At 47.6% G+C, this 59604-nt stretch overlaps 1 protein-coding gene across 4 annotated transcripts; it reads right to left on the bottom strand.

Annotated features, from left to right (window-relative positions):
- Positions 1-15087: 15087 nt before the first annotated feature.
- WFDC1 (WAP four-disulfide core domain 1) lies at positions 15088-39144 on the bottom strand. 4 transcript variants are annotated; one of them, XM_081031587.1, is made up of 8 exons: positions 38936-39144; positions 38504-38696; positions 27803-27986; positions 23771-23854; positions 22440-22580; positions 18194-18235; positions 17010-17082; positions 15088-15421 (listed from the first exon to the last, which is right to left on the bottom strand). In XM_081031587.1, the coding sequence occupies exons 2-7, from the start codon at positions 38645-38647 to the stop codon at positions 17024-17026; spliced, it is 654 nt and encodes a 217-aa protein (XP_080887713.1). In that variant the 5' UTR covers positions 38648-38696; positions 38936-39144; the 3' UTR covers positions 15088-15421; positions 17010-17023. The 4 variants fall into 4 exon arrangements, with proteins under 4 accessions (XP_080887713.1, XP_080887712.1, XP_080887711.1 ...); XM_081031586.1 differs by lacking the exon at positions 38936-39144 and having other exon boundaries at positions 38504-38907; XM_081031585.1 differs by lacking the exon at positions 38936-39144 and having other exon boundaries at positions 22440-22577; positions 38504-38770.
- Positions 39145-59604: the final 20460 nt, after the last annotated feature.

The raw sequence follows: 59604 nt of genomic DNA, 5'->3' as shown, positions 1-59604 counted from the left end.
GGGATGTGATAAATTAAAAAAAAATTAAAAATAAAAGGAAAGCTTTCTTTCTCCGTCTCAAAATTTTTGTCTTCTCTGTCAGGAAACTCAGTGCTCTATTTAGCCTTCAGTTAATGCTAAACTTCACCTGGCTTAGAAATCACCCAATTAGAAATCACCCAGCTGCAAGCCGCAGAAACGGACTCTGGTTATTTTAAGCAAAAAGGGAATTTAGTGGAAGGATACCAGGTTTGTCAGGATTATGCCAGGGGAGGGAGGGTGAGAGGTCTGTCCTTCTCCACTTCCCTAATGGCAGGTGGGACACTGGTCCCCTTCCATCCACTTATCCACCCAACAAATAGTTATCGAGCGCTTATGTGCCAGAAGTTATGTAAGGAGCTAGGGGTGGGGTGGTGGTGGTGGTAGAAGCTGCCAGGCGAACTACCTCAGGTACTCCCTACAACCAGCTGTTTAGATTAACCATCGCCTCCCACCTCATTACATTTTTTTCTTAGTGTCTTGCTTTGGGCTCCCCCAGAAGCAAACCTAGAGACAAAGATTTGAATGCACGTGGTTTATGTGGGAGGTGATTACCACAGGAAACACTGGCAAAGGGAGCGAGGAAATGAAGCAGGGAAGGGAAGGAATGGATAAAAGGGGCATCCTTCAGTCATGACCACGGTGGGTCCTTGGAGCTCGGTCTTGCTGGGGAACTCTGCGGAGACAGTGCAGAGCAGACTCATGCCCACCAAGGGGAGAGGCAGCTGGAATATTGACCCAGCCAGCCTCCATCCTTCCCTGGGCGAGGGCTGCTTCTGGGACATTAACTCTGCAGTGCTCCCGGTTTCCCCTGCCACAGGCTGAGCAGGTGTCAGAAGCTTGGAAGATGCTCTGGCAGGGGTTCCAGGTTCTCTCAGGAAGCAGCTTTCTGCAGGAGAGGTGAATGCTGAGGTCGGGGTTGGGGACACAGACGGCTGCCACACTGAAGTCTATATTACACGTGCCAAACACTTGCACACCCACATTCTATTTGTTGATAACTCTGCTGTGCCCCATCCTTTGCATAACCTAAGTTAGGAGTACCCCAGACCTGTCTTTCTCTTCTCTGTGTGCCATTTCCTGTGCTGCTGGTGAAAGAAACCTCACCAAGATCAGAGAAAATGCTGTCTTGGACAGCTGCAAAGAATGAGGTTCTATTCTATATACCATGAAGTCCTTATTAGTTTTACCTTGTTAAATGTAAAATAAATCAGTCTCAGAGAACCACACAAAACAAAGGTACAGCTTAATGAATTATTATCAGGTAGGAACCCTTTGAAGCCAATATCTGGGACAGAGTGGAACTTGGTCACGCTTTCAGGGAACTCAGCCATTTCACCCTTCCTCCAAATGTACCCATTCTCCTGACTTTTTTGTTCCTATGTTAATCACGCCTTTACACACCACTCTAGTTGGGTCTGGCCCATTTTGTTAACTTGATAGATCCTTTAAATTTCTTTCATCTACAGCTTTCCCATCTATATTTGTTTCCTATTGCTGCTGTGTGAGGACAGAGCCAGGAGTGCAGTTTCCAGGCTCTCGCCCTCACGTGGAACGGTGCTGGCTCAGGCAGTAAATGGCCATCAACTGTGATTTGATGGCCATCATCTGTGGCTAGTTGGCTGTCAGCTGTAACCAGTGAGCCATTGGCCACTAATATAACTGCTGTGGCTACACTAGCAGCAAATGGAGGCTAGCAAGAAGATGGTGGCTGAGCTAGCAAGAGCGGATTGCAGTTAGCACAGCGGATTGCAGCTAGCAAGTGAGGCTGGTTGGTAGAGAGAAGTGGACGGCATATTGTGTGGCTCCTGCTCCCTGTGTCTCCAGCCCGGCTGCCAGCGAGAATATAGTGATATGACTCCCCTATCTATGGCTCCGTGGGTGTTCCTTTTTGCCCTCATCGTATCCTGCGTTCTTATGTGGGGAGCAGGACTAGAGACCCTGCATGCCACCTCGCACGACAAATGGTGCAGCGAGCAGAGTACAGTGCCGGCCAAAGCTCTCCGAAGGGCAGTGGAACAGTTTGTGCGTAAGAATACTCAGTGTCAGGAAGACCAGGAGGAGCAGCTGCCCGAGAGCTGGACCCCGTGGAGGGGTGGGAAGACGTGGACGGTTCCCCAACCAGCAGAGGCCGGAGAAAGCGAAGCTCGTTGCAGACCCGTGGGCTGGGAAGTGCTTGCTGAGGCCCTCACCCCCAGGTTGGGGAGGACTTGGAGCCCTCGCCCTGCAGAGAGGGCACACATTGTGAGGCTAACGCACAGCCCTGGAGAATGACTGTGGACTATGGGGAATGGGCTCCATCCCTAATTTAATGGACCGCTTGACTGTTTGCTTGGGAACATGCCACCATGTAGTGGAACTGGTGGATGTTTGCTTTTGTTCTCAACCGGCCGCCTTCAAGATTATATGAGAAACCCTGGCTGTGCCCAGAAAGACTGGTGGTACCCTGAGATATCCTGGCTGTGCCCACGAAGTCTGGCTGTGTCCAGAAAGAGTAGAGGTGCCTGGGGAGACTGGTGGTACCCTAAGAAACCCAGGAAGTCAGGCTGTGCCAAGGACTGGTGATGCCCTGAGAACCCTGGCTGTGCCCAGAAAGACTGGCAGTACCATGATAGCCCTGGCTGTGCTTGGGGAGACTGGTGGTACCCTAAGAAGCCCAGGAAGTCTGACTGTGCCCTGAAAGATTGGCAGTACCCTGAGAAACCCTGGCTGTGTCCAGGAAGTCTGGCTGTGCCCAGAAGGACTGGTGGTACCCTGAGAAACCCTGGCTGTGTCCAGGATATTGCATTCACCTCCAGGCTCCTCGCCCAGGGCCCCTTGCGGAAGATGCTTTCGCGTAGATTGTGAGGCGAGACCCTGTAGGGGTGGAGTATGGGGACAGAGCCAGGAGGGCAGTTTCCAGGCTCTCGGCCTCACGTGGAAAGGTGCTGGCTCGGGTAGTAGATGGCCATCAACTGTGATTGGATGGCCATCAGCTGTAGTTAGTTGGCCGTCAGCTGTAATCAGTGAGCCATTGGACACTAATATAACTGCCGTGGCTACGCTAACAGCTAATGGGGGCTAGCGAGAAGATGGTGGCTGAGCTAGCAAGAGCGGATTGCAGTTAGTACGTGAGGTTGGTTGGCAGAGAAGTGGACGACAGGTTGCAGATGTGTGGCTCCTGCTTCCTGTCTCCAACCCAGCCGCCAGCGAGACTATAGTGGTTTGACTCCCCTGTCTATGGCTCCGTGGGTGTTCCTGTTTGGCCTCACCATGTCCTGTGTTCTTGTGTGGGGAGCGGGAGCTGAGACCCTGTATGACACCCTGCATGGCATACTGTAACAGATGGTCACACACTTACTGGCTTAAAACAAGAAAATTGAAACCCTTACAGTTCGGGAGGTGAGATGTCTGTCCGTCTTACTGGACTAAAGTCAGTAGGGCAGCATTCCTTCTGGCGGCTCTAGGGGGAAAATCCATTCTCTTATCTTTTCCAGCTTTTAGAAGCCACCTGCATTCCTTGGGTCATGACCCCTTTTTCTATCTTTAAAACCAGCCTCAGCTGGGGTGATTGAGACTTTCTCATGCTGCTTCAGCCTGCCTTCAACCTGCCTGCCTCCCTCTTATAAGGGCCTTATGATGACATTGGGCTTACCTAGATAATCCAGGTTCAACTCCCCATCTCAAGGTCCTTACCTCAGTCACGTCTGCAAAGTCCCTTTTGCCCTGTCAGGTCACATATTGACAGAGTCCAGGGATTAGGACGTGGAGAGCTGTGGGGCCATTATCCTGTCGACCACTGCGTCCATCTGCCACCCACCACATACTTGTCTGTTGAGGAACCCCGGCCGGTTGACCTGTAGCATTCTCCACATTTGGGGGATTTTGCTGACGACTCACTCCAGGTGCACTTCTGCGTGTGCCTCTGTCCTCGGAATTTCCTGCAAACTGGAAGTGGGATCTGGAGGCTGGATGGGGCTTAGCCTCCATCCCTTTGCCCCTGTGTTCTTCCATCAGGAGTTTCCTAATGTCTGTCGGTCTCTTCTTGGGGTGTTAGTACTCACTGAGGCTCAGTGTCCAGACCCACGATTCCCTGGGGATTGCAAAACTGTGATATTCTCATCCTGTCATTTTCTTTTCATGTATTTGTTGGGGTACTCTCAGACAGAGAGGCTTTTCCTCAGCTACGATTTGTCACTGCTCGATTGCTTCCCTTTACCAGTTTTCAGAATAATGAACGGGTTCCTCATCATCCTCTGAAGGAGACCCACAAGTTTTTAAAAACATTTTTTTTTTTTTGTGAACTCATGCATGGAAACATAGATGGGTTTCAATCCATCTCAATATTATCCTTACTGAAGCTCTAGCTGTCACGTCATTGGCCAGGGCACAGTCTCTTCCGGCTACTTCTGAGTTCTTTTGGCACCCGCCCAGGAGACTTCCTTTGACAGTGAGTACCCTTGCTATTTGCGAAAACAAAATATACCAGCCTTGTCTTGCGTATTTCCAGCCCGGGAATGAGCTATTTCTACAAGAAACCCTGCTTTTAATTTTTTAAAAAATTAGGAAATGGCATTTCAAGGCCACCCCTGTGTGTCAGGCTCCCGAGATGACCTCTTTTTCGAGGTCTTTTCAGGGGGCAGGGCTAGCTAATATAAGCGTATTTTTAAAAATGAAATTCTTGGCTAATATGTACCATGGACCTCTGCAATGTCTACATGTAAATCAGTGGGTCATCCCATTTCGAAGCTTGATGTCCTGACTGTGCTAGTTGATTGGCAATTTCTGTCCTCTGAAAGGTGTAAATCCTGATGCTTCTCTTACGTGCATGTTGGGGAACGAAACAAGATTTCTGTCAGTCTATTAGACTTCTCATGTTTCCAGAGCCTTTGGGGACAACCAAACCTGGGACAAGTGTCACACGGGTGTTAGCTCAGAACCCAACCCCACCCTCCCGGCTTTCCCAGTGTCCACCCTCCCATCTCCTTGGTTGTTTTCATTTCTGGGCCCCAGGGGACGAGAACTTTCTTGAAGCTCCTGGAGGCATCACAACTCTTGCAGCTCAGAGCCCTCCCTCCAGTCCTCTCTCTGGGACTTTGGGGACCCCATTGCCCTGTGCTACCACAAGTTTTTCCCTCACCATCTCTTGCCAGGTCAGTACCTCGCAGCCTTCCTACTTGGTCAGTGGGATTCTCTGATCTTCCCAGCAGCCCCCAAATCTCCTTCCTACTCTCTCCCTGGAGGCCCACCCCTGAGAATCTTACTCCCAGCCATCCTACAATGGAGAGGGAGAAGCTTGGTGTAGCACATGCCACCCTATAATGGCATGTAGATTAGGCCACCTACCTTGGCCCTGCCACCCCCGTTTCAATAAGGACAGCGGGTTCTTCCATAACATTTGCTATGTACCAGGAAGCATTCTAAGCACTCTGTATTTTAAACAGTTTCCACCTTGCAGTCAGTGTAGGAGGCAGTGGCTATCACCTGCACATTTCATGGGTGAGGAGACTTTGCAGCCAGGGTGACCTAGGAAATGAAAGGAGGAGCCAGGTCTCATCCACTGACCATGGGGCTCAAGACTTGGCACTTCTAACTGGAAGACCACTTAATTACCACTGAAGACCAGCCCACAGCATCCTTTGGGGAAGGAGCCAGAACTTGCAAAAATAGATCAACTGGATACAAGAATGGAATCACCTCCTGGGCAAACCATCTGTCTCTAGAGCAGGAGTTCTCAAGCTAGAGCTGGCACCAGAATCCCCAGAAGGGTGTGTTAAAACACAGGTACCTGTCGTGCTGATACTGCTGGTCTGTGGACCCCACTTTGGGAACTACTGCTCTAGTGAACTTGCCCACACCGGGGAGAACAGGACTTGGCTGTCTGCTGCCCCCAGAACACATGGTGTGGCCGTTCCAACATGGTTTCCCATCCAGGTGGTCTTGGGATGACTTTATAGCTATGCTTTAAAACCTAATAAGTCCTCGTTTGTTAGAGATGCATTCTGAGGCATTCATAGGTGACGTATATGATGTCTGGGATTTACTTTAACATACTCCAGCCTCTCCCCCTGCAAAAAGTTGAGGGTAAAAATGAAACAATGGTAGTTGGCTTATGAGTCCAAAGAGGTTCGTTATACCACTTCCTATGCCTTGTTTATATTAGAAAGTGTTAATACTAAACTTTGAGCATTTAATGTGGAATGAAAGCTTTGGCTCCCCCGCCTAGTAACTAGTATATGAACTTGAGCTAGAAACTTGCAGTATTCGAGCCTCAATTCTTTCTGCTGTCCATGCAGGTGATGGCATTTTTCCAACCAGTTGTTGAGGAGACAGTGGGTGTTAGACATGTAGCATTCACCTCAGCACAATTCATAAAATTATCATTGCCCCCAATTATTTTGCTCTCACACAGTCTCCAGCCCAGGCCTGGCAGGGCAGCACCTAATGGGCAGGGGACTCACCCATCTCAAGGCACTTATTCAACGAGTTCCTGGGTTGAGTGTAGAACTTGCCAGAAGCCTGCCCGTCTAGGAGCAGGAGGAGTGGGTGTGGAATGTGGGGTGGAATGGCCATCGTACGTGTCCTTGAACATGAGGCCTCCAAGAAGTCATGGGCAGGAGGTCTGTTTAGGTGTCTTTTTATGTGGTAACCAGGTGTGGGGCAGGAACCCTGGAGTCCATTTCAAAGGTGGTTGCCAAACTGTCCCAGTCGAGGTGTTTTTTGGTTGGTGTTTTGTATAGTTTTGTGTTGACTTGGTTTTGTTAACAGAAACAGAAACAGTTTCTGTTAACAGTTTTGTTAACAGTTAACAGAAACTAATTTATGCTAGCTAGCCGAAGCCAAAGTCAGGGACAGCTCGTGACTGGGGATCATGGCAGCCAAGTCTCATCGCAATTGGAAGCAAGTCCTGGAAAGCTGTTAAGAACGCCAGTGGCCTGCCCCACCCCTCCCCTCCCTCGCTCCCTCCCTCTCTTTTTCCCTCTCCTTTTCCCTCTCTCCTCCCTCCTCCTCATATGCAAGGCAGAAGGTAGGCTCCACACAGGTCTGAGTCCCATCCCCTCTCTTCTACTACAAGCAGAACCCACTAATATTTGCCCAGCATTTTCTGTGTGCCAGGCTTTGGGAAAAAAGCTTCACTACCAGGATTTCACGTAATCATCCCACAGTAGCTGTAAAGGAAAGTGCTGTTTTCATCATTCCGATTTCCAGAGAAGGAAATTGAAGCATTGAGGGGTTCAAGAAAACCACACATTTGAGAGGAGAGGCAGAGCTGGGATTTGAATGGTCTCTCACTTCTGAGCCAGGCTCCTAGTCACCTGCCATATTACCTTCTGCCATAAAAAAAGACTGAGGAGCAAGTTCTTGGGGTAGGAGGGAGTCTGATTGGCCTAGCTTGAGTCGGGGGTCCTGTTTCTGGACCAGTCAGCTGTGGCCAAGGAGGTGGGTCTCAGAATATCAACATGGTGACTTCCAGGCCCAGCATTGCAGAGCAGTACTCAGATGGGGCAGTGAGCCTGGCACCTGGTCCCGGCAAGTTCCCATGTCTGTTCCCTTCCTCCTTCTTGGGTATCCCATTACCTACCTACCACAGACACACAAAATCTTGCTGCATTCATCTTCCCACCATGGAGTTAGAAGTGAGCTGAGTTCAAATCCTGCTTCTGCCATTTTCCTAATGGTCTGCTCTTGGGTAAATGACTTCACTTCTCTAAACCTCAGTGTTTTCATCTGTAAATGGGGGTTATGACACTGGCCTCTAGGGATATAGGGAAAATTAGATGAAATAATAAACCAGTCGAACCCTTCACTGGTTCCATATTATTTTCAGGGTTAGGTTCAAACTCAAGATGTGAGCTGGCTGGCAGCTCCTTAACTTTCTACCCTGTATCCTTCTACTCCCAGAGTGCCCCCTTTCTCAACTGCTTGCGTGTAGTTCCTCAATTTCTCTGGTCTATGCTTTTGCACATACTGTTCCCTCTGCCTTGGATGCCCTTTCTCTTCTTACACCACCTAACTTAGCTACCTTGCTCCCAATAGTGGGTTGAATTGTGTCTCCTAAAAGAATATGTCTATGTCCTAATCCCCAGAGCCCTGGAATCTGAGGGTGACCTTATTTGGAAATAGGGTCTCTGCAGATGTATCTAAGTTAAAAATCTTGAGATGAGATCATCTTGGATTTAGGATGGGCCCTGAGTCCAATGATAAATATCCTTATGAAAGAAAGGAGAGGGAAACCTGGGACAGAGACACAGAGGGAAAGGCCATGGGAAGATGGCAGCAGAGACTGGGGTGACACATCTACAAGCCAAGGAATAACACGGATTGCTGGCAGCCACCAGGAGCTGAGAGAGAGGCAAGGAACAGATTTCCCCGCAGAGCCGTCACAAGGAACCAACCCTGATGACACCTTGATTTTGGACCTCTGCCTTCCAGAGCTGTGGAGAATAAAATCCTGTTGTTTTAAACCACCCAGGCTATGGTCATTGGTATAGCTGTCAAGGGAAACTCACGCTCAGAAACTTAGCTCAAACATCCTCTCCCCTGAGCAGCCCTTCCTGATGGCTCACCCTGGCAAGATGCCCAGAGCTCAGGTATGCCTTTATCCTAGCATTTCCCATGGTGCCTGCGCATACCCCTGTGTGTCTCCTCTCTGGACAACAGGTATCTTTGTCTCTAATGGCTTAGACGACAGCATCCTGTCCCGGAGGAAAAGAATCCACAGTCTAGCAGGCCTTAATGCTGTCAACCACAGATGATATTTCCAGCACATAGGTGCCGGCAGGAAGGGGTCTGTTTGGGGGTTGGGCACCTCCCACCTTCTCACCCCAGGGCCTTTTCAGGAAGGAGTCTGTTTGGGGGTTGGGCACCTCTCACCTTCTCACCCCAGGGCCTAGTCACCTCTTCCCTGGTGGACACAAGAGGAGCCCTTCCCTGAATTATAAAATAGGGTTTATCCTGAAGGGCCTCCCCAACTTCCCTTTAGACCAGGGGCGTCCAAACTTTTTTCAACGTTTTTCACCAAGGGCTATATGCAGTAAAATACACAAACAGCCAGGCCACTCACTCGAGGTGAAGTACATATTGCCTCACCTGGTTTATTTAAGTAAACTAAATATATTTTTGGAATTTGCTGTGGGCCAATTAACAATGGATTGCGGACCGCAGTTGGCCCACGGGCTGCAGTTTGGACACCCCTGCTTTAGATGACCTTGCTGACTTGCGTGTGAATGTTCTTCTAGAAAATGACTTGGGACAAGCGAGTTAGTTAAACCTGGCAGCTCAAATGGAAAATGGCCTGAGGAAAGACTGTGACTTGTCCGTTTACCCAAGGAACAGAGAGATTGTGTAATTAAGTTGGTTCTATAGAAAAGCTGCTTCAGTGGGGTAAGGCCCCTACCCTTAGCCAAGTGCCCCTGGGGTCATGTTCCAGTAGCCTTGGAGAAGCCCTTTGTCTCGGCAGGCAGGGTTGGAGCCCTGTCCACTGTTTCCCCTCCTCACGACCTTGCTCTGAGGCCTTGTTAGAAGAGATACGGCCCACTCAGAGGCTGGGCCACTGTCCCCCTTGCCACTGTGACACAGCCCTCAGGCAGCTGCAGAGGTGTCCACGGCCTCTGCTGTCTCTCCAATATGAAGGTCTTGTGTGGCAAGAAAGAAAACTCCAGACTGGGGATTGGGAGGAGCAGGGCTGACCTCCTGCAGTTCCTAGAAGAATGGAAGAATGGGAGGTGGGGCTCTGATGTCCCAGTGGCCTTGGGTAAATTGCTTCACCCCTCTCAGCTTCCTCTGTGCAACTGGAGTAAACCCAATATGCTGTGTGGATGGTACCAGTGCCAGCTTCCTAGTTCTAATATTGTGCTATCGTTATGAAGATGGCACCGTGGAGGCGGTGGACCTCCCTGTACATTTCCTTGCATGTCCCGTGAATTTACCATTGTTTCAAATAAAAAGTTTCTAAAAGTTATTTTTGAAAAAGAAAAAAAAGACAGGCGGATGACCTTAGGATGAGATATAACCTGACTTTGACAATTAATGGGGGGGGGGGGAAACACAAATGTGTTCTTCCTACAATATTTTCTGGAAAGGCTTCCTATGATTTGTACTTCCTGGGAGACAAACAACAATTATGTAATATCTCTCTAACTCCGAATGCTGCAGATGGAAGAATGTCACCATCAAGTTAATATTTCACCCACAACTCAAACAATCTCTGTGTGCTCCTATAACGATACAAATTCAATGCTTTTTCTCACTCTTTAAAAAGAAGAAAAAGTTCTTACCTCCCAAGGACTCTGGAATCAGATTACTTAGATATGTATCCTCACTTTGCCATGTACTAGCTGGGTGACCCTTGCCAAGTGACTTGATTTCTCTGTGCTTCCGGTTCCCTCATCTGTAAGATGGGTGGGTGTCTTCCTCATGGGTTGGGATAGCTCAGATGAGTTGTTAGTTTCCACAAAAGGCTGACTGGGCATGTGGCAGCATTGTCTGCGCTCAGAAAGTGCTGGTTACTGTTAAAGTTGCCATGAGGAGTAATGAGGTAATACGGGGTGAATGCTAGGAATAGACAGAGCTCCACCTATTGCTGCCTGGCTGTGTGTGACCTTGGGCAAGTCACAGTACATTCTGGGCTTCTGTGGTCCTCCCTTGTGAAATGAGGTCTCTGTGTGGACATCGAGGAGACTGTCTGCCTGCTCCCCCATCATGGGTGAATTTTTGTGGGAACCCCTCCTTGTGCGCCATCCCCACCCCCACCCTCACCCCACCCCCATTGCCATGGCTGACAGGGGAGCGGCCTGTTCTTTCTTCAGCCTTCCCTTGGCCTCCATTGTTGGGCCCAGATCTGGGGGCCTTCCCCAGGGTGTCAGAGGGGCAGAGAACAGTTTTTCTGGGTGTGTAGGATGGAGAGTCTGAGCTGTCAGGGCCACATTTCACATCACGAGGAGACAGTCACTCTGCCCAGAGAAGCCAGAGAGACTGGGAAACGGACTCCATCCTTGGTTCTCACTGTCCCTGAAGCCCAGGTGAGGGACGCCCTGACTTCCCAAGCTGTGGTGGGTCAATTCCTCCTGAGAGGTCATAATAGCAATAACAACAACATCAGCAAGCACTTACATAACACTTACTACAAGCCAGGCATTATTCTGAGAACTGCATATATTGTAACATTTTTACTCCTCATAACAGTCCTGGAGTATCACCACTTCCTTTTATAGGTGGGGAAACAGAGGCACGGTGAATAATTCATGCAAGGTCACACACTAGCACGTGTCAGAGTCAGCACTTGAACCCTGTCAGGCCAGCCCCTGGCCGCTCCTCCGCCCTGTCCTTCCTTGCCGCCCTATTTGCCCAGCTGGTTGGAGCTGGGATTCTGTCTTCCCCACGAGCACAGTGGGTGTGCAGCCTGTCAGGCCCCTTCAATCCCAGCTTGGGGCCTCCAGTGCCCCTTCTGCGTCCTCCTGTCTCTTAGCCCCAGGAGACCCTGGACAGGCCTGAGTGTCCTGCCGTTTTCACACTCCTCATCTCATCGGGTCCTGTGGAAGGTTTGGAAGGTGTTACTTCCGCTCCACTATGGTGGACACTGAGGCTCAGAGAGGGTAAGCTCTGTGTTCAGGGGTACACAGCTGTGACAGCAGGGCCACCACGGAAACCCTGTTCCAAGCCCAGAGCTCTCTCACACACTGGACAGCTGGACCTCTTCTTAAAACTTAGTTTAGGTAAGAAGCACTGTCACCTAGTTTCCAAACCAGTCAGATCCCAGGAAGGGCTGCGCCAGCTCCAAAGGAGGGCACGGCTCCAGGCCTCAAAGCCAGGAAACACAGCCGCTGCCCACTTGGGCCTGGGGCACTTCTCTCACTGCCTGTGATCACTGATTTATCTGTGTGTCCCCCTCCAGACTGAACCTGGGGCAGGGACACACCAAGGAGGAAAGCAGGTGGGAGCAGGGGGAGGTTCCACCAGAACCTCTAACTTGGGGCTGTGGGACGGAGGGACAAAGCCCCGTGGAGTCAGCAGGCCGTGGTTCAAATCCCCACGACAGTGTGAACGATGTGTATGCCGTTTCTGGGTTCCCCTCCGTGTCTCAGACTGAAGCTATGACTGGCAGCATACATCATAATCCAAACACAACTGTATATATAAGCAAAAGAAAAGAGCACTGCCAACTACACTGAGTGAGCTTTCACCTTTCTATTTCAAACCGATTAGAAACCTCTTTCAGTCTTATTTAGACATAGATTTTAATCATGTTATCATTCCTGTACATACATCAAAAAGAAAACATTGGGAGGCCGGTGGGTTCTGTGGTTAGAGCACGTTGCTCATCACACCAACGCCACCAGTTTGAGTCCCACATGGGCCAGTGAGCTGCGCCCTCCACAACTAGACTGAAATAACTACTTGAGACTTGGAGCTGATGGGTCCTGGAAAAACACACTGTTTGTATTTAAAAATACAAATTTTTAAAAAAGAAAACCTAAGTGAAATAAATGGGCTAAGAAGGTATTTCCTAGGTTATTACACTTGTAATAACATTCAAATCGCTTTTCCACGCAGAATTGCCAGTCTCCAAGTTTTTCTGTCAGTATGGCCTTCGGAATTTCGGAGAGCACTGGTGACACAGAATTCCCCAGACGATGGTTCCTCTGTTGTTCCTGGAAGCTACCACCAAACTGCTTACACCTAACCTGCACATTTCAATGTGCTCACATGCGGGCAATGATGCCTGCTGTCTCTAACTATGACACATTCAACTTCAGGGATATGCACAGGTGAAAAACTGGGCATCTTGGATTTACCAACAAAAGGTGGTTAGCCCTTGGTAAATATTCTTGACAGAATGAATGTATGAATGAGTGAATGAATAGGGGATGAGTGAGTGGGAAAGGTAATCGATTACCCTGAACCTGAGGGGAAATGTGCCAGTAGAATTTACTGATGGATGAAGTGATAAAAATTATTTAGCCTTCAACCAGAGGTTCTCAACTGGGGCATTTGTGTTTCCAGGGCACTATTGTGCCAAGATAATAAGGAATTGTAACCATGCCTGCCGAACACTGACCATAATCCATCATGATCTCCCCAGCAACCCTGAAAGGCAGCTAATCTTATCACTCCCATTTCACAGAGGAGGAAACTGAGACTCAGAGAAGGTAAGCATCTTGATTGGGATTAGAACCCAGATTGACCAGTCTCTACTCTCTCTGCCCCATCTCATAAGCAGCGCCCCAGAAGTGGGAATGAGCTCAGTCCTGTCCCCAGAGCCCTCTGCAGGACTGTACACCAGCACTGTCCCCTTTTGGGCCTCAGTGTCTGGAGGGATGTGCTTCCACAGGCCAGAATTAGCAAAACAGCTGGGTCTCTGGTGCCCGATTTGTGGGTAGGATAGACCTGGCTGCTGGAATCTTGGCTCTGGTATTGACTGGCTGGGTGACTTTGGGTGAATTCTTTTAGATCTCTGATACTTACTCGGTTTCCCTGTCTGAGAGCCATACAGTGTGTGCTGGGCACACTCAAGCCTCTACAGGTTGTAATTGTTTGCTTTCATTGTGCGTGGCCGGCCATGGAATGAATAGCCCCTTACACTTGGTCCTCAGCCCCGATGAGCCTTGCTGCTGGTTAGACCCCCTCCCTGCCAGGAGCTTCAGCCAACCCCAGGCCCAGATCCCTTCCCGACCAATGAGATCCAGCCTCCAGGACAGGTGGGGCGCTGGGCATTTCACCGGTCACCCAAGCTGTGACCCTTGGCTTGCCCCACAGAAATCACATGCATAAATTCTGCAGTGTGGTTTGTGTCTGGAATGGACAGATATAAACCTCACTCTCCGAAATGTCTCCTGTTGGACTTGCCATTCTTGGATAGTCGTCTTTCCTTTCCATCGACATGAAGGTCAAAACCTTCATGTGTGACAGATGCCCGCTTCATATACCTTTTACATGAATCACTTGACTCATGTTCCACACGTAAAATCAAAATAAAAAACAAGAAAACAATTCTTGAGCAATACGAATGCCCAGATGCCCAGAAATGACACACAACAAAAGTCCTCTCAGCCATTAATCTCCACCTGAAACTGGCTTTCGAGTGCTTTCCAAGTGATTACAGATTGTATGGGGGAAAGAGTGTGTGCGTGGATGGGGAAGTATAGGGGGACAGGGGGCAGGAGAGCTGCTTGTTTGAAAAATATGTATACTCAGGTGTTGTCTCCCCCTAAGCCCATTTTGGAATTAAAAAGGTTGAATCCTGCCAAACCACCTGTTAACACCAGTCAGCAGGGGCTGTTTTGAAAGCAGGCTATGGGAGGATGTGGAATCATTTCCGCTGCAAGCCTGTGTATGTGTTCGTTTTTGTGCACACACTGTTGAGATTTGAATTGTGTAACAGATGCCCCCAGGGCTCTGCTCATGTCCCCTTGGGTCCCAGTGTGCACAGGAAGTGGGCTGTTCCTAGAGTAGATGGCCCCTCCTCCCCCGGGAAGCCTTATCCCATCACAGAGGGTGCTGGCAGCCTTACACATACTCGGTGTCCCTGCCCCCTGATGGGCCAGCACCACCATTTACAGAATGAACATGCAGACCCTTGCTTCAATAATTGCTAAGAATTTCATTACACCAAGTGCAAGGCCCTTCTGAGTGACCACACGGGTTCCCGCCACTGGAGCCGGCCCTGGTGGAACTCAGGCTGCCTCTAGGACCCGTAAGGGGGTCGCATCTCAGGACCTTGACACCTCATCTTGTCTGACGTCTTTCTCCTCCTGTCCCAACTTTCCCCAGGAACTTTCCTAATACATCACTTTCAACACACCCTCCTCTCAGGGGCTGCTTCAGAGAGCTTCTAACTAAAACAGTGTGCACATGGCCTGAATATTCCTGGGTTCCAGAAGCAGAGCTGAGCTGACAGCCCAGCAACACCTACCCTCCCTCCCAACCCCACGAGTCCATGACTTTAGCACACCTGATTTAAGATTACCAGGTGGTTAAAACTATGAATCATGTGTGAGCAGAGAAGTTCATTTCCATTTTACAATGAGTGAATATATTTTGAGAACATTTGGGATGGGTACATGATTCCCAGAGTCATATCTGGAAGAAATCTGTAGATACCAACCCATTTTTATTAGAAACAGTCTTCATGCATGCTCATGAGGCAGTGACTTCTTCCCAGGGTATGATCTGTGGAGCTGCAGGGTCACATGAGATTTCCTACGCATGCCTTGTTTCCAGGATGACAAAATAGCTTATAAATGACTCCCACAAAGTCACCAAGCCAGCTAAGGCCACGCTGGGGTTGAGAGCCAGGTGTCCTGCCTCTAAGTATCTCTGAGGTCATGTTCTGCTGAGCTGAGCATATCCTCTGGGGATCAAACCGTTTTTATACAACTGTTTCCAAGGCTTAGCAGACAGTGGAGGAGATGTTCTTTCAAACTGGCTGAAAAGGAAGCAGAGAAGGGATGACTCTGAGCCACTGCGTGGGCAGAACATTGGGTCACAAATCTGTGCCTTTCCCCCCTCCTCCCTCACCAGACACCAGAAAGATGCCAGCTTCCGCTAAGACTAAATTCGTAACTCACTAAAGTCTCTATGGGTACCATCTTATTTAGTTCCTAACACATCCCCCCTATCATTCCCATTTTATAGATGAGGAAACTGAGGCGGGGGAGTTGAAGTCATTTGCTTAGGGTCACATGGTGGTAGAGTAAGAATTTAAACCCAGGTCTGGCTGGCTCCGAAAAGCCATCCTAAACTGCCTCTCATAGTCGTGTTCTTCTCCACAGGCACCCAGCACTCCCATGTTTAAGGTTCACAGTCCTCAGGTACATTCGACCCACTGCAAGGACTGTTCCTGTCATCAGCAGGTAATAGACATGCTGGCCTCAATCCTCACTGGCTCTAGATTTTCCTGGAGGACTCACACCTGAATGTTCTGGAATCTGACGCATGATGTTTGCCTTTCAAGGACATCCTGGGGAAATCACCCCTTCGAAAGGCCTTTGTTTACCGCGTGTAGACATTTCGCTTTCACAGGGCACAAATGGATATTCAGGTTTCACCTACTGAGACCCTTGTCATTGTGATCCCACAGCCCTGTGTATTCACCTACATCTCACCTTGGACAGCATCTGAGAGCAGAGTCTGTGCCTAACCTATTTATAAACCTCCTCTGGTGCCAGCCTTCCCGCTTCCCCACCCCCACTGCCATCATTCTCTTCCCAGCCCAGTGGCCTCCCTGTGGTTCCTCTAAGCCAAGATCTTTCCTTTCTCAGGGTGTTTCTGTGTCCGTTCTCCAGGTGTTCCCATGGCAGCACCTTCTCATCTTAGCTCTTGGCCCAGATGTCACCTCCTCACCCCGCCTTCCCTGACCCCCATGTGAAGCAGCTTCGTGTCCCCGCCGATTACGGTTACGCTGCACCACATCTGTCCGTTTCCTTCACTTATTTCAGTCTGTCACTTCCTTGCTGACGTCCTTGTTGACTTGTTGAGTCTCCAAATAAAGGATGTTGGAGGCGTAGCCCCATGACACTGGGACCTCTCTCTGCTCTGATCATTGCGTTGCCCCCAACACAACTCCTGGCATACAGTAGATATCCGTGAACAACTACCGAGCAACCGAGCGCCTGATACATGTCTACCACAGACCTGGCCCTTGATAGTATCATGTGACAGAGGGAGGGAGAGACAGAGGGACAGACTTCATGGGACAGTGGAGGACTTACCTGCCTGCTCGTAGAGGCATTAGAGCAAAGGAATGGAAAGGAGATGGAAAGGTAAGGTACAATCTAGTCGAGTCTATGGATTGAGGTCCAGAGGAAACTTCCACTTCTGATAACACACAAAGTTCTCATATGTTCACTTTGAAATGATCAGGGAGTATAAAATTCTACCTGCAGACAAAGCCCCATTCTTCACCCTCCCGCTGGTTGACTTCATGATTAAAGCTACCTAGTACACCTCACTGCCCAAACCTCCCCACCCCCCATCCCGTCTTCTACCATTGACTCATTGCTCCTCCCACTTACCTGCTGTCGTCGCTTTATTGAAAGTGCCTCTGTTGTCCTTTTCCATGCTCTGCCACGTTCTTGGAGTCACCCTCTGCCAAAAAATAACCCCAGGGCTCTGTCAGGGTGGGCCTTGTTGGTTCCTGCTCAAAGGCTCACCTGTCACTGCCAAATAAAGTCCAAACACCTAGGCCTGGCCTGGCACCCTGGCTTGTCCCACAAATGGGGTCATGCAGTCCCGACTTGTAGCCTCTCCCTTGGAGAGTCTGGCCCTGCCCACATTTCTGGCCTCATCTCCTGCCACTTTCCCCCTCACTTACTAGACATTCCAGTTGCAGTGCTGGCCAAGTGGCTTCCACCCTCAGGATATTCACACTTGCTGTTGTTAAAATACCACTTGGGCTTATTAATGTGTGAATTTCCTGCTTGATTAGCTGCGTGATAGCAGGACCTGGGTCTGCCATGTTCACAGATGTAGCCCCAACTTCCAGTACAGAATGAAGAATAGAATAAAGAATGAGTAAGTACAGAATGCTTGGTAAATGCTTAATCAGGATATGATGGATGGATGGATAGATGGATGGGGGGATGCATGACTGAATGAATTATTGGATTGATGGGTGGGTAGATCAATGCATAATTGAATGGAATGATAGTGTCCGCCATATTTTCCAATTCCGAGAATGAAGAGGGAGGGACTTCAGCACCTCCAATCTCAGGTTCTGAGGTTTAGCGTGAAACCATATTTGTTGTGAACCCCTCTTTGCCTAACACCTCCTCTGCCCCCATCAGACCACAGGTCTCTTATTTTATTTCCCAATCTGGTTCCTAGTGTGAGTCCCTGAGCTGCTGCCTCGGGCCCTGTCTTGGTCACCTGTCTAGCTGCTCCCCCGACCCCCAGGTCTGGTGCCAGGGCTTGCTCCTGTCAGGACCCTCCTGCCATGCCAGATGCCGCCTGGAGGACTTCCCAAGCTGGAGGAGAGACTTTCACAACAGAAGCATCTTGGCATCCCCCCACATCACCCCCAAAGTGCCGTCTCATGGCATAAAAGCACCTGGGGGGAATATGGTCATTTCCCTTCTTAGCAGCTTCAAACTGCAGCTCTCATAATAGTCAATAGGATTTTATTTTTCTTCTTCACCCGAGAAATGCTCATGGTCCTTTTTAGGACCCTCTGCAAAGAAAGGACAGTTTCTTCTCTTACCTGAATGTCCTTTGTATAATGTATGTCGTAGGAATCGCCCATCTGGAAAACAAAGGATTCAGTGCCTTTCAGGAAGTTTATAAGACCCAAACTATTTTCATAATAGTACTAAGGAATTATTTGTATTTTTTGCTCGCATTCTCTCGAATAGACAGTAGAATTTTCCAGAGTCTATGTGACTTTGATATCGCAGCCAATCAAATGCAGAAGCAGATGTGAGACTCTAGTTCTTCTTAATTCACATATTAGAATTGCACAAATGTAAAATCATGCTGCTCTTCTCACTATTTTTTGTGCTCGAACATAGTTACTTTAAAGAAAAATGTTATTTCTGTTTACTACGTAATGAATTTATCATTGTTGTTTTAATGAATACATAAATATTTTTAACGTTTTAGCCTTATGGTAAATATCCAAGGCCACATAAAGGAGAACTCTGTGGGGTCCTCAATATTTTTTGAGTATAAAGGGGTCCTGAGATCCAGAAGTTTGGGAACCACTGTCTTCACAGATGAACTGGAAACAAAATTTCAGCATATTGCCCAGCAAATGTCATTACAAAATATGTTCACATGGGGAATAAATGGTATTTTTAAAAGTCCATTCAAAGAGACTCAAATGTCATTACTGGAAATGACAATGTAACTTGAGAATGAATCTTCATTCATTGCTTCATTAATCCTCTCTGAGTCTCACCTGGAAATGGGCATAAAATTAGTATCTCTTAAATTATTGTGAGGATTAAAAGAAATAATTTCATTTACAATGTATATGCAAACATTAGAAGGAACCACATGAAATTGCCATTTTTGTGTGTAAAAAGTGGCCCACTCTTGGCAATGTCATATGTATCAAATTACTAAGCATCACCACTACACAATTCCCTCTGTTGATTGTCAGGCCCCACTCAAGCCCAGCAGTAAAACATTTCAGGGAAGAGTGGAAATCTGGCCAGAACACAGATGTTTCACGGCAATCAATGTCTGCCTCCATCAGCTCGCTTCTCCCCGTCAGTGCGCCAGCCTGGTCTGACAGCTACGATGTTCAAATATCACATTTATGCACCTGAAACTCAGATCATGTTATGTGTCAATTCTAGCTCAAGTGAAAACTGCCCTCCATGCACTATCTGATCATTTTATTTCCTTTTGTTCTGTGGCCATCCTAAAAATCATCTGAGTCTTTAGGACCTGTACTGACATTTATTGTATAAGGCTAAAGAGTCCAAGCGATCTGACCCACACCCTCGGGTGGAGAGCTTATCAGCAGCCTTGGGAGGTGGAGAGCTTTTCAGAAGTCAAGTTTTAGGGTTTCTTCCAGGCCAGAGGCTTTCTGAAATATTCCTGTTCCTCCCTTCTCCTTGAGGATGCATTTTGGCCAAGTAATGCCTGCTCAAGGCTCTGTGACCTTATTTTATTCTGCTCAGGACACAGCTGGCAAAGTCACGTGTCCCAGGCAAGCATTGGGCCCTATGTCCCATATCAAGAACCTGGATACTCAGCTTCTGAATGACTTTGAACCCACTCAAAATAAAAAAAAAAAAAAAAGGAAAAAGAAAAAGAAAAATACTAATTCCCCCTGACCCTGCTCTCTCAAAAACAAGATTTCTTGCATGTATCAATGTTCATTTTCCTCTTGAGAAAGACATGAACGCCTCAAACGTTGGGTTCCAGGCTGATGGCCTGTAAAACTCGATCATTCAAGCAGCTGGCTCTCAGAGGAGACAGCATTTTAGGTGTGGGCGTGAGAGCTGCAACTTGTTTTCAAATAATCCAGAAGAGCAAATATGTAGATGTATGTGGAGGGAGAGTTGGGGTTGCGGAGAGAGAGAGAGAATGATAAAGCAAATGTGACTATACTTGAACAATTGGTGAATCGGGGTAGAGAGTCCAAGGCACTGACTGTTGTCACTTTTCTGTTAGTCTACAATTATTTAAAATCTGTAGTTTAAAAAAAAAGGAATAAAAGGCTTCTTCCTTAGATGCCCTGGGTCAAGAGTGCCCCACTCTTCCCCAAGAACTTTGCTCCAAGAAAAGTTGTTGGAATTCAGGATGTTTCCAAACTTTCTACAACGACCAACAATCCTTGCTAAGCGACAGCCCCCATGGGCACAAGGCTAAAAATTTCACTTACATTTCCAACTGCCAGGCTCAGATCATTCCTGTGGGAGGGGGAGCACACGCACACATGGGCTTTGGAGCAGGGGAACAGGCTTGGAATTCCCACTCTGCTCCTGGTTAGCTGTGTGCACTGTCTGGGCAAGGTCTTGAACTCAAGTCTTCCGTTTTCCATCAGACAGAGATGATAGCTGTGGCCATTCCTTGAGGACCTACTGTGTGCCACGTGCTGCTCTAAGCACCTTACCAGTCTTCTCTCATTAAAACCTCATAACTACCCCAGGAAGCGATTACTATCGTGACCATCACCAGCTCCATTTTACAGATGAAGAAACTGAGGCTAAGAAACATTAGTTACCTGCCCAAGATCACCAGGGAAGAAAGCTGCAGGAGTTGAACCTGTTTCAGTGGTTCTGAGCCTGTACTCTGAATCTGAATACACAACACTGCCTTCTGGTTTTATACTTCTCCTTTTATAGGCTTCCGACAACATTTAAAGACAGAATCTCTGAGGCACTCAATCAAGAGCAGGTATCATTTAATTGCTCTCTTTGCTTATCTCCATCCTAGAAGTGGGTCTCATGTAAGTGAATAAGCAGGATCAGGAGATAAGAAAGGCAAAGTAGTTCCAGGCTTTTCTAGTGATAAAAATGGCATTACATTCCAAAGGACTCCTGACTCACACCACTGCTCTCTTTTGATAAAGGCTGTTCCTTCCATACTCCAGCATGTTCCTACAGGCTGGTCTGCTCTTGGGGTTTTGCATGTGACAGACCACATACCCCATCCACTAAGGTGTCATTTGGTGTCTAGAGATGAACAGTGACACAAATAGCAGAGATTCTGTTTTGTGCAAGAGGCATGGGAGCTTAACTAGTATAAGCCCATTTTACAGGTAAGGAAAATGAGGCATGGAAAGTTCTACTATTTGTGACACGCAGCAGTGAGGGGCCAAGTGGGCACTGGAGCCCAAGCTATCTGGCCGGAGAACCTACTTGTTAACTCCAAATAGCAAGTAGAATGTAAGAGAAATCACAAAGATACCTAGTTAGTTTGAATCCTTTTATAGGCAATATTTTTCAAAGCTCAGAATTCCAGATAACCAGATTCTTAAGACAGTTCTAATGTATCATAATTTTATTATTTGCAATGATAATGATGCTAAACATGTAACTGATTTAATGTGTCTGTCTTTCTTGACACACCTCAGAGAAATAAATTTTCAAATCAGGAAAAAAAATGCTTTGGCAGATCATGTACCCTGATGTATTCTTCTGGCCAACAGGGTCGCTGTAATTACCCTTGATTTTGACTGAGGGTGCTGTTTGTCCTTAGCTATTAGGACTCAGAGATGCAGAAATGGGGACGTGGGCCCGGGAGTGTGTGGACTCAGTTCCAATGAGCTCGTCTTTGATAAGGCTACCCTACCTCTCCCGGAAGTTCCAGATTCTTTGCTTGCCACACGTGTCTTCCAAATCCACACCAAACCTCTCGACCTTACGCCTTGCATGAAGCACAGGCGGGTTTTAGATACCACCCGCAGTCCTTGCTCTGCTGTCCTTGCTCTCCTTGGGAAAATTATGCAAATTAAAGTGACACTTTTCATGCCCCTCACTCATCTATTTATTGTCTCCATTCCCAAAGACAAAGACTAATTAAGTGACACTGACTGGTCCTGGTAGAAGTTAAGAATTCTCAGACAATTAAAAAAAGAGAGATATAGATGGAGATAAAACATCTGAGATTTTGTGAGTACCTATTATCTCTTGCGTCTGCTCTGAGGCCTTTACATGTCTGATTTAACTGAATTCCTATAACAACACCAAGTGGCCCCATTTTACAGATGAGGAACCCGAGGCTCAGAGATTGAAGCACTTGACCCCAAAGTCAGCCATCTAGGAGGTGGCAGAGCTGAGGTTTGCCGCCCGTCTGCTGACTCAAAGGCCTGTGTCAAGTGCAGGCGAAGGGGGAAAGGGTGGAAGATTTGAAAGGAGGAGCAGGGCAGGGCAGTAGGAGGAAGGGAGGTAGTCTCGGCCAGGATCAGGGGCCAGTGGTTTTCTCGGCGACGGGTCTCCCAGGTGGGGGGTTGCAGACAGAGTGGGGTTGAGGGCTTGGGCACCCACACTCACCTGCCTGCCGGTGCTGCTTGACGCACTGGCCGCGGTTGGGGATACCCTTCGCGATGTCACCTGGGTTCAGGATGTGGCACTTGTAGCCTGAGGGACAGAGGAGCGGCTCTGCCCCATCTTCTGTGGTGCTGCAGGTCTCTGCTGTGGGAAGGACACAAGCCAGGGTCTCAGGGGCAGCCCCTCTGTGGTGGCAGTGAATGCACGCTAGCCGGGGGGGGCACGTTATCTCATCTGTGCCCCTCAGGTTCCAGGCTGTGCCTTGGGTCTCACTCAGAGTCATGTGCGCGCGCACACACACACACACGGGGCAGTCCAAAGTACATGATCCCAAACATGTCCTCACATGCATAGTGACACACATACTGTGTTCCCCCGAAAATAAGACCTAGACAGACTATCAGCTCTAATGCGACTTTTGGAGCAAAAATTAATATAAGACCGGTCTGATATGATATGATATGATATGATATGATATGATATGATACCAGGTATAATATAATATGAGATCTTACATTAATTTTTGCTCCAAATGACGCATTAAAGCTGATGGTCCAGCTAGGTCTTATTTTGGGGGGAACACGGTACATACACGTTCACTTACAAACCCTGAAACATATATGCTCACATTGTCACACTCACACATGCTCACACATCACACACACACATTTTCCCCGTCCCACAAGTTCTAACACACATAGGCACACTACACTTACAGTCACCCACACATGATCACATGGACACAAATCCTGCACACACACACACACACACACACACACACTCACATATATTTACATGAACACAGATGCACAAATATTCAGACAGACATGGCCACATAGTTGCTTGCATACCTGCATACCCTCAACAGATGACACAGTCGCACACACAAAAGTGTGCAAAATCACAAGCACAGCCCCACACACGCAAGTACAGCCTACAGTTCCCTAGACCCTGGGCCTGCCCATGGTTCTTTTCAGAAACTGCTCTTCACCCACCCTGGAGGAGGCCCATCATCAGAAAGCAGAGAATACCTTACTATGATTTTAGGGATCTGAAAACCAACCCCAACTCCCTCCTTCTCAATTCTTCACCAGGAAGGAGGCCCCATTCCCTGGGAGACTCAAAGCCTATACTATCCTGGGGATTCTGAGAGCCTGGCCACGCCCACAATCACCCTTCTGGGTTGGAGTGGGGGAGGATCCCAGAGGGATGAGTATTTGGGTATAGACCACCTGCTGGAGCAGAGGCAGCCCGTGTTAGGAGTATTCTGGTAGCAGCCCGAGAAGGAGGGATTCTGGCTCTGACACTAGGACTGGGCTTTATCCTGTAGGTACCTTGCAACGCCTCCTCAGGGCCATCCAGGAGCCAGCCGTTGCCACCAAGCCATCGAGGTTTCGGCTGTACCAGCCAATCTAAAACTAACAAACAATACATGGTTAAATTGAGGTCCTCCTCAGGCAGCTAAGAAACACCCCAGCCTCTGGAAATGGGGGAGCCTACATTTCATCATGAAACACAGAGGATCCCTGGAGGAGAAACAACTGTGGTTCTCCAGAGTACATTGGTCCTTCCTTTTAGTAATAGAACTTTGAGTTTTGGCTGGGCACTGGGTGGCCAAGCGGAACACTACATTTCCCAGCCTCCCTGGAAACTAGGTGTGGCCATGTGAGTGAATTCTGGCCAAAGAGATGAGAGCAGAAGTGATGATGTAACTTCTGGTTCTGCCTTTGCATTGATGCCTGTTTGCTCCCCTCCTCCACTCTCTCCCTCTTCTTGTAGTCTGGGAGCCAGTTTGACCATGTAGAGCAATAAGATGGAGAGAACCTGGGTCCCAGGATGACTGTGGAGCAGAGCCACCTGCCTCCCTTGGACCACCTACTTCTGGCCTATTAACTGAAGGAGACCCAACCTAACAGGTTGGGCCTTTGGGTTTATGGGTCTTTTTGTTATAGCAGCACAGCCTGTTCCATAACCAATACATTTTTAACCAGAAGAGTGACCCACTCAGTAGACTGGAAGATCTTCAAAAACCCAAAATAAGGATTGAAAGCTCAAATGCCTCCAGAGGCAGAGAGATAACATAAAGGAGAAAAGCTGGCCAGGTAGGACAAAGAGATAGGGCAAACTGGAGAATGTTCCTGACTGAATGGGTCAGCTGCTGGTCAGCTCTGGCCAGCCATTTCCAGTGTTTGCAGAAGTGATTTTTGTTTTAAACTATAAATCTGCATTTTAACAAATGTAAATCCTCTGGGTTTTCAATATTGGCAGCTAATTGAAAACATTGTAAGCATTTTGGAGATCAAATAATACTGATCTGGGAGTACATTATGTTTATGATCTCTGCTCTAGTCTGAATCAGAAATATGACAAAAATAAAGAAGTTCATGTGCTGTCTAGTGCCTTTGAATGTCCATAGACAGGCGTTGGTAAAAATGCTGTTTAGCTTTTTCTTTAAAAGTATGAGATGGTCGCTCACAGCCTGGAAATTGAAACAACAGAAATTGCCCTTTACAATTTCTGAACTAGAGGGATTACACGATGAGATTCTGGAGCCACCATTTCCAATCATATGGTTTTCCCTCCTTCTTCCCACCACCTTGGACCACATGATAGAAAATGTATTCAATGCTTTATTTTTTTTAAAATTAATTTTTTATTTTTTTAAGGAGGGCGCAGCTCACAGTGGCCCATGCGGGGATCGAACCAACAACCTTGGTGCTACCAGCACCATGCTTTAACTAACTAAGCTAACCAGCTACCCCTTCAATGCTATCTTTTACCAAATTGGAAATGTATTCATATTTTCTATTTGTCTTCTCCTTTGCATTGGTCAAAGGCTTCTGAGCAGCAGGGAAATATAGCATTTTGCTATACTTTTTGGTATACTGAAACACGGTCAAGACCTCCCATCAATTTGCAGACCCCTAACAGCCTGGAGGCCCAAGGTCTCACCTTTCTGTTCCCTTACTAGAACTTGCTGGGTCACCTGATAAATAAACTCCCTGTACACCAGTGCGTTTATCAAAGTCTGCCTTTGATAACAGTCTGTCCACCCCCCGCGGCTGTGTGAATTGCAATGAAGTGTGTAAGCTGCTTTGAACAGGGCCTGGTGCATTTCAAAGCATCTGCTCATGTTTGATCATGGTTCTCAATTCAAAGCAATTTTGTCCTAACATTTAGCAAAGTCTAGAGATATTTTTGGTTGTCATACGATGGGGTGGGGGTGCTACTGGCATCTAGTGGGTGGGGGCCAGGGATGCTGTTTGGTATCCTACAATGCACATATCAGCTCCTCCACCTCCACCCCAATTAGAATTATCCAAGAGTGCCAAGGGTGAGAAACCTTGTGTTACATATTATTTATTATTATTGTTATTATTATTCTGACTAATGGCTCTTCCTTCTGGCCAGTGAAAACCAGTCGTTTTATTATTATTTTATGAATTATTGATTCATTGAATAACTTTTAGGTGCCCAGAGATTAGTTTAGATGGTGGGGATACAGCAGTGAATGAACAGACCAAACTCCTTATGAGGCTGACCTTCAAGTGGGGGGAATAGTCCATGAACAAACACATAAAACACAATATTCCAGGTTGGGCTATAAAGAAAACTTAAGCAGGGTAGAGAGTTAAGGAATGGCTGCAGGAGGGATTGCCTTATTTAGAGAGGGAAATCTTCCCTGAGAAAGTGACTGTCTCTGCACAAAGATCTGAAGGAGATGTGTGGGTGTCTAGGGGAAGGATGTTCCAGGCAGTGAGGGACCCCATAGATGGGCCCAGGTGCCAGAACTGGGACCCCACATCCCTGCACTCAGGGCCTAAGGCTGTGTGCACTTCCCTGTCAGAAAACTGGATTGAAACTCTAGTTCTGCCTGCTGTGTGACTTCAGGCAACCAATTCAGCTTCTCTGAGCTTCAGTGTCTTCAGCTGTAACACAGGGCTGATAGTCACTCCACCAACTGGGACTGTGTGAGCATTAAATGAGATAATGCATGGAAAGGTCATCGGAAATGTCATGGACAGTTGTACAGTTTGTGCACTGCTCAAAAGCAATCGGCCTAGGTGGCAAGTGAGGCTAGAATCGCTGTGCCCTGTTGCAGTCCAAAGGACTGCACTTTTTTTGACTTGCTCACCTAAAGGGAAGCACCTTTATGTGCTTTTTCCACCATGAGGGGGCGACATTTTGCCACATAAAGGGCTCTGTAAGAGCCAACCTGGCGGTGAGCACCCCACTCACTCAGTTCCCGGACAAGAGGGAGTGCTCAAACACATGGTAGACTGTAATTATGAGCATCATTAAAGGTGCTGAGTCCCTTGTCATCGCTGTGACCTCACTCCAAAGAAAACAAAGTATGGTCATTCTTGCTTCGGCCTTGGGAAGAAAGGTTAAAGGTGCCTTCTCAGAGCCACCTTTGGTAATTAAGGCCCACGGAACATGCAGCCAAAAGGTGCAGTCCAAACAGTCTGTTATTGTTTAAGGCTCAGCCCTACGAAGAACTGAGAACGGAGAAAACTTTCCTGCCCCCATCCTACCTACTTATGGGCACCTTTTCTCCACCGAGGGGAAGGTAGCTGCCCATCTCCCCTGTGTTCCCCACAGACTCCCTTTTTCTCCCCTCCCAAACCTTCTTTCCAGAAGGGATCTGAAACTCCTTCCCTTCAAAGGTGAATCCCTGAGAAATGTTTCTCCCAAATAAATTCTCATTAAGATTGAACAAACGTTATTGATTACCTGCTCCTAACCTGATGGGGCCCCAAGCGCTTCGGAATTTCATATCCCGCCAGGAGCTGCACATTCTCATTTCAGTTTTACAGGTGGGGGGATCTAAGAAGGTGAGCAGCTAGCCTGTGGATTTGAACCCAGGAGTCTGCATACCCCTGCCTCTCTGGGCACACCCTATCTACCCTGCTAAGGTCCCAGGCCTCCATCTCAAATGCCCCCAAGGCCAGGCAGCATGAGTGAAGAAGGCCTGGTGGAGTCTGTGGAGAACTGGAGTACCTGGCTGCTATCTAGGGGCACCTGAGGGTCCTGCGGATAGAGGTCCAGGGAATGTGGTCCAGTATTTTTAAAAAACGCTGGAAATCTGGATTTTTAAAAGAGATCTCTCCCATCTTCACAGCAGGGGGCATTTCCCCTGGAAGGCACGTTTCCTGGACTGTAGCCCTCTGAGGACAGCGCGCTCAGTACATCTAGCTGGATGCCTGCTCAATGAGCTGCTATGTTCCGTTTCACAGGTGGACCCGCCCAGGTTGCCCAGTTTTAAGCCCAGCTGCGTTTTTCCCAGTGGGGACCTCCGGGCAGGGCAGGACCCTTCACCTGGGTGCCCCACCCCGCCCCCAACTCCCCAGGGCCCGGGCACCTACCTGGCGGGGGCGGCACGGCCTCCAGGCAGGCATACGCACAGCCGTTGTAACAGCAGCGCCGGTGCTGCGGGCACTCAGAGTCGGCCTGGCAGCGCGCCTCCTGGCAGGCGCCGGGGGGCAGCGAGAGCGGGGGCGGCGGGCAGCGGTCCGCGCGGGGCTGCTGGGGGCCGCCAGCTTCCTCGCCCTGCAGGGAGAGGGCAGCATCAGCGGGGCCCAGCGGCCGCAGCCAGCGGGGCCCCGGTTAGAATCCCAGCGCTGCTTGGAGCTGTGCGCCGCGGTCAAGTTCCTGGGCCTCTCTGAGCCTCGAGTCCTCGCGTGATCACAGCAGACCTAGCCTCACAGGGTTGCGCTGACGATTAACAGGTGTTGTTTCTCTTTGTAGTAGCCCCCAGCTGAAATGTCTGTAAACCCACCAGCAGCAAAAAGAATACATGAATATGGAGAACAGCTTATCTGTTAAGCTTTTATCCTGAATAGATAGATATAGATAGATAATAGAGATATACATATATATCACATGTATTTTATATATGCATACATACAAAACAGGGTATATGTGTGTGTCTACAAAATCACGCATATTAACAGATCTATCTTATAATCCATATGTTTATCTAGAGCTTTGAGAATTTACAAATCTTACATAGAATGGATAAATTCACACAACTTGGATAAATCTCACAAACAATATTGAGCAGAAAAAAAAGAACAGAAGAAGCAGCAGCAGCCAGCTCACAAGAGAACACATAGTCTGATTCCATTTATACTCTTAGTTTACCAACAGGCGCAGCTGATGCCGGGTGTGAGAAACTAGGAGAGTGGCCACTTGGTGTGTGATGCCCAGGAGCAGCACTGGGGCCTCTGAGGCTGGTCCTGTTCTTTCTTGATCTGGGTGCTGGTTCACTTTGTGCAGAGCTGGGCACATGATTTTTTTGTGCTTTCCGGTATTATGTTTCACTAAATAGTCAGTGAGACACAGTACTTAGCATAGAGGACATACCGGCACGTGACCAATAAAATAAGCATGTTAGAGGGGACGTTGGGAGCGTTTGTCACACCAGGCAACCCATTGGGGGTCTCTGACAATTAAAATTGTTTAAAACTGTAGACGTACTTATGAAGAATTTTTTAATGACAGGAAAAACACTTATGATATGTTAGTGAAAAAAAAAAAGGCAAGATACAAAGTGGCACATGCCCTCTGATCTCCTCTGAAAAGAGGAGGGTCAAGGATGCATTAAACGCCCTTCCCGGTACAGCTAGTGCGGTGTCTGCAAATTCCACGCGCTGCTCCCAACGCCCTGTAGGGGGCGTCGGGTCATCAAGAACAGGTCCCAAGCAGGCGTGTCTTGGAATTGGAATTTCAAGGACCAGTGGTTTTCAAACTACTTCCCAGGGACTGCCAGGGGCAAGAGGGGGAAGAAAGCAGTAAGCAAGTGGGAGGCAGGTAGCTTGGAAAAGGTGGGGCTCCTGGTCCCCACCCCAGCTTCACCCAGAGAATTCATCTTCTTTTCCGTATATAGGTCATTAAATTCGTGGAAAGTAAAAATGAACACAAAGCCAACATTTGGCGGATAAGGAAAGGAAGGCTTCATGAGATTGGTGGTTCTTCCCCCAAACAAAGGGGAGACTGGAGTATGGAACTTCTAAATCCTGGTTCAGTCTTTTCACCATCCCTGCCCCATCTGGTCCCCCTAATTATAAATGCCATCCTGAATAATTTCAAAGCTGCAAGCAGGAGACATAACCCTAGGCCATTAGCTCTTAGTTCATTTTCTACAGAACGAACATCATTGTACCCATTGTAAGGCCCCACCATTTTCATCCTAATAGAACGTGATAGCTGCCGAGGCCTCCTTTGGAGGGTGACAAGGAATGCCCATGCATGGGCTAGAGGGGACAGTTGGTTTTTCTGCCTAGCCTGTTTTTATATCAAGCCTCATTTATGAAATTTAATGGAACCTGGAGATCAGAAGTGAAATACTTTTCATCCACCTCCAACACCTCTGCCTCGGGTCTAGTGACTTCCAAATGGCACCCGCAACGGGGGGTGTATAGATCAATTTTAGATGGGCCGCAGCTCTCTGAGAGGAAAGTTCAAATGTCGTTTCTCAGAATTTGAAGAGAACAAAAGAGATAAGCGGCTTAGAAGTCAAATCTCGCAAGTTATTTACGGTGGTGCCAGCAGAAACAACAGACGGTGGAGGGTAATAAAGAACTGATTTCCCTGAGGGCCCCAGATTAAAGGATTAAATGTTTTGAAAAATATTTCATGTCCTACAAGGTGATAGTCAAAGAAGGTCCTAAACAAACAATGTTTCCTGGAGTTCTGAGAAAGAACTGACTCTCATCAAAGAAGTAAATAGATCACTCTCCAATGGCTTCTTAGCCCCACCAGGGTTAAAGAGTTAAAGGCCAAAGTCCATGGCCTACAGTTGGACCCCAGGCCCAAGCTGCCCCCACCCTCTCCACATCTCTGACTTCCCTCCCGCCGCTCTCCCCCTTGCTCATTCTTGTCTAGTGCCTGGGCCTCGCCAAGGTCCCTGGAACACAATAAGCTCAGTCCCACTGCACGGGCTATGCCTCTCACCCAAGATACCTGCCTGGCCTTTACGTAGCTCCAAGCCCCTGGTCACTGTGGGAATACTGTGTTTGACCAACTCGTGGGTGTATTGTTTTTCTCCCCCTACAATGTGCCTTCCTTAGGGGCTCAGTTTTGTTCCCACCTGTATCCCCAGTACCTACACTCTCTGCAGTCCCAGCCTGTCCTCCCCTCCATTGCCACTCAAATGAAAATAAAATAATGGCAGGTCAAATTCCTCTGAGAATGAGGCAACTCACTCCAGACTGTCAACATCCTTCATGAAAATCCCAGAGCAACCTGTGATTTCCATCTGTTATCTCCATTTCTGCTAAGGGATTGCATAGCCAAATCTATTTCCAAACAGCTGCTAGACACACATTCATGGTGCAACTCTGACAGGAACTTTCTAGTGCTGCATGCCTTACTTGGATCAAAATGACCCCTTTAAGGTTACCGGCCTGGTAGCTATTTTCCATTCCTCGGGGAGATAGCCTGTAGATTAGCAAAGCCGTGCTGCCACTGATAGACTCAGGAAGCAGGTTAGGGAAATGCCAGTTCTGGTTCCTTCAGTGGGAAGCCCAATTCTGCAAGTCCAAGTCTGGAGTCCACTGAAGCAAACAGCCTGGACATCCAACCAAAGGAGGCTGGATAAATAAATAGTGGCACATCTGAACCTCGGAATACCATAGAAACCTTTGAAAAGAGGACACAGATCTACCCTATTAACACAGTCACCATATGTTGTTCAATGAAAAACGCAAGGTACAAAACAGTAAGAATAAGCCAGACACAATTCCACATACTGTATGACTGCATTTAGATGAAATGTCCCAGATAGACAAATCCACAGAGACCGAAAGCAGATTGGTGGTTGCCAGGGGCTGGGGGAGGGGGGAATGGGGACTGACTGGTTAGTGGGTCTGGGGTTTCTTTTTGGGGTTATGGAAATGTTGTGGAACTAGATAGTGGTGGTAGTCCCGCAATGTTGTGAATGTACTAGATGCCACTGAATTGTACACTTTAAAATGATTAGTGTTATATGAGTTTCATCTCAAAAAATTTTTCAAAAACATTATGGATAAAATGCCATTAAGAAAAAAATGTGTGCAGAGTATAACTGCTTCATGAAAAAGTGTAAGCACACCCCCCCCCAAAAATGTCAACAGCGTTTATGTCGTGGAGGAAGAATTTAGATCAATTTTACTTATTTATAACTTTTTAGAGTGTCTGAAATTTTTACAGTAAACATTATTTTTATAATCAGGAAAAAAATGGAAACCATTGCCATTTAAGGAGAAAGAATCCAGTCTCCAGAGTTCTTCCAATTTACCCGTGTCCCTCCCTCTGCCCTCCCCACGCCCTTCATTCCACTACTAAGAGCTTTACCCTTCTTTGGAATGTTCCAGCAACTTAGCGGCCAGACCAATAAAAGTGCACCCAGGGACTGATTTGCTCGGTGCAGGAAGAAAGCCGGTTTTCCTCTAAGCATTGCTTGCTTTTCCTCTGGAATTTGGACGTCAAAGATCTAAAAATATGTCTCTCCCTGGAACAGAGGGTGTAAAGTTCAGTGTGCATTGACGAATGCCATTTCTTGATGCCCTGGGACCTTAGCTCTGGGCTCTGGGAGAAGAATTTAGTGTACGGTTAATGGGACGTCCTTTGAGAGGTGCTCTAAAGCCCGATATTACACTAGGGACAACCCCATCTCCGTGCATGTCTACAAACTAAACCAACTCCTTCAACTGGTGTCTACTGAGCACTGCTGTACACCTGAAAGTAGTTTAGAACTTTCCATCCCTTCTCTCCTGTTCTGGAAGGTTTTAATATAATTTATTCATTCATTTAATGGTAATTTCAGAGTTCTCAGGCCGACTATGTGCCAGGAACTGGGCTGGGTACAAGGAGAGCTGAGCTGAACCAGATGGTGGTGTCCCTGCCTTCACGTGCCTCAGTTCCAGGACAAGTGACAAACACCCAACAAAACATCACACAGATAAAGCAAACTAATTGCTGTTTTGGTTTTTTTTTTTTCTTTAGTTGCCTGCAAAAGTAGCTAATGAAAAACTAAACCAGGCCACAATAAAGAAATCATGCATATAATAATAATGGAGCTAAATGCTATGAAGGAAAAGTCGGAATGTTATGAAAATGTTTAAGGGAACTCTAAACGGGGTGTTCAGGGAATGGCCCTCCGAGGAGGAGACCAGGAAGACAAAGCATGACCAAATTTTATGTTACATATACTGTGATAAAATATGTCATGTAAAAATTGCCATTTTAACTTTTAAGTATACAGTTCAGGGGCATTAAATTCACAATATTGTGCAGTCACCGCCTCTATTTCTAGAACATTTACATCATCCCCAAATAGAACTTGTATTCTCATTAAGCAGTTTCTCCCACATTCCCTTCCCCGGTCCCTGGCAACCACTAACCTACTTTCTGTCTTTATGAATTTGCCTATTCTGGACAGTTCATATCAACAGACCACACCATATGTGGCCTTTGGTGATTGGCTTCTTTCACTGACTATAACGTTTTCAGGGTTCATCCATGTGGTAGTCTGTGTTGGCACTTTTTAAGGCTGAATAATAGTCCTTTTTCATGGCTGAATAATATTCCTTTTGTGGCTGAATATTCCACTGTCTGGATAGACCTTTTTTGTTTATCCATTTTGAGCTTATGGTCATTTGGGCTGTTTCTACCCTTGGCCGTTGTGACTAGTGCTGCATTCATGGCCACTTTCCCTCTGCTCTCCTGCCTCCCTCGTGCATGCATACTCCCAGGTTCTAACCACACACGGCCCTGGATGCCGCTTCCCTTGCTCGTTTCCACCTGGAATTAATTTCAGGACTGGAACGTCAGATGGAGAAGTCAGATCTAGAGAAGAGAAAGTGACGTGCCCAAGGTCACCCCCCAAAGCATGCTATCCATTTACTTTTCCTTCCTTCCATTGACCTGCCTATCCAGCCAGCTCATCCCCTCATTCTTAAAATGTTTCTGGGTGCCTGTGATAGGTCAGGCTCTGTGTTAGTTGCTAGGGTATGGCCAAGCCTACAGTAGGGTTGCTTCACTTTGACATGCCACTTCCCCTTTCTCCAGGCCCCAGGTAGGACGTGCAGGGCTTTGGCCATGAGCTCTCCAGGGCTCACCGAGCAGCCCCTGCTCCTCCATGTGGAGGCATCCTGGTGGTCCTAAGGATGGCATCTTACAGGGGGGACATCTTTCAAGGAGCAAGGAAAGTCCCCAGGACTCTGAGGGTGTAGTGATAGCTTCACCTGTCTCTGGCCAAATGGTGTGGGGCAAATCACTCCCCACTACGGCTTTGACTTTCTCATCTGGGAAACGTCTATCATCAAGATTGCCCGCTGCAAGGAACAGACGCTGACTATGTTTGTTCCCAGAAGCAGATGGTATGAGTGCTTTTGTGGTGCCCTACCAAAGCTCCACAAACTGGGGGACTTCAGAGAAATGCATTCTTTCAAAGCTCTGGAGGCCAGAATTCAGAAATCAAGGTGCCAATAGGTTGTTGGTTCCTTCTGGAGGCTGTAAGGCAGACTCTGTGCATGTTTCTCTCCGAGCTTTTGGTGGCTCCTGGCAATCCTTGGCGTTTCTTGGCTTGCAGACGTATCACTTCAATCTCTACCTCTGTCTTCACTTGGCCTTCTCCCTGTGTGTCTGTCTCTGCGTCTCTCCTCTTCTTATAAGCCCACTCGCCGTATTGGAGTAAGGGCTCACCTGACTCCAACACGTCATTGCCATTAGTTACTATTTCCAAATACAGCCACATTCACAGATCACAGGAGTTAGGATTTAAACATATCTTTTGAGGGGGACAAAATTAAACCCCAAACCTAGATGTGAGACTAGGACTTTAGTGCAGGGAGTAGACATAGGCGACATCCCTAGAAGCTTCAGCAGGTGGGGACGGGAGAGAGAGAAGGGGTGGGTTTCATCCAGGGAGGGTTAACCTGCAGGTGTCTGACACGAGCAGCTGAAGCTCAAAGCCAAGGGTACCCCTGAGAAACTGTACAGACGCGCTTCAGCGGTGCCCCGAGGAAGCAGGCTGTGTCCTTCAGCTCCCCTTGCTCCCCTGGTATGAATCCCCTAACCCCTTGGCGTGTCCTGCATGCGACTGAGTGTGTTCCCGCAGCCAGAGGTAGCCTCCCGGCAGGCAGGCACCAACGTTTACTGGAAGAAGGTGAAGATGTCAGAACTCAGGGAATGATAAGAGTGGAGGGGAGGTATGCACAGCTCCAGGCCACCTGCCTCTCCCAGTCTTGCGACTTAGCAAAAAATAAGAGATGTGTTAGAAGGCTCTTGAGCTCACAGAAATAATAAGGGAAAGAAGAATCAGCTTGGAGAGACTGAGGAATGAGAGAGTTGCACAGGCTGCCGGCTCCTGCAGGGCTTTTGTGCTCGTCACCAAAAGACGCAGCTCTGGGTTGACTAAGGGCAAAGGGGTGCCCTGTCAGCAGGATGCATGACAGAGTGCCTCTTACTGTCCTCTCAGCTGGGCAAGCACCTCTGCGCAGGGTACAAACTGCACAACCACTTCTAGCTCCCTGGGATGGGAGCTTAGGGGACGAAACAGACCATAGCCCAGCCACAGTGACACACCGGAACCCTCAGGCCACCTGGTCCCCAGGCCGACATGGCGGTGGTAATGGGCCCCGCCTGGTAGATGTGTTGAGAGGATCCTGAGAGTTAACGTATGGCGAACTCTTGGCCTGACACATAGGAAGCCCTCAGGAAAGAACTGTTCTTATGAGTTTCATCAAATACCAGGAAAGAGAAATCCCAAACCCCAGCTCCGCAGACCTGACCCTGCGCTTCTTGAAAAGGCCACTGGGCTATTTACAAACATTCTGCTTCTGTCTTATCCATCCTCATAAATATTTGGTTCTGCTTTGTGTTTTGTTTTGAATAGTGCACATGTGAAGAACGTGGCTCTGCGCCGGTCACGGAGCTGAAGGCTCTCGGTGGTCTTCTCATTGGACTGCAAAGCAGGCACTCCAACACTGCAGGTGAGGAAACAGGCTCAGAGAGGAGAAGCCTTCTTCTCCTTACAAGCCCCTCAGAGGGCCTCCCGTGGGAATGGAAGGCAGCATCATCCCCTCTGGTACTGTGTGTGAGCCCCCAGGCTGTAACTTTTTTCAGGAAATTCCCCAGGGCCCATTGCCCACTCTGCAGAGGGATGGATGGGGCTCTGAGAAGGTGAGAAGCAAGAGCCTGATCCAGGGAGCAGGCGGCCATATGCTAGTGAACAACCATTTCTCAGGGGCAGCCTTTGTCCGTGTCCATGAGCTGCAACTCCCACTGGGGCTGATTCCCCGCTACAGATGGGAAGGCGCGGGATGAGGAGTTGGGGAGAGGTGTGCAATAGCTCCCCAATCCCTAGTATTTACATCATACAGATTTCAGAGACACAAGTAACCTCAAGAGCGGAGAGAATAGTGAGATGTAGCAAAATAAGTAGGAAGTGATACGTTTCTAATAAGGAGCACTTCCTTTCTTTTTAATCTAAATCACATCATTATAAGTTTATATGATTTAACTGGTAGCAAGGGCTGTGTTTAACTCTCCGAGTGGGTCCAGCCTGGCTTCAGCATGCTACCGGACACCTGGCCTCACCCTATGCTGACCTGCCCCACAGCCCTCAAGGGTCCAGGGCCAATGCTGAAAGTCTGACTCAGCTTGGGGTGGGGGCAGTGGGGGCCACATGGAGGGAAGTCTTACCTCTTAGTGTATGGAGGTGGCTTCCTAGCACTCCTAAATTCCCTGTGGGATAGTTGCATGGAAGTTAGAATCAGAATTGAAAGGGCCCTGGAGGGCATCTGGTCGTCTGCCTTCATTTCCCAGGTAACGACCCGAGGCCCAGAGGGGGACAGTGAGTGACCCAAGGCTGCACAGCTTATGAAAGATGCAGCTGAGATGAATTCCTGGGCCTGACACCCTGCCCAGTCTTTCTATTTTCTGAGCCACAAGTCAATAGCCTATCTTTTCTCAGGGGCTTTCTCTGAGGCAGGTTCTTAACACACATCCTTCCTGTATCTAGGTGCTGGGAAGGGATGCTACTGTCTGTTGATGACCGGGGAAAGTTTCAACCCAGCGAGGGGCACATTTGAAACGCTTGTATTTGACAAATGGTGGCTAGAAGCAATTGGGTTTCTGAAGCCCACCCAGGCCTGTGTTTTTAAAGAGACTCCCCCGACCCCCACCCCACCCCCGCACATCACCCCCAGCCCTCCTCCCAGCCTGCCATTCCTCCTAGTGAGATGTTACAGTGTCTGACACCCCAGGACAAAATAGGAATAAGACCAGATGATGTGTTGGAAATCTGGTGCTGGAACTATAGTGCTAAATTCCTGGGAGAACTAAATTGTCCTGTTGGGCCAGCAAAGAGCATGAAGCAGTCAAACTTGAGATGGGTCTCTCCCCCATGTTGCACACACAAGCCCTCTACCATAGCAAGGACTGCCCTCTTGGGAGCTCCCAGATGCATTGTTTCTGCCTCTGTGCCTCAGCCCACACTGAGTCGTTTTCCAAGAAGGTTTTTCCTCCTCCTAATTCTTAATAGTTCTTCAAGATCTGGCCAGGGTCTTACCTCCTCCAGGAAGCTTTCTGTGACTACACTATCTCATGTGAGCGCTCCTTCCAAACACCTACCATCATTTCACTCGCTATTATTCTTTTTTCACAAACAGTGGCCTCCTGCCTGACCTGTAGAATGTGAGCTCTGGAGGCTGAAATTAGCCTCAATACAGTTTTATGTACCCAACCATGCCTGGGTTCATTAAACAGCTCCCTCGCCCACATCGCTACCTGGCAAACTCCTATTCATCCTTCAAAGCCCAAGGTTGAATACCCCCAACCCTGGAAAACCCTTCCTGACTCTCCTGGGGCAGAGCTGCATACATTCTTCTGTGCTTTCATTGCATTTGCCCATAATTTCCCTACAAGAATGTGCTGAGTGCTAACTTAGTGACAGGCATCTGGCAAGGCAGCAGGAACACTACACTGAACGAGACAGAATCCGGCTGTACCTTGAGCAACCTATCTTCCACTCGCACCCACCACTATCGGTTATTTAATTAAATGTCACCCAGATGCACTGACCACTTGCATTAAGCACCTTATGCATATTGAGTCATTTAATGCTTACATATATGCTGAGTATGCTGGTGTTATCACCTTGACTCTTCTGTGCCTCTGGGCTCCCGGGAGGGGCGGGGGGGACGGACCTAAAATTTCACTGTCTTCCCCACTCCCAGCCTCTCTCCTAGTTCCCTTTCTGCTTTATGTCTCCCCTCAGCACTTGTCACCAAACACGTTTTCTTTTTATTTCTCACTTATTCTGTGCCTCTCCTACAGTAACATGAATTCTCTAAGGCAGGCATCTGATGTCTGTATCTCCACAGACTAGGACAGTGCCTGGTCAACAGTGGCGATCAAACACATCTGTTGAAAGGACTGCATCTTTCTGGCTTTTTCAGATGAGTATATGAGATCTTTGGTGCTCAAGAGACACCAAACAACTCAGCCGAAGTCACACAGCTGGCGAGCAGCAGAGCCTGGCTCCAGGGCACATGCTGCTTGCCACTTGCTCTGTCATGCCCTTCCTTTGTACTGCCATCAGCTGTCACCTGACTGCCTCCCCCACTCAAATATCTCACCCTTGAGGGTAGGAGCTGATGTCTCCACCTTGTACTCACAGAACCTCACACAGTGCCTGGTCCAGAGCAGTTTTTGCTAAATGTTTACTCCATAACAACCGCAGGAATATATCATCATATTTCATAAACATTTGGTTATTGGTTGTTGAGACACGACACTCAGTTTTAAGTCCTTGGACTCAGGCGCTGTTTGTCAGGAGAAAGCATACTTTGGAAGGCAAAAGCATGTCACCATCCCCTCGCACGCGTTTGGTGAACTCTTTGCTTCCAGGAAAAGAGCCTTTTGAGGGTATGAGTTCCATCTGCCTACCACCCGACTTTGACACATTCAGAGAAAGAAAGACGCCTGCCCTGCCTGCTTTAGAGGGAGTGCTTGCAGAATGTACATACAGTGTCTGGGGATCACCCATCTCCTCCCAGCCTCCCCACCCCGGCACTTACGTGGGATTTCTCAGCCAGCCTCGCGTGCAGTGCCCGTTTCCAGATATTCTTGGCAGAACTAAGTTTGAGGAGAAGCAGAAGGAAGCACAGAGCCCAGAAGACCTTCCTTCCTCCGCTGCCCATCCTGTAGCTGGTAGAAGGCATTTCTTTCCAGATGTTCAGAGAAGAGGAGCCCTCTCTCGCCGGGTGGGTCCTACGAGTGAGGAGCAGAAGTGTGCACAATCTGCCAGACTGTCTTAGCTCCACTCGGCTGGGTCCCTCAGATCGTGTGTCCACGCCTAGCACATGCCCCCACCCCCAACCCCACCCCTGATGGTGGCCAGTCTGCCTGGTTATTTTTAGCTTGCCCTATAACATCTGGCCCCACAGACTCCAACCAGGCAGTTCAGATGGTAGTGGCGGGCGGCAGGAGGAGGGGGCCCCCAGTCTTGCCTGCCTGGAGACGTGGCTGGGAGTGGCCCGGTCACACGGTGACAATGAGAACTTCCTTGAAGGCTGAGGTAGTCTCTCCTTGAGGCAGTGGGCTGGCTTCAGGGCTGGGAGGCCGGGAGCCGGGTGGGGGTGGGACCAGTACGGTGGGATAGGTGGGGATTCCAGCTGCTACCTATCCAAGTCTTCAGCTGCGCTGACAAACTGTCCATAAAAGCTTCTTTGGAAGACGTGGCTAAATGAGGGCTGGCTGAGTGCGTGGCTGTGGGGAGATGACTCACACCCTTCAATCTTGCTGCTCCTCTCTAATGTGGGCATGTGGGCAGTTAGTCACATTGTGCATTTCTTGAGAGAGTTCAATGAAACTGTGCGTGTGAAGCATTTTACATACATCAATAGTATGTTATAAATGTCAGCATGTGTATGTTTTATATAGCGGTCAATATTTCACAAACTTTATATTCCATCACCTGTTCTTAGCAACCCCAAGACAGGTACTGTTGTGACGCCCATTTTATAGATGGGAAGACAGAGGCACACTACTTGCCTGAGGTCAGGCAGCAGGGCTAGGGCTTGACCCCAGATTCATGTGACCACTGACACACCACTGGGCAAAGAGGAAGGGACCCAACCTCTAGGCTCAGATGCACCTGGGCTGAGTCCCAGCTCAGCCTCTGTCTGTATGATGCTGGGAAAGCTTCTTCCGCTCTCTGCCCCTCAGTTCTTTCCTCTGAGACACTAAATTTGTGATTATTTGTTACTAGTGGCAGTTTGGGATGTCAGATCTGCAACGTCAAGTATCTGCACCTCTCTTGCTGCCTGTACCCCTACTCCTTGCACAGGGCCTGGCCTGTGTCAGTGCTCCAAAGTGCTTTCCTCACGACAGGGCACGGGGCTTGGTACAGAGTAGGTGTTCAAGAGATGTTCTTCAATGGAGATATCAGTTCCAAAGCAGTATCTGAACCATAGGGACCCAGGGTACCAACTTGTGACCATCACTTAATTTCTTGCAAATGTTAACTTATAAAATTGACCCTTTAAAGTCTTCAGGACAGCGAGGGTGACTACTCCAGGAACACTGCAGCACTGCAGGTTTTGTGTAGAAGGATAACAGGCTCCAAGAAGAGAAACTAACACAGAACAAATTTACCCGGGAAAACAGCCGCTTTCCTTTGATCAAGGACAGGCAGGATCTGGTCTGACAACCAGCCTGGGCGCTCCCAGTGGGGGCCCAGGGGGCAGCCAGGGCCTGGGCCCCACCCCCCGCACAATTTCAGGGCCGGCAACTTGTCCCAGGCTCTTGCCATGCCTCAGAACTTTCTGTTCCAAGTGGCAGAGGTCCTTCTGGTTTATCTGAGCTCTAGTGACCTATACTTGGTCCCAAGCTTCGTGGGCTGTCCTCCTGGGACTCACCAAACTGTGAAGGTGGCTTCCTGTACATCTGTGGGCGAGGTTTCCTCTGGGAAAGCCTTGAAGCTGGTGCGGGCTTTCATTTTCTCTGCTCTGAGGGGCCTGCTGGGGAGGCCTGCCTCCTGGGACCTGACAGCTGCCGCCTGCCAGAGGCTTCCCGCCCTCTGAAAAGGGAGGAAAGTGTCTCTTTGAAAAATATAAAGGGGGGTGGCCAGTTAACTCAGTTGGAGCATGGTGCTCATAACACTGAGGTTGCCGGTTCAATTCCCACATGGGCCACATGAGCTGAGCCCTCCTTAAAAAAAAAAAAAAAGAAAGAAAAAAGAAAGACATATGTAAAGGGCACAAGTGTTTAGGGGCCTTGCTCTAAGGAACACAGGACATGGCTCCCAGTTACAGGGTCTAGGAAGAAATCCTGCCCCTCTATCCCTGACAAAACTCCCCCACCTGATCACTGAGGCTTCTGTTCCTTTCCTAGAAGGCAAAACATTTTTTTTTTCATGGTGATCAGATCAGGCAAATATGTGCTCTAGGAAAGGGGGACAGGGTGGCACATTAATTCATACTTTATTCTATCGTGTGAGTGTCTTCCAACAGAAAGAAACATACAGGCAAAAGGAGGAGCAGAGTTCATTCATTAATTCATTCAAACATTTGAGTGCCTACTATGTGCCAGGCCTGGGGATACCAGAGAGAGTAAAACCAGGCTCAGCCCCTGTTGCTTTGGGGTTTACTGCCAAGTGGAGGAGTTAGATATTAATCAAACTGTTTTAATAAACACTTAGATGGCATTTTTTGGTGCTGGGCACAGTTTCGAGTGTTTTAAAAATATCCACTCATTTATCACAAGTCTGCTAGGTAGGTATCATCATCATCCTCATTTTAGAGATAAGGAAACTGGGTCTCAGAGAGATTAACAACAGACTGCTTGAAAACTATTTACTCATTTAATCTATGAAAACTCTGTTAGGTAGGTACTCTTACTATTCCTATTTCACAGACAGGGAAACTGAGGGTCAGAGAGATGAACAACCTGCCCAACCATACACAGCTGATAATGGGCAGAGCCAGGATTCAAACTCAGACATTCGCTTTCAGAGCTGGTGCTCACGGCCATAACACCGTATGTGCACAAGACAGCTGAGCTGCAACAAGGACATATAAGGGGGAGGGTTGACTTAGTCAGAGAGGACAGTGGAGGTCTCCCCGGGGAGGTGACCATGTGCTTGAGAACTGAAAGATGAGGCTGGAAAGAGAAAGGGCTTTAGCTCCCAACAGATCAGGTTAGAATGCACCACTGCGGGGTAGGGTGGGGTGGTAAGAAGGAGGCAGGCCAGCAAACCTTAGGTTTGGACCTTACTTAAGTGGCTCGGTGGTACCACCACCCAAACAGAGCCACGTTTTATTACATGCCCTTGGTGCTTTTGCCTTCCTGGACCCCTTCCTCTATTATAAAATATTAAAAATATGTTTAAATGCTCTATTATAGCTTCACTGATAAAAAGACAAAAATAATACAAGCTTGATTCGATTTTTTTCTTCTGATTTTAAGAGAAATTAAAACACTTTCCTGGGCCCCTAAAAGTCTTGTACGCCCTGGGCGGGCAGTGTGCTTGCTGGGCCTGTAAGAGAAGATTGCTTTGGGTCCAAATACTGCTGTGTGACCTCAGGCAAGCCTTTGCACTCTCTGAGCTAGGAAGCCGGGAGGATTCAATGGATAGCATAAATAAGCCTATCAGACAGAGAGGAGGTGCCCGTTCTCTGCAGCTCCCTCCTGGACGTGTCCTCTGCAAGAGCAGGGTGGGCTGATGGAAAAGGGCCTCCAATTGCACAATCAGCCTTAAGAACTTCACAGCCAAGCTCTGCTCCAGGCTGTGAATGAAAACAGATGTCCCTATGCCGCCTTGTTCTTGGAGAGCCAGACCCTGACCTCAGTTCACCCCACCATCCTGTCACTGACCTCCACTCAGTGTTCGTCTCCCCCTTCATTCACAGTCCACATCTTCCCAACCAGGGAACTCCCAGCTTCTCTCTCCAACTCCAACCCCAGTGGGCCTGCTGGCCTCTTCTCTGTCCTGACAGTGACCAGTCCTGGCCAATTCCCCAGGAAACTGATGCCTCAGCCCTGGCTAATGTGACTGTCCATGGGTCGAAAAATCAGGTTTGAAGACTGGCCTGGCTTTCTATCTCCCGGCTGAGGTCCAACCCCTTCAGCCACACTCAGCTCCTCTCTAGTAGCCGGGCCAGGCCTTTCCTGGGCTTATCTTGGGGGTTTCTTTCCCCAGGACCTGGACCTACCCCCAATGTAGGATTGGCACTCGGCCACTTGTTTTTGTTTGTTTTTTTCCAAAGCAAATCTGATTGTGATAGCCCTCCCTGTGTCGCCTCTCAAGCTGAAAACCTTGCTTTGACCCTGTTAGGACAAAGACAAAAACGCCAGCCCCACAGGCCTTGCAGGCCAGCCCAGGCTTTCTCAACCAGGATGTGTTATTAGCATCACCTTCAGGACTTTCGACACCATACCTGATCAAACGAATCAGATGGAATGAATCCGGACCCAGATCAATGAAATGAGACTCAGTTGTTTGCAAAGTTCCCCTGATTTGAATGTGCACCCAGGGCCAGGAGCTCTGACACATTTGGCCTCTCGCCCAGTCCCACCACCATCCCCACCACCCGGCCTCATGTCCGTCCGGCTCCCCCTCTTCTCCCTGCTGCAGCATGCTGGCGTCCCTCACCCAAGGGTATACTCTTCATGTGCTCTTTGCCGTGGGGCCTTTGCATTGGCACGCTTCCCTGTTTTCATTGCTGAGTGAACTTGTGAAGGCTTCTTCACATCTCAGCTCTCCGCAAAAACGTCAGCCCCTTCCTCCCAGAAATGTTCCCTGTTCTCCAAACCAGCTCATTTCCCCTAGACCAGGCGTTCATGGGCCCGTGTACTTCCACTTGATAGGATCCACAGAACCGGGCGGGGGAGTGACATTTCTTTCTGACAATGCCTGTCTCTCCCAATAGCTGGTAAGCACTCTTCACTGTTTTTGCTTTTGTTTTTCTTTCTTATCTACTATGCACCTGGCACATAGTAGGAGCCTTCAATGAATGGCTAAATGGATGCTGCCACACCTCCCACCAGAGCTCCTGCTCAGATGACTTTGCTAGACCTTCCTAACGCCAGCCAGTAACCCACTGAGTCACCCACTGCCTGGCACCAAGTCCCCTGACCTGGTTGGACTGACAAGAACCTCTGCAGCAGCCTCTGCCCCTGCAGCGTTGTCATCCTACACCACACCTGTGCCAGACAGCATCCTGGGGCTGGGGACACACATGCTTCTCTCTGCCAGCAAGCTGTACCCAGGCATTCTCTTCAGCCCCCTTGACATTTGGGGCTGCATCACCCCCTGTTGTGGGGGCTGCCCTGTGCATTATAGGATATTTATAGTATCCCTCGTCTCTACCCACTAGATGCCAGTAGTATTCTCCCACACCCCTACCCCACCGGTTGTGACCACCGAAAATGTCAAGAGGTAAAATTGCCCCCCAGGTGAGAATGCCCGAATTACAGTCAGAGAGCTGACCATCTTATAGGAAAACAGAGTAGAGTCAGGATATTGGCTTGTAGTTGTTGTTAAACTGTCCATATATGTTACATACACTTTTCTGTATGTATATTATAACACACACACACACACACACACACACACACACACACACACACACACGAGTTAAAAGAAAAAACAAAACCACCAGACTGGAATAAACTCTGCCAGGAAGCATGAATCCGAGGTTAAGGGCTGGTAGCCTGCCTAAGTTCCTTTCCTGCTTTGCGTGGGTGATGGTAGGGAATTACTCTGTCTTCCCAAGGCCTCTGCTCCTCGTCAGTAAAGTGAAGGCCATGGCAGCTCCTTGATCGCAGGGTTACTGAGCTCACATTGGGGTGTGAGTGTGACTTATCATTAATGTCACCAACATTAATCCAGTTCTGAAGATATTGTAGTTAGAGAGAATTGCCATTCAAAAGAACAGGCAGTGAGCGAATGGGGCAAAATGTAATCCATTGGGTAAAGAGTATATCAAAGCTTCTTGTAGTATAGTCACAATATTTCTCAGTTTGAATTACATCAGAATAAAGAGGTGTAAAAAATTAAAAGGGCAGAATATTAAAGAATTCTTGCAACTCAACAACAAAAAGACGAACAGCTCACTTTTAACATGGGCAAAGGACTTGAATAGGCATTTCTCCAAAGATGATACACAGATAATCAACAAGCCTGGGAAAAGACACTCAACATCATAGGTGCTAGAGAAATGCAAATTAAAACCACAGTGAGATAGCACCTGCCACCCACTAGAGTGGCTAGGATTAAAACAAACAACAATAACCCAGAAAATAACAAGTCTTGGTGAGGATGTGGAAACATTGAACCCTTGTACACTGCGGGTGGGACATCCTCTGTGGAAAACAGTGTGGTAGTTCCTCGGGGAGGGTGGGGCAAACACAGAGCGAAAAAAACAGGTACCGTGTTTTCCCGAAAATTAAGACCAGGTCTTCTATTAATTTTTGCTCCAAAAGACGCATTAGGGCTTATGTTCAGGGGATGTCCTCCTGAAAAATCATGCTAGGGCTTATTTTCCGGTTAGGTCTTATTTTGGGGAAAACACGGTAAATTGTGCTAAATGCTGTAAGGATACAAAGATCTGAGAAAGTGATTATAGGGTACCACGTGGGATGGGGAACCTCCTTTAGAGAGAGTGGTGAGGAACCATGACCAGGAGGTGACATCTAAACTCAGAGATGAGAAGGAGCCCAACAAGTCAATGGGGAGGGTGTGTGGTGGGAAGAATCTTCCAGGCAGAGCCACTTGCCTCTTCCCCCAATCCCTGCTGGATTGCAGGGTCTTATGGGATAGGAAGATATAGCTCTTGCTGTATCCAGAGAAGAGGGGAGGAATTGGGGACAATATTGGTGGGAACAGGATTTCCCACCTAGTGGTGAGGACACCTAGTGACGAGGGTGGGTGATTCCCTCACAATCCCAGCCACCTGATGATTGGCCAAGCCAACCATGTATTCCCACCCCCGCTTACTGGTGATTGGCTCAGAAGTGGGTCTCTCTGGACCCATCTGATCTGGACCAGTGAGGTGTGAGGGCAAGTCAGGTGAAGTGTTTCTGGGAAAGTGGTCCTCACACCTGGAAGACATACTGGAAAGTGATGGTTCCTCTGCACATCAGGATGTGATGCCAGGATCTACAGCAGCCACTTTGTCACCATGAAGAGAGCCAATTGGAGAGTGAGGCCAACACTAAAATGGCAGCATAGAAAACAAAACCTGAGTCTTTGGTGACAGTGCTGAGCTGTCAGATTAAGTCAGTCCTGGAGCCACCCTACCTCTGGGCTTCTTGTTACATAGCACAACTAATCTTCCTTAAGATTAAGCTGGTTGAACTGGAGCTTTTTGTTACCAACCACCAAATACAACCTAACTGATACATACAAAGTTCAAGTCCAACCTCGCTAATGAGCATCTATGAAAGCAGAGGCTAAAGGGGAAAGAGGGTGAGGGAGACTTACATTTCTTGAACACCTACTGTGTCACACTTTCCACTAGACATTTTACATAGGTCTCTCCTCAGATGAGCCCTTTGAGGAAGCTACTACAATATTACCCCATTTGAAAGAAGAGGAAACTGAGGCTAAGAGGTGAAGACACTGACTTGATTCCAATTAACAGGACCAGGACATGAACCCAGGTCTGCAGTGGCACTTGGCCAGCCTGCTTCCCGGGGGAGTGATGGTGCAGCCGGGAAGGAGAGGAGCCTCAGCTTCAGTTGAGCCATTGTTCTCTGCAAATATTAATCATCATTACCTAAGATCTGAGGGCACTGAACTGTCCCATGGCCAGCAGGCCCCCAGGGCCAAGAGCCCACCCAAGCGAGACTGGGAACCTGATTGGGTTCCATTTGACTGTGGGGACACCATTGTCAAAACCCACAGGATAATTCCGCTTGAGCCCTTCCCTCTTCCTTCCTGGTAGACAAGCTCCAGGCAGGACACTTGGCCAAGAGTGGTCAATGGGGACAGCAGGATACTCTGAGCTTCCTGCTGCCCTTCCTGGCAGGGGCCTCAGAGAACACTTTACCTTGGCAGGAGTTTAAACAGAGAATGAAAGACAGAATCCTCTGCTTTTATTATGCAGTGCCCAGTGCACATAAATCTATCACTTGGGAAAAACAAGCTGTCTCATCATAAATCTCAGTGTGACAAGCACGTAAATTAAGAAAGTGATTTCTGCCTGGCTGGGCATGCAGGGCCACAGGCCGGGCAGGTAGGTCAGAAAGGTGACAACCCCACTCACTGCTCAGGCCCATGGTCCTACCCTCCTCTTCACCCATCCCTCAAGAAGCAGGCCCCAAATACTTTTCTAACTTTTATTTATTTTTCTTATTACAAAGGCACAGGATTTGTATCAGCAGGAACACAGAAACAATGATGGATATTTAAAGTAGAGGGACTTGGTTATACAGGCTACAGAAAGGCGGAGAAACCAAGTAAGGGACAGTGAGGTGACCCAGAGATGAACAATAGCAAGCAGCCGCTGCCCTGCCCCCAGGTGGGAGAACGAAGAGAGGGGATGGTGTTTTCAGGTCTACGATCTGGGGTGACCCAGGGGAACCTGAACCACAGGATGGCTGCCTGGTTCAGTTGGAGCTACAAGGGAGGCGCAGCCACTCCGCGAGGCCCCACACAGGCGCAGAGATGGGGGACACACCTGGCTTCTCCCCCCCTCCTGCCCTCCAGCCTCCCACCTGGGCCTCCCACGGCACCAGTGCCTATACGTCAAGATGACCTTCAGTGGCTGCTGCCTTTCCAGGTGTCCAGATGTGGTCCACTCTGGATGCCCACCAAACCCTCATCTCTCAGGGGTCCCTGACGTCAGCCTCTCCCTGTAAACGTTTTTATGTGTGACTCGATTACCAGCCTCCATGTCCATGGACGGCTTCTCTGAGGGGTTCCCCTAAAGTCCCTCCCCACTCTCCTTGGCTTGAGGGTTGAGGGTTAGGGATCATCTTTCTTCTTTCTCCAGGATGAGAGCCAGGGTAGGAGACACATGCAGACAACGCCCCCCAAGAAATCCTCCCTCCCGGCTGTTCAGCACCCAAAGGCTTTTTAGGCTTCTTGTGCAGCTGGGAGGTGAGGGAAGAGCTAACGGTGAGGGGTGGTCCTACTAAGCTTTACTCTAGCATGTGGGTCCTTACGACCTAGTCAAGTGCCTGGCTGAAATGCCCAGATGGAAAGAGGTACATTTTATTATCCATAATATTATACAAATTTGGGGGTTTTAAGAAAGATTTCCTTGGGAAGCAGAGATTTCTTTGAAAACAAAACAAAACGCCAAAATTAACCACTCTGTTGGCCGAACATTTCCTCCTGGTGGGTTAATGTGAGTCCCCACTTTCCCCTTCTCTCTAGGTGGGACCCAGCCCTCTAGCAACCAAGGAGCAACATCTCCAATTCCGGATAAATCTGTCTAACGGAAGTCTAGGAAAACTGGTCCAGGATGGATAGAGTTAGTGAGCCCAATTAAATTAACAGAAAGAATAAAAGAAAGAGAGAAGGAAGGAAGGAAGGAGGGAGGAAGGGAAGGAGGGAGGGAGGGAGGGAAGGAAGGAGGGAAGGAGGGAGGGAGGGAGGAAAAGAGGAAAGGGAGGAAAGAAGGAAGACTTATCTGAATTAGAGTAGCCAACAGACACTGTGAAAGCTAGGCGCCCTGGGTAATACCCAGTTGGGACTGCAACTGACTCTTAAGCAAGAAGCCGGTGCCAGGTGTCAAGGACTAGTGTAGGACTGGTTCACGACACCCCCTGCTGGAAGCAGCCAGATGCTGCTGAGGAAAGAAGTTGGGTATTGACACCCAAGGAAGCGAGGCATTGTCTAGTGCCAAGCTAGATGCCCCATTAACTGATTTTCTATCTTATTAAAATGAAATGTGTCATAATTTGACTACAGCTAGTCTGACTTTAATCTATGACTACCACCTAACTTGATTTGCTAAGCAAAACAACAACAAAGCCAGCTCCAAGGAAAGATGAATGTTCAAGGAGGCCCATCAATGCATTCATTGTATATAATCCTAAAATATGGGGGGAGGGGCAGGATGTCCAAGTGCAGAGACTTGGTTAGAGAATTAGACATGTTTACGCACTGGCATTCCATGTCACTATTGAAATGGTTCATAACTCTACTGACTTGGGGAAATGTTCAGAATATATTGCTAAAAAGTAAAGATGAATTCTACAGCAGAATGTATAGTATATTGCCATTTTTACTAAAAGGTGTATTTTTATGCATGTGTGCATAGAAAAATGTGGAAGAATACACATTAGTATATTAACATTAATTTTCTCTGGAAGAGTCATCATGAACCCTCCCCCCTTTTTGCTTTCCTATGCATTTCATTTTCCTACAAATGCCATAGGTTATGTACATAAAAAGATAAGGTGACTCTGGTATTGAAAAGGGGTTCCAGGAGAAGTGTGTGACCTACCAAAAGGAATATTTTCCAAGATTTTGCAAAACTCTTTGTTCTGAGGCAGTTCAACTGTTCACATTTGTTCAGCTCTAGGTAGGTCAAGGTCTAGAATTAGATTCCCCTGTGGGTTGGCCATCTTCCTGAAGTCACACCCAACCTGCTGCCTCATAACTACCTGGCTTCCCCTAAAATAGGAGAAATCAAGAAAGAGTGGGAATGGGCCAAAGTGACTCCTCCCCATCCTGGGAGAGCAACAACATGCAGCTACACACATGCACACATATGTACACACACAGTTGCCCACAGCTGCACACACACCTGAACAGGTGGGCCATGTGCCACCTTCTGCAACAAAGGCCAGGGATGAAGCCCCATAACAATTTAGTTTGAGTAGCAGTGTGGCACATCACGGGCACACAGTAAGAAATGAAAATGCGGATTTAATTCAATAAGGCATGGAATGACATGGAATGGGATACATAGAATGAAGCAAAGTGGACTGGCATGAATGAATGAATGAATGAGTGAGTGAATGAATGAATGAATGAGTGAGTCAATGAATGAATGAGTGAATGAATGAATGAGTGAGTGAGTGAATGAATGAATGAGTGAGCGAATGAATGAATGAATGAGTGGGATGATAGAATTGAATGCATTAACTAGAATGAACAAACAAGACAGAATGGAATGAACAAATGAGATATAATTAGTAAACCTCAACAGCAGAAAGATGATAACCATTTGTTTAGCATCGACAGTTTCTTATTCCAGAAATCATATGGCGGAGTTGTAATATCAAAAAATTCTGGAGATGGATGGTAGTGATGGTTGCACAACAATGTGAAAGTATTTAATGCTACAAAACTGTACACTTAAAATGATTAAAATGGTACGTTTTACATTATGCATATTTTTATTTATGTAACTTATAATTACATGTATATAGTTATTTATATAATTTATTAAAAAACAAAACACACCCCCAAAGGACTCTGAAACTCGTCTGCACTATGAAAAAAATATCTGGTAACGGACTAAAGTGGGAGACCCTGCCTGGGTCAAGGAGGTTGGAGCCTCCAACACAAATGGTGGAATGTCTGAGGAAGATTTAGGGGGCACCAGGACTTTTCAGCATCCCTGAAACCTTTTGCCTCGCAGAACAGCCCTGCAGGATGATGGAATCAACCAGGTTGAGCCCAGGGAGCTAAAAGAAGAACCACTTCCAGAACAAGGAACTTTTTCACTTGCAAAACTAAAACTCTTCCCCGTTAAATGATAACTTCCCACTTCTACCTCCCCCCAGTTTCTGGACACAAGTCACACTGGATTTAGGGTTCACCCTACAGGTGAATGGGAGAAAGGATGGGTTAATGGAAGGATAGGTAGAAGGAAGGATGGAGATAGAAGGAAAGCCATGAGGATGAATGGACAGAATAATGGATGGGTACGTGGAGGATGAGTAGATGGATGGAAGGAAAGATAGATATAAAATTCCCTAAGAGGTGACTATCAGATTAAGCTGGATAGATATTGCTGATGCAAAACACTTCCCATTTATGTTTGAAGGGACCTGGCTGCTCTACACCTTTCTGACAAGGACTTTCGTTGCCAAGTGACAGAAGTCAACAGGCTGTGTGTGCCTCTAATCCTTGGAACCAGACTCCATAATCATCTGAACTTATCATCAAATATCTATGTTTAATGAACTCTCCACTTGATGTCTGGCACCCCACGCCCAGCTATTGATTTAGCAGCTTTATCACAGGGCTTGGAATCCCAGTTCAAAGCATTAATTTCTCCTACCATCAGTGGGATCCCTCTGTGCTCTGGACAACTTCCAAAAAAAAAAAAAAAAAGACTTGCTTACATCACTTATCTGCTTAAAAACCTCAGGGAGCAATCTGTGGCTCACAGAACAGATGCAAATTCCAGGGCACTCATATCTTGGCCCTAGCCTAACTCACCAGCCTCATTTCTCAGCCTTCTCCTGTCACTTAAACACCCTGTGTTACCATCATATGAAATTCCTCCCTGTTCTAAGAATAGATCCTGCTCCCCCAGGCCTCCAAGCATCTATACGTGCTGTTCTCTCAACCTAGTACTCTGTTATCTCTTCTCTGCAGCTAGGGAATGTCTCTCATTCTTGAAGCTCACTTGTCATGGCATAAAAATTCCACTAGTCCCTCAAAGATGGTATCTTCACAACTGGAGCCATCATCACATTCTGCCCTAAGCTGGTTCTTCTGTGTTTTCCATGTCCTTGATGCATCTACCCCATGGCCCAGACCAGAGACCAAAGAGGAATCCAGGACGCTGCCCTCTCCCTCATCCTTCACACCCCATCAAATGCTAAGTGTCAGTCTCTCCTGCTCCTGCAGCATTCAAGCCCTCCCAAGCCTCCCTACCAGCCTCTCACTACCGGGTCCCAACCCCCTTCCCTCTCACATGGATGAGGCAGAGGCCCCCACACTTATGCCCCATCCCCATCGTTGCTCCATCCTCTCACCTTCACTGTGGTCAGCCAGACCTCAACAGGGCATTAATCTGGTCCCAGCAAGACTCTGCTCCTGGGGGCTTCCACTACCCTTAGAATAAAATCCCAAATCCTGTCCTCCCCTCCCAAAGGCTTTCTGATCTACCTCTCCAGAGGTAGAGCCTACCTCTGGAGCTTGTGACAACCTCTCTAGGCTGTGACCAAGATTAGTGGGTAGATAACACTGTGAGGGCCAACTCAAAACGCTTCTGCAGGCTATATTCTGTCTGGGAGTAGTCAAGGTCAAAGTCTGACCACCACATTTTATAGCCATGTAAGAACTCCACTAAGAAAGGTCACAGAGGACCGTAATGGCAGAGTGCATATTTGCGGGCAAGTTGTTGGACCCTCCAAACTGCAATGTCCTCATCTGTAAAATGGGGCAACAATAACATCTTTCACTTCGGATTTTTGGGAGGATCAAGTGAAGAGCTTGGAAAGCACCGGGCACAGAGCCTGGCTTCCAGGTGCTCCCTAAATGGGATTTATCACTGCCGCTGCTATTGTTTCTGTTCGGGGTTTCTCACCCTGGGTCTGTCTCCTTTCATCAAAACCCTTTCATCATTCGCATTAGTAAACCTCAACAGCGAAAGATCATAACCCTTTGTTTAGCATCGACAGTTTCTTATTCCAGAAATCATATGGCGGAGTTGTAATATCAACCCAGGAAATGTCAGGCCCTATCGCGTTCCTCCAAACCCTAAGAACCTGCATTCTGATGACTGTGTTCTGTGATACCACCCCCGTTACAACATAGTTGTGTTAAAGATGTGTTCTCTCTTGAAAAGTGTTTTTGAATCACATGTTTAGGATGTTGTTTCAACTTGTGGTTTTCCAGTTTTACTAAGGTCAAGTGTTTAAGATTATATTTATAATTTATGTTGAAATAAAATGGACGAAAAGAGACGTTTTATTAAAGTCAAGTTTATAGTAAAAGTGAAAAAGAAAACAGAAAAAAAATAGCTTTCAACCCGCGAGCTTCTGAAACTCACAAAGCCCCATCCATGTTGGTGGTGTCCTTCTGCCGAAGGTTAACTTCATTCTAGTTACGTGGGAAATGGTCTCACGCGCCATTAACCACTTTGCAAAGGCGTAAATTGTCCTAGGGCACCATTTTTGCCAAGGGGACTGATGGACTGAGACTTGAAATAGGAGTCCAGAGAATGGATGACCCATAAAACCCAGGTTTCGTGACCATTGAGAAGATGAAGCTTCTGTGCCGCTTATTGTTCATTTCAAGTGGTCTTGGGGGACACTTTTCAGTCTTTAGGTGAAAGCAGATGATTGGGAGGCTGATACCGGTAACAAGCAATTGCCTTCTAAATGGTCTAGAAAGGAAACTCACCCTGGTTCTGATGTCTTGACTTTTTAAAAAATTTTTTTAATTCTCTCTCCTTTGAAGCATCTGATGAGAAATAAGTATAATTAAAGAGGTGGCAGGGACTGAAACATAAAACGGCTATTAGAGGGAGGGAATTTTTCCAGCTGAGCTGGGGGATCAATTAAATCCCTGGGCTGAGGTATCAAATCATTAGCACCTCCCTAATCCAGAGGCAGCTCAACCCAGAGAGTGTGGAAGAGGGGCACAGAAACCCTAGGGCTGGTGCTGCTACAGGGCCCCAGTCAGGGAGTGCAAATGGAGCAGGAGCGTCCCTGGGGTCAAGGTGGAAGGCAGCAGGAAACCAGTGTCATGTGTCTGATGCTGACCTGGTGAATTTTAGGTGCCGTGGCCAACTAGGCAATCTCAGCAAGCCAAAGGCACTTTGAGACCAGATCTTCCCCCCCCCTTTCTTTTGAGCGTTAGGGTTGCCCCACTTCACCAATCTGAGATGGGCTCAGGCCCCCAAGCCCCGTTTGCCTTCTAACAGGGTTATTGTATAAATAAATTTTCGAGTCCACTTACCAGCTGCCAAATCCTGAAAGCCTCTCTGGGCCTCTGTTTCCTCATCTGTAAAATGGGGGCAAATAATAAGGCTACCTCCCAGGGCAGCTATGGGTAGTAAATGAGTGCCACAACAAAGCTCCTGGTCTTAGGTGGAGCTCATCAGGCATCACCTCTCATCTTTAGCTTTTCATCTGAATGGTGGATGTGTTTTAATTTCTTTAGACCCATGGAGGGTGGGATAACTTGGTGGTTAACGGAGACTGGCTGTTTGGAGTCATTCTTCCAAACGAGGCCAGTTTCCCTCCCAACCTGAGCAATTTCTACAACTACTCAAGCCGAAATGTGGCAGGTGTGTACCACAACGGCCATGCAGGTTGTTGAAGTACTGAAATCTTTCCATACCAATTGGCAAACAATCCCTCCCCCGACATCCCCAAGTGTCCTCCACCCAGCCTGCACGCATCCTCCCCCAAGGATTCTGTCTGGTCCAGCAACTAACGAGTTCACCTTGAACAACAGTGTCATCTGGGACCCTACTGCGCAAACCCATTCTGATTGGTCAGTGCCAGGCTGTAGAGGCGCTGCGTTGGGCTCAGCAACACTCTTCACCGGCATGTGGGGCTTTACCATTCTCCATTCACACAGTAGAAGAACCTGGAGAGGTGAGCAGCTCAAGGTCACTCTTCTAGTGAGTGGCAGAGCCAGGAACTGCCCGATTCCTGGAGACAAGGAGGGACATGCAGGGTGTTTGGGGGACATGTTGAAGGCCTCCCATGCTTTGCCTCATGTGTATACTGACCCTTCCCTCTGTACTGAGACCACCTGGATTTGATTCCTGACTCTGCCACTTACAATCTGTGTTACCACAGGCAAGTAATTTATGCCCTTTGGCTTCAGTTTCCTTACTTGTAACAAAACAAAACAAAAAATAGCTTTGCAACCTCAGTACTATTAATATTTTGAACCAGATAATTCTTGTGGTGGGGCTGTCCTGTGTATTCTAGGATATTTAGGAGCATCTCTGGTCTCCAGCTACTAGATATCAGTGGCATAACACACACCCTCCCCTCAGTCAGGACCATCAGAAATGTCTGCAGACATTGCCATATGTCCCTTCAGGGCCAGGATCATCCCTCACTGAGAATCCCTAATTTATTAAGGTTGTTCTGAGGGTTAATGGTTTATAGAGAGCGCCTGACATGGAGTTAACCATTGTCATTACCTGGCTTATCTATCAGTTAGGATTGGGTTTGCTTGCAAGTAACAGTGACCCAAAGTAACAGTGACTTAATCCAGACAGCAGTTTGGTTTACTTTCACATACAAGGCTAAACGTTAGCAGTTCATGGATACATGGTGGCTCTGCTCTACTCTGCCATCACTAACATTTGACCTTGTCTTCTGGGTCTAAGGTGACAGCTGCAGACAACAGTATAGAGAAAGGTTTAGGGGAGAAAGGGAGGGGCAGAGCACAGTCATATGCCTGCAGCCATCTCCAGATGCTGCCATGCTGCTATGTTGACCCTCCATTAACATTCCATTGTCCAGAACTTGGTCACATGGCCACACCTAGCTGCAAGGGAGGCTGGGGAATGTAGTCTTCATTCTGTGTGACCATGTGCTCAGTTGACATACTACTGTGGAAGAAGAGAGAGTTGGCTACATGAGGTGCTACAATCTTGTGGGTCTGTTGCACTCATGAAACTGATTAAAGCCAAAGGCTATCAGCCACCAGGCCATGAGGGTGATATAACCCTTGGAGCATCTGGTCCATTTCTTTTAATAAACTACTAGACAAGAAATATTAGCAGAGCGTGCATGAAATAAAAGCACAGGCTACTCATTTTTAAAAAGAAATCCTGGGAAATGCTGTGGGAATGGTATTGTTTATAATCAATTCCCTCCCCTCACCCCCACCATCACCTGCCCTCCATGTTCCATGTGAGCTTGTGATGAGAGGAAGGGAACATGGGACACTGGACCAGGAATCTGGGGGACTCTGCTTTCAATTCTGCCACCCAGAGACTATACAACAGGTCAACTTAACATGCCCCCAGGTCTCAGTTTTCTGACCTGTAAATAAGGCCAATATTGGACTCTCAAACATCAAAGTGAGGTATATTTATTTGTGTGCATGTGTTTTGTAACTCCACAGCAGCACTGTCCAATAAAACTTTCTGTGGTAATGAAATGTTCTAGATCTGCACTGCCCCATATGGCAACCACCTACCACTACATGTTGCTACTGAGAACTTGAAATGTGCTGGTGCAATAGAGGAATTGGAATTTTAGTTGCATTGATTGGACAGTGCAGCTCTGGAGTACTTGCTGTGTATGATGGAATGGTTTATACTGCTTCCTCTCAAGGACTTCTTCATATCTCCCAGGTCATCCTGTTGTCTCCTTCTTCCCCTTATTTGAGCCCTAAAAGAAATACTCCATTAAATTCATTACAAAAGCAAAAAAACAGAAAATAACAAGTGTTGGTGAAGATGTGGAGAAATTGGAACCGTGCATTGCTAGAAATACTATAAAATCTTGCAGCTGTTTATGAAAACAATATGGATGTTCCTCAAAAAATTAAAACTAGAACTACCATATGTTCCAGCACTTCCACTTCTGGGTAAATATCCAAAAGAACTGAAAGCAAGAACACAAATTGATATTTGCACACCATCGCCAAAAGGCAAAAGCAACTCAAGTGCCCCTTGATGGATGAATGGATAAACAAAATGTAGTCTATACATACAATAGAATATTATGCACCCTTAAAAAGGAAGAAAATTCTAACACGTGCTACAACATGGATGAAATTTGAAGACATCAGATTAAGAGAAATAAACCAGTCACAAAAGACAAAGACTGTATGATTCCACTCACATGAGGTACTTAGACTAGTCAGATTCATAGAGATAGAAAGTAGAACGGTGATTGCCAGGGACTGGGGGGGAGGTAGAAGTGGGAAGTTATCATTTAACGGGGAAGAGTTTCAGTTTTGCAAGTGAAAAAAATTCTGGAGATGGATGGTAATGATGGTTGCACAACAATGTGAAAGTATTTAATGCTACAAAACTGTATACTTAAAATGGTACATTTTACATTATGCATATTTTTATTTATATAACTTATAATTATATGTATATAGTTATTTATATAATTTATTAAAAAACAAAAAACACACCCCCAAAGGACTCTGAAACTCGTCTGCACTATGGAAAAAATATCTGGTAACGGACTAAAGTGGGAGACCCTGCCTGGGTCAAGGAGATTGGAGCCTCCAGCACAAATGATAGAATCCAGGTGTCTGAGGAAGATTTAGGGGGCACCAGGACCTTTCAGCACCCCTGAAACCTTTTGCCTCGCAGAACAGCCCTGCAGGATGATGGAATCGACCAGGTTGAGCCCAGGGAGCTAAAAGAAGAACCACTTCCAGAACAAGGAACTTTTTCGTCTCCTCCGCGGTGCAATCAAAATTATAATATGGGTCTTAATGTTCCAAGAAAATATTAAATTAAACCATGTTAAAATAAAAAATCTCCCATTCCTCAGGCTGATCTTGCCTGGGAATGATTCTGGCCTGGAGATATAGCTGCTTCAGAGGCCACAGATATGAACCATATGTGAATCTGATGCTTAGACAGTTTTGTTTGGGATGTCAGGTATTTAAATTGTCTTTGTAATTTGCTGCTAACGTTTTTAAATAGCAAAGTTTTATATAAAAATCCATTATTTCCAGCCATCGTTGTTCAAGCTTCTCTTGAATAAGCAGTGTAGTCATATGACTGCAATCAGCTGTTCCTGAGTATTGGTGACCCCTTCAAATGGGGTTCAGTTCACCACAATCCCTACCACTCCCTATTGTCTCCCACTCCCACCCAGCCAATCTGTGTTTGTGACCAGCTCCTTCCCCACTAGTGAGATTTTCCTATCTGTATGCAATGGAACAAGAATTACAGACTCTGAGACTCTGAGAATACCTTATACGGACAGAAAGTTTACCGATAATCTAGGTTAAGTCCATTTTATAGATGGGGAAACTGAGGACCAAAGGAAATAAACAACTTGCCCAGGAATTCCAAGTCATCAATGAGCTGCATTGGAATGAGAAATTAGGTCTCTAGGACCCTATTTCTGCTTTCTAGCTGTTCTCATGGCCTTAAAACACACACATCTGCACATACACGTGCACGCATGCACACGACCCCACTACCCTTGGCAACAATATTAACAGCAGGGGATGTTTTACTGATTGTTTGCTACAATCCCGGGAGGCACCCAGCAGGCCATGCCAACAACACTGCTATATTGAAGACACTGCTGTTTTCCCATTGGGATGATGACGCTCGGCCAAGAAGTGAGGCGTCCTGCCTGAGGTCACATGGCTTGGAGGAGGCTGAGCTGCAGTTTCTGTGCGGGGCTGTCCAATTACCCAGTACTTAACCACAATTGCAAATTCTGCACCATTAAGCCACAGTTACCATCTCGCCCTCTAAAAATTACATCAACCCCAGGCGTTTAATAACTGTGAGCTGGAAAGGAAATCGGGCTTGATGATATTGCACTCAAATTCCTACTCTGGTCTCTGCATACACAAGGATCAGAATTAGGCTGTAGGAATCCATTTAATCGCTTCATTATAGTGCTTTCATCATCAATGGATTTGATAACGAATAGCTTACATTCTGCCCAAAGCAATAGTGAGTCTTCTGTGTAATTTCTGCCAGCTTAAGTGCCCCCATCAACATCATGGGGTTTATTTTCTTTCTAAATACGTTTGCAAATGGTTACGTCTCAGTCTCAAATCTGTACATCATGAACACGAAAAGACAGAGTGACGGAGAGCCTCACTGAACACTTTCTGCATGAACAATTAAATCAATTCTATCGAACCCACCCCAGAGGAAGAGTGGACCTAAAAATCATAGAGTCTTTGAACTTGGGTTCAAATTCCTGCTCTAGTCTTTGGAAGCTGTGTGACCCTGGGCCAGGCACTCAGCCTCTCTGGGCCTTGGCATCTTTATCTGTGTGACTGGATTGATACACCTGTATTAATCCAGATCAGAGAGGCAGATCAGAGATCCAGGCAGATCCAGGCAGGTCCAGGCAGATCAGAGACTTGCCGAATCAAGTCAGAGTGAAACACATGGTGCAAGTTTGTAAATTAGAACACCTTACGCAGATGTCCGCTGCTATTCACCTTTCATCAAGAATGAAGAGCATGCCAGCAGTATTTGACAATTTGGACCCCCTGGGTTTTAATCTATACTTATTCTGTCTCAAGTGCAAATGCATTTCCTTAAATAATTAATTTATTTTCCAACTCTCATCTTCAAAGCCCTTGACACCTGCAGTCGGAGTAAGATGGTGCAAAGGAAAGCACTTCAGAGAAATTAAAGAGAGGACAGATTGGACACTGGGGTTCAAAACTTAAGAAGTGCCGCTCCTCTGCCTTTTAGCACACTGTGCTGTTGGAGCTGGAACTCAGATACATCTGAGCCAGGGCAGCGGGCCTGTGGCTGAGAGGTCAGCACGCACACCTCACCAGAGGCTTTGATCCTTTCTTACATTCCAGTTACATTCTTGGCCACCAGAGAGGGCCCTGCCCAGAGACACTCTGTGACATCACATACTTTATTGTTATAGGAACCACAAAGTGCACCAGGGCTGACCCGATAACCAGGGGCAAAGAAGGCCTGCGGAGTTACTCTGACATGTGACTTCAAGGTGACAAAGGACAGCCTGTTGTACCAGGGAGTGGAGGGTCCCCTGGACAAGATGGCTTGCCTGGTCTTCCCAGCCCCCAAAGCTCACTGGTATGTTTATTTCCATACTTCGAGTATACAGTCTACAGAAGGGTCTTTTTGATCCACCAGATCTGTGTTTTCTATGGTGATCATAAAAACCTAGTTCCCGCGGTAATCCAGAAGGCCCCTCTGGGCAGGTGGTATCGCCTCTGTCATCTTTTCAGCCACAGGAAACAAAAGTCATCAAGTCCTCTGCATCTGTCAGTGGTCTGCCATCCTCACCTTTCCTCATAAAAAAAATGAGTTTGCCTTTTAGATCACAAAAAATATATATTTAGAAATTAATTTTGTTATATTATGTTTATAAGGATGTGTAGCAGAGTGATGAAGGGTATAGACTCGGCTGTTAGACCCCCTCACTGCTGTGTGACCTTGGACAAGTTGTGTAACCTCTCTGAGCTTCTGTTTCCTCACCTGTAAAAAGACAATATGAAGAGCTCCTATCTCAAAGTTATTGGGAGGGTCAACTGAGATCACACTGAAAAGCAGGCAGCAAGCCCTCAAGCATTTAC

Source organism: Rhinolophus hipposideros (genome assembly GCF_964194185.1).
Source record: "Rhinolophus hipposideros genome assembly, chromosome: 21".
NCBI classification, from domain to species: Eukaryota; Metazoa; Chordata; class Mammalia; order Chiroptera; family Rhinolophidae; genus Rhinolophus; species Rhinolophus hipposideros.
This window is presented reverse-complemented; position numbering and strand designations above follow the sequence as displayed.

Excerpts from the sequence above, each read along its gene's own strand:
- WFDC1 (XM_081031587.1), bottom strand. The coding sequence starts at position 38,647 with ATGCCTTCTACCAGCTACAGGATGGGCAGCGGAGGAAGGAAGGTCTTC. Across the intron at positions 18,236-22,439 it reads CAAGCAGCACCGGCAGGCAG|ATGGGCGATTCCTACGACAT; the intron begins GTGAGTGTGGGT and ends TTTGTTTTCCAG. Across the intron at positions 17,083-18,193 it reads ATTATACAAAGGACATTCAG|AGGGTGACTCCAAGAACGTG; the intron begins GTAAGAGAAGAA and ends ATTTTTTGGCAG.